Source organism: Bidens hawaiensis, unplaced genomic scaffold (assembly GCF_021521415.1).
Source record: "Bidens hawaiensis isolate Kalapana, Puna unplaced genomic scaffold, B.hawaiensis_p1.1 tig00032454_1, whole genome shotgun sequence".
In the NCBI taxonomy this organism is placed as follows: Eukaryota; Viridiplantae; Streptophyta; class Magnoliopsida; order Asterales; family Asteraceae; genus Bidens; species Bidens hawaiensis.
In genome coordinates this window covers 6391-78258 of record NW_027495533.1, presented here as the reverse complement: position 1 = coordinate 78258, position 71868 = coordinate 6391, and the positions used below count along the sequence as shown (strand labels likewise).

Genomic DNA, 71868 nt, shown 5'->3' with positions numbered 1-71868 from the left:
GTGAAGATGTGGTTCTAGGACCACCCCTTCTTTCCGATAGAACCGTGTTGTGTATTAGTGAATGCTACATGAAACAGACAAAAACCCATTATTATTTTAAAAAATATATTCACACCGACTTAGTTAACTTTTTTTTTCTTGGTTTATTGGATTTTAATAATCCCTATTCAGTGATATTGGTCGTTAATAATCCATATTCATTTTATTACCACTAGTGGTCTCAAATTCAAAAAAGTTGGCCCCCAGTGGCCCCGCCGTTAAAAAGGATTTAACGACGTTATTTTTTTTATCTGAATTTCAAACTAATGTTTTAGGGCTTTTGATCGGAAGGAGGATACAAATCGACTGATGTAAAACTTAGCTTGAAGCGGTGATCCAAACGTCTTGAATTTTGTTAATTGTAAGTTCGAACACTCGAATTGAAGCATCATTTTGTCGTTTTAGAGCAACGTTTCGAATTAAGTTTTACATCAATCGGCTCGTATTCTTCTTACGATCAAAAGCCCTATAACATTAGATTTAAATTAGGAAAAAAATATAGCGCCGTTAAGTCATTTTTAACGGGGAACCATTGGGGCCAACTTTATTAAATTTGGGACTGCCAGTGGCGATAAAATGAATATGGATTATTATCGGTCAATACTACTCAATAGAAAATATTAAAATCCAATAAACTTTTTTTCTTTATAAAGAAAAATTATAAACTACGCCATTTATGGGGTAATAGACTAATTGAGAAGCCCAATGTATGAATCCATGGGACAAGGTACAGAATCCCAAGTCTAATTCTTTCTATCCGAAAACCGAATTCATAATTCAGATCGGTCTCTTTGGTTATGTACATGAAGAAACACTAAGTGACCCCGGCAGATTACGGATAATCTTAGGGTTAAATAGATGTTTCCCACGAGGGTTAGGTCCGGCAAAGATGGTTATTCTTCTGATGACCTGCAAAACAGACACCGTGAGCTCGTCACTGAGAAGGGGGGGGGTACCTCCTTGTGACCACCCACCGGCGTGAGAATCAGACTAGATTGCTCTGAATATAAGTGTATGTTAAGAGAAATAGCTAGATAAGATAATATAAGATGATATGTGATGATATGAGATGATATGAGATGATAATACCGTTTCAAGGTGTTGGAGTATTTATAGCCGAAGGTAGGTTTCCAAGCAGGTACAGCCAGCTGTATAATATTCCTTTTCTACCAACTGTGGGCTACGCACGTGCCGTGCTGGTGGTTGGTGGGTAGGCAGCGGCTGATAGTGACATGGCCGGCTGTGTACTATTCCTTTTCCACCAACTGCAGGCTATGTACGTGCCACGATGAGGGTTGGTGAGTAGGCAGCGGCTGATAGTGACATTTTGTACTAGAGCGTGCTCCTCCTCGTACTGTTGTCAGTGAGCTGTCACCCTGTGATGGGCTGCTTTGGTCAGATCTTGTCTATTTTATCCATACCTTGGCAGGTATAGTACAAAAGATCCTCCAGAAGCGTACTGACTGGCTCATTTGGGCGGGAGTATTCCCGCCTTGCTCATTCCTTCTTCAGGTGACATTACTGAATTATTGAGAGTTAGTGCCTTGTGCGTGTAGCCTTACTATTAGTGCGGGTAGCCTTCCCTGATGGCTTGTATCCGCAGCTGCGGGAACAGGCGGGGTACTTCACCATTGGGAGGCTTTTCCTGCGAGAACAGCTGGCGTACTGCGCGTAAGGTCTTCATCTCTCTGAGCATGGTGGGTCCTGCGGAACCAGTTGGTCTTCGCGCAGACGTCCCTCTTCAAGGTGAGTCTTGCGGGTCCAACTGGGCTCTGCTGGGACCTACCTCTTCAAGTCCCCCCAGTCCATTGTTCTTCTCATGAATTGCTAATAAGTGAGGTGAACTTTTGGACTTAAGCAAGGGGTTTTGAAAAGGGTTTTTAGTTTTAAGGTTTTCCGTGGGGATTCTTCCCGCGGTTTTCCTAATGTCACGTGCAGAAATTCCCGACTTTTCTGCTTGATCTTTGGGTATGATCCGGGTAGGTGTGTAACCTCCTCGCAAGTCAGGAGCGTTGAGTTTCACTTGTGTAGATTCTCCACGAGGTTTTGGTAGTTTTCGACATAGTGATCAATTATGTTAAACAACCAATTCCATCTTGGAGCTTCAAACAATCTAGTTCTCAACGTTCCCGCTATGCGGGGATGTTATTTCCCTTTCCACGAGCATGGCCCAGAAGATCCTTCTTGGTTTCAATTCCCTGCAAGTGCTAAGTATGTGAAGGGTTTCGCCTTGACACTGTACCCGCCCGCACTCGTCTTATAGTTTCTTGATTTCCAAGGTATTCTTGGCTTCAATTCCCTGCAGGTGCTAAGTATGTGAAGGGTTTCGCCTTGACACTGTACCCGCACTTGTCTTACGGTTTCTTGGTTACCAAGGTATCTTGTTAGCTTCGATTCCCTGCAAGTGCTAAGTATGTGAAGGGTTTCGCTTTGACACTGTACCCGCACTAGTCTTATGGTTTCTCGCTTTCCAAGGTGAGGGGGTATATTCCCTCTTATTTTTGAATCTTTGAATCTTTTTGAATCTTTTTGACTTGCTTTATAAACGTTATATGACTTGCTCATGCATATTATAGTTTAATTTGGCACTTGTTTTGCCTTATAAACAATATATGATTTGCTCATGCATACTTTAGTTTAACTTAGCAATTTTCCAAGTGTTTTGAATAAGTTAACCTTTCGACGCGTAGTTGTCAATAGGTTAGTGTTCAGTTTCCTCTATCATGATTGTGCGGGTAGGACCGTCACTTTCATTTAGTGGGATGGCCAAACTTCACCTATAACTGACCTGCGTGAAGGTTTTCCTCATCTTTTTAGAAATTTTCTAAGTGTTTTGAATAAGTTAACCTTTCGAAGTGTGGTTGTCAATAGGTTAATGTTCAGTTTCCTCTATCATGATTGTGCGGGTAGGACCGTCACTTTCATTTAGTGGGATGACCAAACTTCACCTATAACTGACCTGCGTGAAGGTTTTCCTCATCTTTTCCTTAGAAATTTTTACCGTTTTTTGTGTTTATGCGGGTTTTGCCGCCTTCCACACGCAACGACTTACTTCTTTTCATATTTATGCGGTGAATACCGGCATATCAGTCTGGAAAGTTCATAAGTATAAATGTAAGACCATTAGCGTCAATGTGATTTGGAGAATCATTTCCATTAGAAGTGGCTCTAGGCCTTTTCTTTACAAGTTTGGAATTGATCTACATGCAGCCTGTGTAATTGAGCTCCCTTCCATGTTCTTGGGATGGGGGTGTCATCGAGCCTTTCGAGCCGATATGCACCTGGTTCGGAATCTGGTTGTTTACGCAGTATGTAGTCTCCAACATTGAAGCTGCAGTTTCATCCGTGTTTTCCCCAACTGGGGTTCTACACGCATTAGCCTGCTTAGCGTCCATTACGCCACGAGGTGAGTGAGTTTCCCATTTCTGACGAATGCTTCGACGACGTCCTTCAAGGCTACGCATTCCTCCGTGGTGTGGCCTTTTGTCCTGTGGAATTCACAGGATTTGCTTTGATCTGCGTTTGGACGCTGTCGGATTATTGGAGCCTCTGGCCATGGGAGCCACTCGGTGGCAAATATCTCGGTGACGCTTTTGGTGAGTGGCGTCCATCTGGAGTTCCGGTTCGACGACTGCATGTTATCATTTCCGCCTAACCGAGGGTGCGAGCCGGATGAGGTGCCAAAGTTTACCCTTGACTGCCAAATACCAAGCTTCCTCTTTTTGTTTTGTCGGGCGGTAAGGACGTTGTTTTCTCTTGTTTTTTGAGTGTAGAGGTTTGTACTCTGGGGAAGATCTCTACCCAGTTGCTTTTCCGTTTCCGCGAAGCGTTTAGCTGCTGTCATGATGGCATCCCACGCGGATGGAATGCCATCTTTACCCGTTAAGGTGCGGATGAGCTCTGGGTCTTCCGCGCCCTGGATGAAAGCAGCGCGGACAAGATCTTCGCTAATAGTGCCCAGACTTAGCTTCTTTGAATTGAAGCGCGTGATGAAGTCTAGTAAAGACTCATCTTCCTCTCGGATGCAGTTGAGGATCGTCCATTGCTCTTCGGTATACTTTTCCACCAACTACAGGCTATGTACGTGCCACGATGAGGGTTGGTGAGTAGGCAGCGGCTGATAGTGACATTTTGTACTAGAGCGTGCTCCTCCTCGTACTGTTGTCAGTGAGCTGTCACCCTGTGATGGGCTGCTTTGGTCAGATCTTGTCTATTTTGTCCATACCTTGGCAGGTATAGTACAAAAGATCCTCCAGAAGCGTACGGACTGGCTCATTTGGGCGGAAGTATTCCCGCCTTGCTCATTCCTTCTTCAGGTGACATTACTGAATTATTGAGAGTTAGTGCCTTGTGCGTGTAGCCTTACTATTAGTGCGGGTAGCCTTCCCTGATGGCTTGTATCCGCAGCTGCGGGAACAGGCGGGGTACTTCACCATTGGGAGGCTTTTCCTGCGGGAACAGCTGGCGTACTGCGCGTAAGGTCTTCATCTCTCTGAGCATGGTGGGTCCTGCGGAACCAGTTGGTCTTCGCGCAGACGTCCCTCTTCAAGGTGAGTCTTGCGGGTCCAACTGGGCTCTGCTGGGACCTACCTCTTCAGTACACAAATCGGATTGCTTGTCGGATTCTTTCTATTTTTTACTTTCGGTTTTTTGATTTTTTCACAACCTTGAGTTTTGTGTAGGAAAATGGTATATATATGAAAATTACCCCCAACATTTTAATTAACATATTATGCAACTAATTGACTTAGATTATGTGACATATTGCGTAGTAGTGACCTCTCTGGCTTTGCACTGTCATCATAAATCATAAATAATTAACAAATAATAAACAATAATAGTGTAAATTACTTTACGGCAGTGGACGGGTGCTTTTGTGGGACTATATTTTGACGTTTCCGTCCAACTATCTTGCATTGCAGCCGACTTCGTTATTTCTTCACTCCACTAACGGGCGTCAGTGTAGAAAGAATCCACACCATCCACTTTAATTCTTTTATTATCGTTAAATGAAGGATATTTTTTCTGTTTAAAAGGTTTGAGCTAAAAGAATACTTGTCATTTTGTGTTAGGTTGTTATTATAAGCCTATTATAATATATGTTTGTTTGTGTGGAATGAATATTAATATTTAATTATTTTATATTAGTAGTACTAGATTATTTTAAAAAGGTACTAACAAGAATATACAAGTAAGGATTATTTTGTAATATGATGACCATATAACCCACTTGTGATATATCCTAAATTTTACAACAATACAATCTAAAAACAATATTCTCGTATAATATATGAACATTCATCATATACTATAGTTTACCAACGACATAGAGAAAACAGCTGGAAACGGAGGCGTGTATAGTTTTTTTTGTCAATCTCATAACCATAACTGATATGTCGAATAATGGATAACCATAATTGATCTGTTATGACGGTTTCAGTTAATCAATTTTGAAAGTTATAGCGATTTGGTTATGGGTCGATTGACCGTAACCAAAACAATATAATTGGGCCTAAAAGTATTCTACCAAATATTAAAAAACACGGTATGACATAATCCAACAAAATATATATTCGATAGTATTAGTGCCAAATATTAAAAAAAACGACTTTATATAATCCAACAGTGGCATTCAAGTTAATTCGATTACAAATAGTGAGCTAAGAATAACAAAATGGTATAATCCAACAATATATTTGGTGAAAGTTAAGCCCAAACATATTGTTGGTTAAATAAATGGGTCGGTTCGGTTATGGCGGGTTTGAAAACCAAAACCGACCCCCATTTGACAGTTTTCAAAATTCAATTAACCGATCAAATGGTTAAGTCGGTTATCTGTTAAAATTGGTTCGGTTATGACGTTTAAGTTGTTCAGCCCTAGCCGGAACGATTGAAACGTAGCTTTATTGATCGGAAATCTTATCCTTAGAATTTGTTGGATTACCGAGGAGCAATTTTAAGTTTTTTTTTTCTTTTGACATTCTTAATGTATTCGTTGAAAATTTGTTGGTAATTACTAATGGATTAACGAAAACTATTAAAAACTAAATTTCTATTTTATTATTTTAATACATATGTTGGTGAATGGTTATCCTAAGTATTTCAGAAGGATAAGTATTATAAATACTCCTGAATATGATTTTTATGATTTGAAATTAATTCTTCTTAGTGGAATAAATGTTATCATGTAATGAATAACGTTGACAAAAATATAATCTAGTGGAAAACATGCACCATCGTATTCATCTAGAAAATTAAAACAAAGTTGGTTTCGATTTACAATATGCATGCATTCATACCTCTTTATTAATAAGTGGCAATAATATGATAAAAATTGATAATAGATTATAAAGTAAATTGTGATTTTCGTTTATGTGATTTGTCTAAATATGTGGTTTTAGTCAAATAGTTTTAAATTTGTGATTTTCATTCCTATGGTTTCATTTTGCATGCAATGAAATCCAACTCCACTACCATGTTAAGTCTTGTCGTTAAACCTATCAGCGTGCCTTCACGTGAGGGGCAATCTTGTCCTTTTTTGTTTCTCAAATATACACCCCAGCTCCTCACGTAAGGAGGCTTGCGAATTAGGGCTGGGGTTTATTTGAGAAAAAAAATGACAAAACTGTCCCTCACGTGAGGGGCACGCTGATGGGTTTAACGACCAAACTTAACGGGGTTAAAAGGGTCAGGTATAATTGCCTGTGAAAGGAAACCACATAGACGAAAATTGCAAATTTGAAATTATTAGACTAAAACTATAGATTTGTACAAACACAGGGACGTAAATCGAAGTTTACTCTAGATTATAATATCCATTGAACTTTTGGTTAAATGACATAGAGGTGATGGCTAAAAGTTAAAACTTGAAATCTCATTGTTTCACATTTAAAACCTGACAATCTGACATAATGGAGCTTTTCTACGATGGTGAGTTTCCTTTTTGATGGTGCGCTTGTGTAAGACAGATCTGAAACATCAAAATCATTATAAACGATTGATGCTCCGTCTCAGAAAGATTCCCTCGAATATACATATTTGAGGATAGTTTCAGACACTTTTAAAAAGAAAAGGATTACTGGAGCACAATACACGTAAGCAACGCCCAACTAGACAATTAGACATTCCAACATAACTTTTTGGGCATGAAATAATCGATTGTTCCCACTTTCTATATAGATTAAACTAAGACATTCTTTTTGTAAGCAAGCATGATCTTTTTTTTAATGGTTAGTTGAACAATTTAAAAAATAAACTGCCATAAAGATGGTAGAAGGTATAATTACATCTATAAATATTATAACTTTTAGACATCCAAAATTAAAATTACAATAATGATTCAATTTTAAAACTGTGATTTTAGCCCTATAAATAGAATGTTAGATATATGTCATGTTGCAAGTTCTCATCAGTCTAATTTCTAGTAAATACTTCAACGAAATTAAATTTCGAGCCACCTAAGTTACCTAACCTATTAAATCACTGTAAATATCTTTTTTACTAAAATTGTTTTAGATAAGAATGACAATTTATGGCAGCGAAAAGACTTATTTTTAATATTAAAAATATGTTTATGTTAGTTTTAAATGTTTTTATATTTTAATTTGTTGTCTGGTTTTATTCTTGGTTTTTTATTTGAATTTTCATATGTTTTTACGTGTCATCTAATTTCTTTAAAGTAACTTTTACAGTTTTATGATTCGTAAAGTGGTTTATCGAAGCGTTGCGAATTAAGCGCGGGTTATCACACGCTTGTTAAAATAATTAGTGGTCTTAATACAACCAAATTAGTCACAAACATAACCAAACAATGCTAGCTTAATCATTACCATCACTCGATTAGCTCGTATCTTGCTTCTCCATCTTTGTTGTATATTTGTGAAGTACAATTATGTTCTGATTAATTATTCATAAATTGTTATATATTTCACGTACTAATATTGCTGCCATAATATTCGTGTAAAACATTTATTTATTTTTCATTTTTATATTGGGGAAATCCCTATAATGTCATTTTGACCTTCGCATTTCAAAAATGTCCACAAAATTTAAAAATCATGATCAAATGCCCATTGGTAAATTAACGAGCGGTCCTCACAATCTTGAATAATAAACGATCAGTTCTTACCATCTTCAAAATATTGCGTCGTCCTCACCATCTTGAACAATAAATGGGCAGGCCTCAGTCACTATTTCTTTATCTTCTCCAAAAACTGTCCGGAAAGTGAGTTGTCTTACCAGAAAATGGTGTTTAGTTATATGAGGGGTCTCGGAATGTTTAAATTTGAGAATTTGTTTTTAAAGGGAGATGGGTAGTGGAATATAACTTGTTGGTGTTCTCGGTTCATTTAGGGCTCGTCGAAAATTGTTAGATTTCGCTGGAAATTCGTGAGGTGTAGGTTTGGGAGCTTAAAAGGGAAACAATATTTAAAAATGGTCGGATGGGTTTAAAAATAGTTGTGCCAAATGAATAGCTAACATGTGGCTTGATTTTAAGGGTTACAATTCAAGTGACTAGGATTTGCAAAAATGATGAAACGACGGTTTCATAGTGACATGTTGGCGATTTTTTATTTTCATCGACATTCTTTGAAATGCGATGATCAAAATGGACATTTTATGGTACCGTAAAAAATGCCGATCAAATTCTAGTTGCGTTTTCGCTTTAGCGTGTGGGTTGGTACCACTATTCACATTATTTTTATATTAAGCACGTTTAATATCAAGTTAAAGTTAATGAAGACATCATTACTTGATATAATATCAGGTTTTGTAGACCGAATTAGTGATACCTAATTATTGGTTTCTTGCACCATTAGAGATCTACAGCAACAGATAATCCTTTCTTTTGTTTCTTAATGTGAAAAGACCTTTGTTTTCTGAAGCGTGTGATAACGAATATGCCTTTTTCGGTATTATTAATCAACAAATCAAACATCTTAATGATTGTATATTTTTGAACGGCCAACAACATAAATTGTTTTAATACTACGTACGGGGTAGCCCAATGACTTAAAAACAAAAACGGTTATAAAACTAAAGTAAATAAAGTACTAACTAATCGCTATCATTTTGAGACAAATAAGACTTAATAATCTAAACTATGACCTAATGTTTACTAACAATTCATACTTATAATTAAATCAATAACACTCTTAAATTTCGTTTACGTTACAAAGGGTAGTCCCACACACATAGCCGTCACAAATTTACACTTGATTTTAACTCAATTTCACTCACGAAAATTGTACATTTTTTATTTCGATCATACGCATCTAAGTAGGTAAAACCGAGTGAAAAATAAATGTAAATTTATATCACTGTCAGTTATAAAGTTATCATCATATCATCCATTTAACATTTAAATAACGATCAACGACTTGGTTTCTTAAACACCGACTCGTAAACATGCCCCCAACGACCAACAATACTAAAAAAACATGATTAATCAAAAAACTATACTCATCACAAAATTGTCAAATCCAAATAGTTGACCGCAAAAGAAGTTACACATCCCACTAAAGGGCAAAACAGTAATTTCACACCAAAGACAAAGATCTACTTAAACCCTACATACAACATGTAAACAACATTGTTTAGAACAAGCAACCCAACAATAATATTATGGAACTACAACTATCCGCCATCCTCTTCTTCGTAACAATAATAATAATCTCCACCTCCGGCCACCCTTCTCCGCCCACACCGAACCAACCCGATTACATCCGAACAACTTGCATGGCGACTCGTTACCCCGAAACATGTTTAAACTCTCTTTCCAAATACTCAAAAACCATCAAACACGACCCTAGTCGCCTTGCCACCGTGGCAATCCACGTAGCTCTAATCAATGCCACCCGAATGTCAAGTTACGTGTCCAAGATTACCCGCCACATGGGTTCGGATAACACGACAGAATCGGGTGCAATAAGAGATTGTTTGTCCGTGTTTGGAGATGCTGTGGATGAGATTAGCAAGTCAAAGAATGAAATGAAGCGGTTGGGTTGGACCGGTGAGTCTATTAGGTTCCAGCTCAGCAACGTGCAGACGTGGATGAGTGCAGCTTTGACGAATGAGGACACGTGTATTGACGGGTTTGATGAGGTGGATGGGGATGTGAAGGCGGATGTTTGTGGTCGTGTGGCGGGGGTTAAGGAAGTGACGAGTAACGCGTTGGCGTTGGTTAATAGTTATGCGGATACTATACGGGCTTAGCATTTATTAGCTAGGGCCGTAGAAAAAATAGGCCCTTAAAATATAGTTTTTAAAAAGAGTTCATAAAATGATAAAAAATTTTGGAGCCCGGAAAAAGCGGGCCCTGGTATTAGTTCGAGTGAATATATTTGGGTGTCTAATATATATTTTGATGATAGTTTGACATTTTGTTATTTTGTATACTACAATACAGTATACATGATCAACATATCATCATACATATAAATCGTTTGTTAGTGTATTGTCAATTGTGTATGTAATATTTAATTAAGGGTGGAGTTATATGTACAAGCGAGCCAATGACACAAACTAATATATGGGATTTGTGAGATTATCACAATTAGTATTATTCAATAAATTACTTTTGTTTTTGATATTTATGATCTTTTTTGTTGGGATATTAGTGGTGGACCTAGTGGTTATGGTAGTGATCGATATCATGCTTAAATTCTTTGAAGTTAAACAAGTCGAGCTTAAAAATTATATATTAACATCATAAAATCGCACATACATGGATTTGGATACATAAACTCACAAACTTCGTAACTAAGTCATAACGAAACTAAGACTCACACATAGAAACAAAAATTATTTTAGATTTAGGGGGTGATTGGATTTGGGTATGATCGGATGTTGTACCCCAGCATATATTAATTCCCAGTTTTTAATATATATAAAAGTATATATATATATATATATATATATATATATATATATATATATATATATATATATATAAAATTTTTGTACTATACACATTTAAAATAAACTACATTGAAAAACTCAGCATCAATCACGCATACCGATAAATATTGAAAATTCTCGGACGCCATGTTGCCCAAGCACCGATTGTGAGCTTTCACCTTAGGCTAACCATTACTATACATATAGTTTTTCCCAAGAAACATAAAAATAAGTGTAAGGCAACCTTAAAGCCCTTAGCCCTTTCACTTCCGTTTGGCCACCATTGTAGCCCGATTATGACATGTGTCGTAAAAGGTTTTGCCAACTCACTTTTGTATGTTATTCAGTGTCAGCCTTGTGATATCTAATGGTGCTCAAGAGATTTAGTTATGTGTCAATATGTGACCGGTCATGTCTATTTTGATAAACAAAATTTTTCAAAGCCTATTTTGAAGAAAAATGTTGGCCAACATATGTATTTTGGTAATTATCCCTAGAACGATAGGGAAATAATGGTTCATTGCCTTTCTTTAAATATCCATATTTTATGATCGAAAGAAAGTTAGATGATTCAAGTTTTTTTTTTGTTTGGAACACAAAACTCACACATCTTAACCCGATATCCACCTACACGAAAATTCCTTATCGCCCCCGTAAACTTTTTTTAATACGACCCGACAAGAACCCATGCCGAAAAAATTTATTATATAGCGATAGCCCAAATCTAAAAAAATTTCTGCTTTCATGGAATTTTTTTTGGGTCTGCCACTATTCAATGGAGTGTAAAAACATGCAAGGAACTTCTGAATAAAAATTAGGGGTGAGTAATAACCGAATCGTTAACCGAAACCGAACCAAGACCTACGAAACTGAATCGAAAATCGAGTTAACTGAACCGCATCGAACTCTTCATTTTTTTTTCATATTTTCAAGCCTTTTTATCTCTATTTCATGTATTATATGTATTAGTAATTTAATACTATCATTTTCATGTATTTATATCTACATTTTATGTATGATATCTCAATTTCATATAGTTATACATTCATTTCATGTATTTAAGCATTAATTTCATGTATTTTTAAGCAAAATTTAGCCAAGTTTGATACTGGCTATTAACCGAAATTAGACTGAACCATACACACCCCTAATGAAAATGGTAAAAAGATGTAACTACAGTTCCTTCGGAAATGGTAAGATTTTTAGCACTGAAGAAACACGGATCCAATCCCCAAGTATGGGTCCTGGATCCAATGAATCAACAGAGTATTATGCGATAACTACCAACGCGATATGAGTACAACTTCCAAAGTCCAATGACCGGAACCTGCAAAACAAACACCGTGAGTCTCGTTACAGGAAGGACAATAGGGGGGGTCTTCCTGTAACCACCCTCCAGCGTGAGAATCAGTAACGTTCGTAATGGAGAAAGTACCGAAGTAAAATAGACTAAGTGTAGTCAGAATGTAGGTGAGTGAATGAATACCTCATACCATTTGACAAGGTATTTGTAGCCGAATGATGTAGGAAGGTGATTGGGCCAGCTGTCCTCTTCTAGAAGATCTTTGGTAACTACTCGGACACATGTCTTCTCATGATAGGTTGAGCTATACGTCCCATGTGCCTGGGTATAACAACCTGGACACGTGTCGCCCAATGATAGGACGAATCGCACCCTGGCCATGTGCACGGTTATAACAACCTAGCCAGGTGTCCTTTGCTTATTGGCTGGTAGGTCACGTATTCCTCAAGTAACAATCGTGGATATTCTTCTAGATGGTAGCTTAATTGGTGACAGCTGTCCAGTTGGCATTGCCTTCCGGTCATTTTGGCGTACAAACGTCCCGCCCTGCGGACGACTTCTGAGGGTGCCAGGATGTTTCCGCGCGTGGTACGAGGACGTTCCTCCTCTACCGTGATATGTGAGTGATCCATATGTCCCACGGGTGGCCTATAATAGGTTCTTCTATGACCCGCGGGTGGTACTTAAGGGTATTTTGGTCTTTTTGATACCCTACCTCTATAAGCACAAGAAAGGGGTTGATCCGTATCATGTTGACTTGGTTATGCTAACTTTGTTATCCTAGTAATACCGGGCTCTCCTACCCGTATCGAATAGAATAGGCTAAGCAGAGCCAGAACTCATCAAATCGGGGTCCAATATAGGGTTATTGTCTTACGTCTACGCGTCTACGTCACATGTTTATGTCTAACATAACGTATGTGGTTTATATAGCCTTTCATAAAAGAAAACTATATAGTCGCATGTGGTTTATATAATTGATCAAAAATGAGAAAAATAACTATCAAACTAAATGGACCCAATATTGAATTTTCATCTCTGACCCAATGTGGTTTATACGTTGGGTTGAAATTTCCTAGCATATTGTTTGAAAGAAACCGGAAAAACCAATCCGAAAATGAAAAACCCAAAAAATTAAAACTGTAAAAACCGAACTTAAACAAAAATCGATGGTTGTTTTATGTTTTTGTAAAAACCGAACTAACGGTTTGGTTTTGGTTTTGCATGTAATAAAAACCGAAATAAACCGAATTTCTATATTTATTTTTCTATTTTTTATTTTAAGTAATTTATAAGAATTTAATAAATATGTAACGCAAATACTTTTTTTTTCTTTTTTTTGTGTAATAAATAAAGTTTTTAAACAAATACTTTTGACCAAATAATCTACTAGTTAACAATTAACAAAATTATTTACACATAAATTCATTATTTTTCGGCCAGCTTTCTTTTCGCCCTAAATATTTCAAGCTCAAATGGCCAAAACTGAACCGAAACTAAAACGAAAATCGAAAATCCATAACCAAATAAACCAAAAACGAAAGGTTTAGATATCCAAAAACCGAAGTTTTGGGTTTCGGTTAGGACGAAATTTCCTAGAACATTCACAGAAGTCCCATATGTTTATAATTTGAACTTTACACATACAATTCATTTTGGAATCAAATATCTCATCTTTGAAAGTTAGCCACCACCAAAAAACCACAGCTTATTATTCTTTATCATGTATCCGCCAAACCCACCGCCATCGGCCCCTCCACAAGCATACGACCAACCACCACTGCAGCCTCAGTATGTCGCGGGTTTCCCAGCTCCGGGTGCGGCTCCTCCTTTAGCCAAAGCAAGATGGTCCAGCAGTCTTTGCTCATGCTGCTCTGATGTTTCAAACTGTAAGTCTCACTCTATCGGCCTTGTGGTACGACTAATATGTACAAGCATGTTGTTTACGATATATATTGTGTTTTGAACCATAGGTTGCGTAACATGTTGGTGTCCATGTATAACTTTCGGACAAATAGCTGAAATTGTGGACAAAGGAAATACTTGTAAGTTGATTATATGTCATGCTTCAAATCTTCAATTTCACTTACTCATGGTATTAGATATATATATGTGTGTGTAAGTGTATTTAGAAAAATAAATGTTTAAAGTACAAAGGGTTACTAACATGCAAAGGTATAAAGGATTAAATCTAAGTTGCATAATCATTAACATATGTTGCGTAATCATTTTTATAGTTATATAGGTTCGTGTGATTATATATGTAACTAGTTATATATGTTTCTTTAACCTTATACGTAATTTGTTATATGTGTGTAATTAATTAACTTCGTGCATAATTATTGCCCGAAAGATCTAGGTGTGCGACTGTGCGTTAGACGATAATCCCCCTTTGCATGTTGACTCACCGTAAATGTGTGTGTGATTTTTATTATTATAAAGAGATATATGATATTTAGAACTTATTTTGAATAGTACATAAGTCGAACTCAAACTTGTAAAGATAGTCACAAGTCAAATTCAAGTTTTAAAAATAGAACTTACTGCGTCAAATTCAAGCTCTTTTGAATTAGACGAATTAGACTCCAACTATTGAAGTCATTTACATATTTAAACATTAAGGCTTGACTAAGTAAAATAAACAACATATCTTTAGTGTTTTTTTTTGGAACACAAAACTCACACATCTTTTCATCGAACTACTTTTAAATTTACACCTTTCGTTCACCATAGAAGTTAAACCCTCGCCAATAAGAAGACACATTTCTCCAACACCTTGTTACCACCATGGCCCTTTGATGAAAAATTTTTAGAAATGGGAAAAATGAAAGGGATGAAATAATTTATAGGAGAGAGTTTTTTTTTTTGTGTGTTTTTAGGTGCTCCGCCATTTGAAATGACGGAACCCACACTGGTTGCAGAGCGTGTCAGGATTTGTCTGGTGAGCTGGAAGTTTTTCTGGTGTTCCGCCATTTCAAATGGCGGAAGTCACTTATTTTCCACGTGTTCCGCCATTTGAAATGGCGGAACACCAATTTTACCCCTTTATGCACTTCCGCCCGCCATTTGAAATGGCGGAACACCAATTTTACCCCTTTATGCACTTCCGCCATATCAAATGGCGGAAGTGAATAGTAATATTCTGACACGTGTCTGACGAGGCGTTTGACCACACTATTCACTTATGCCATTTCAAATGGCGGAAGTGAATAGTACTGACAATTATGTCAATTGACAATACTTTCTCTCATTTTTGACCATTATTATTCACTCATGCCATTTCAAATGGCGGAAGTAAACATTACTTTATATTATTATTTTCTTTTACAATATTTTTTTTTCTTAAATTTTTTATTTGAAAAATATATTTATAAATTTTAATACTAATTTAAAATATATTAAAGTTTAAAAATATATTTTTCAAATCATTTTTTTAAATAATTATAAAAGAAAATAATAATATATATTAAAATTTTAAAATATATTTTCAAACTAAAATTTTCAAGAAAAGTAATGTTGTATTAGAAAATAATAACATAAAGTACTATTCACTTACGCCATTTGAAATGGCATAAGTGAACAGTGTGGTCAAACGCCTTGTCAGACACGTGTCAGAATATTACTATTCACTTCCGCCATTTGAAATGGCGGAAGTGCAATAAATGTATGAAGGGGTAAAAGTGGTGTTCCGCCATTTCAAATGGCGGAACATGTGGAAAATAAGTGACTTCCGCGCATTTGAAATGGCGGAACACCAGAAAAACCTCCATGTCACCAGACAATTTCTGACACGCTCTACAACCAGTGTGGGTTCCGCCATTTCAAATGGCGGAACACCTAGAAACACAAAAAAAAATTCTCTCTCCTATAAACCATTTTTTCCCTTTCATTTTTCCTATTTTAAAAAAATTTTCCCCTTTGATGCAACTGATTTGAATAGTTTCATAATAAAACATATTGGGATGGTCCTATTTTATGGTTCGAGTTTTTGTATTTTAGAACTTTTCGTGGGTGACAATTGATACGACATAAATACGAAAAGCATTTGTGAAATGTTAGATATTTTAAAATTTTAGTGTAACTGGAAAAACACTTGTTTGAGTTTATTATGATATTCGGTATTAGAACCTCATTAGTTCTTAGGACGAAGCGCTTAAGCAATGATCTTCGGTATTAGAACCTCATTATTGAAGGTAGTTTATGCTCTAACCCTGCATTGCATATACAGATGCTAAAGGTAGATCTGAAAATGTCTTTAACGACTCTTAGATCATCCAAGCGTTAGGAAGTACGAATCTCTTAAAGCATTTACATTAGAACCTATATATTAATACTCTCAATTACAGAGGAAAAAAAGAGGAAACGACTAATAAACACTACATTATATTCTCTATGATAAAGGAAAAAAATTATAAAAAAACTAACACTCACCTTTATATTCAGAGGCTCATATTCAACCTTTTATATTTTGTTGTGAGTGTATGAAAAGTTTATGAGTAAAATAGTTATAGTGATGGAGAGTTGGATGTGAAAAGTTTTTAAAAAATAAGCAAACTTGAAAGAAAAATGAGTTTTTTTTGCAGTTTTGAATAGCAATCAAATGACTTAAGAACACAGTGATTTCACTCAAATGGTTTGAACCAAATGATTCGGTTGACGAGCTTAAAGCTTACAAAACTTTATATTAAAACATAATCAACTGAGTAAACAAAATACCTAACAACCTTATTTATAAATAAAAAATGAGTATTTGGGCTAGGCCGACTTAATGGACCGGGTGCTGTAGCATCATTTTTGTTAAATTGTAGAGATGGAGACACAGACTTCAATGAGAATGCTTTTACATGAACACAATATGAAAAATCATCTTCTTGCCCATGGACTTGATTGAGGTCGATTGAAATACACAACTTTTGTGTGTTCATGCTTGTTTAATTGTTTACTTTCTGATGCAGGAGATCCGGCCCATTAAGTTGGCCCGACCCAAATGTTATGTTTATTGTTATTTATAAATATGGTTGCTAGGTCTCTTCTCTAATTAGTTTTTGATATTAAGAATATTGTAAAGAACGTTTGTTCTTGAACCTTTTGGTTCGTCCCTAACCATTCGGTTAGATGAAGTCTATGAATAAACTATGAGTTTCTTGAACCTTTTGGTTCATCCCTAACCATTCGGTTTGTTCTTGAACCTTTTGGTTAGTCCCTAACCATTCGTCTCGACTTAAGAGACGCATCCGTGTCTTTTCCTGATCTTTTTTTTAATGCCGTATTCTTCAATCTGCCAAGAACCCTAACCGAACCACCACATATCATCTCTCTTTTAAAAAAAACAAAAAATAAATGGATAGATCGCATCCATTGAAGGATACTCCTCCCCGCGGCTTCAGTCCCGGACTTAAAACCTGGTTCAGTTTCCTTCAACGTTTGCATCCCTTAAGTCGAGACGAATTCCGTTGTCTTCACCATACACTCATAATGAGCCACCCGTCTCCCGTTGTTGTCTAAGAAGAAGTCTCGATCAACACCGGCAGGCGATTCCATACCCCATGGCATCTCTTGATCTCTGGACTCTACTTCTTGACTCAAGGTTCCTTGTGATGAATCATACCCGGATTCTGGTGAATCTACAAACAGGAAATCTGTCTCTTCCTCGGGCATGTGAATACCAACGTTTCTACCGTTGCCTCTTCCAGCGAATCTACGAACAAGAAAGTGTTAATCCCCACGCAGAGCCATTTGAACAACCAAAGCTCTGATGCCGATTCCACGGCTTTACTCAAATGGCTCAAGAAACTCATAGTTTATTCATAGACTTCATCTAACCGAATGGTTAGGGACGAACCAAAAGGTTCAAGAACAAATGTTCTTTACAATATTCTTAATATCAAAAACTAATTAGAGAAGAGACCTAGCAACCATATTTATAAATAACAATAAACATAACATTTGGGTCGGACCAACTTAATGGGCCGGATCTCCTGCATCATACTCCCACTCTTGAAAAAGACTCGACCTCGAGTCTTATAAAAATCATCTCGAGACACAAACCTCGCAACCTTTCGATCTTGATTCGTCTATTTAAGATGTTCAAGCAAGGCCCCAAATAAGAACCAACCCAAAAGAAACTTCATGCAGGGATATGACCCCATGCAAAAATGAAGATCTAATTGGCAAAAGTTTTGGTAAGATTATCAGTAAGTTTAGTAACCCCAATATATATGTTATTTCATTTTGAATTTTGAAATGCATAGGAGATTCCATATTTGAGAGTCAACATGCAAGCCCCCACAATTGTCGGCTCAATTAATGGAACTTCCATGATTAGCAAATCATCTCCAACTAACTCGTCACCACCACCGGATTTGCTACCCCATCACCACTAGCGGCCACTATAGCCACCATAGAACCCCCTCGCTAACCGCATCCGTGCCTTCTCCTGGTCTTTTTTTTTTTTTTTTTTTGATGCTGTGTTCTTCAATCGGCCAAGAACCCTAATCAAACCACCACATATCATCTATTTTTTTAAACAAAAAATAAATGGATAGATCGCATCCATTGAAGGATACTCCTCCTCACCGAGGCTTCAGTCCCGGACTTAAAACTTGGTTCAGTTTCCTTCAATGTTTGCATCCCTTAAGTCGGGACAAATTCCGTTGTCTTCACCATACACTCATAATGAGCCACCCGTCTCCCGTTGTTGTCTAAGAAGAAGTCTCGATCATCACCGACAGGCGATTCCAAGCCCCATGGCATCTCTTGATCTCTGGACTCTACTTCTTGACTCAAGGTTCCTTGTGATGAATCATACCCGGATTCTGGTGAATCTACAAACAGGAAATCTGTCTCTTCCTCGGGCATGTGAATACCAACGTTTCTACCGTTGCCTCTTCCGGCGAATCTACGGACAAGAAAGCGTTAATCCCCACGCAGAGCCATTTGAACAACCAAAGCTCTGATACCAAATGATGCTGATTCCACGGATTTACTCAAATGGCTCAAGAAACTCATAGTTTATTCATAGACTTCATCTAACCGAATGGTTAGGGACGAACCAAAAGGTTCAAGAACAAACGTTCTTTACAATATTCTTAATATCAAAAACTAATTAGAGAAGAGACCTAGCAACCATATTTATAAATAACAATAAACATAACATTTGGGTCGGGCCAACTTAATGGGCCGGATCTCCTGCATCACTTTCACACAAATATTACACCAGCTATCGATAAACCATAAACCAATAATTACGTTTATTAGTAAAATTTCCTGTTAGATATTCAGATAATCATATGCACAGTAAAAATTTCCTGTTAGATGTTCAGATTATCATACGCATAGTAACTTATATGCACATTTTGTTGGATGTTCAGATAATCTTATGCATAGTAACTTATATGAACATTTTGTTAGATGTTCAGATAATCATATGCATAGTAACTTAAATGCACTAATGATCAATACATGCAGCTTGTGGAGTACATGGGGTAGTCTATGCATTAATAGAAGCTTTAACATGTTGCGGATGCATGTATTCTTGTGTATACCGAACTAAAATGAGGAGTCAATACAGATTGCAAGATTCACCTTGTAACGATTGCCTTCTTCATCTTTTCTGTGAACCATGTGCATTGTGTCAAGAGTATCGTGAGCTCAAGCATCAGGGGTTTGACGTATCAATGGGTAAAGACACTTGCTCGCTCGCACCCTTCTAAATGTTTGTATTTTTTGGCAACATATATGATTTTAACATTTACAAATAATTACAGGGTGGCAAGGTAACATAGATAGGCAAAGTTATGGAGTGCAAATGCCGCCAATGGCCCCAGTGGGAATGTACCGTTAAGTATGTATTAAGAGTAATTAAATTTTATCATAAGTTTGTTATACAAGCCTTAAAAAATAAGGCTCACTTCTTTACCGGTTTTATATTGTTTTTTTTCTACAACGGTCTCATATTTTATATATTAAAATTCAACAAATTCCCTGTTTTGGACAAAAATAACTCAAGGATAATGTATCCAAATCTGTTATGTGAGGATTAGTGCTATGATGATAATATTGAATGTGTAATCGAAATCTTGGTGAACACAATGATTTGATCACGAGGGAAAAAGCCCTTAACCAAAATAGTCTTACTTCGGTCAAAACTTATCAAGGTAATCTTTGGTAAAATAACTTCGGTCAAGGATTAATAAGATAATCTTTGGTCGAATTACTTTAGTCAATGATCAACAAGGTAACCTTTGGTCGATAAGTATATGATTATCGTGGTCTCCGGCACAAAAAACCCCCCGGACGGTGAAAACTATCACCGTCGATTATATTGATAATAAAAGGTGGTTACAAGTGTTATGGATTATATGATCGAGATTACAAAGTAGGCTAAAGTGTAGAGAGAATATTTGCTTCTGCTCTAGTGTGTGTGTATACAATGTGTCCTCCTAATCGATCATATCTCAATTATATATAGACAATATAACAAATATCCCTATTTTAAGTCACCAATCAAGCCATTCCTTCCTTGTAAGTGCTTCCTTAATTATCCACGCGGTTTGTTGACTTGATTGCGAAATTATAGGTTAGACTTGGTAACTAGCCGTTATACATGCCCAAATTATCAAGATAACAAACGAAAATCGTTAATAAATAATAAGTACTGAGGATCATTGATCCTGACAGGGTCTGCAACATATTCTAAGGATAATTGATCCAGATTATATGTCAGGATAACATATCCACAGTGTCAAATTTCCGTGCACTAACAATTGCCCCCAAAATGGAGGTTGTGATAAGATCACAGCTGTCATTTTGCCTTCGAAATCAAACTTCCCGCAAAACAGATGAGATTTGACAAGCTGGATATAATTGTCATCATGGAGTTTCCTTGGGAACTTCCCTTCCGGCTGTATATCATATTACCATAAGTATTGATCCTTTTGTGATCCTTGTAATTGGACTTAGGATACCTGATGCAAATAAGTTATGATATTAACTGGGATTAAACCCAACAAACTGGGGACAAGCCCAAATAAACTGGGGACAAGCCCGTGCAACTGGGGACAAGCCCGTTTAACTGGGGACAAGCCCGAAATACTGGGGACAAGCCCAAACCGGGGACAAGCCCAAAATACTGGGGACAAGCCCAAACTGGGGACTGGCCCAAAGATAGGTATGTTAACTGAGGACTCGCCCAAACCGGGATTTAGCCCAAACGTGAGATAACGTTATAAACAGGTGGTATGGTACGTCTACCATAAATCGTAGGATCCTCCATATAGCCGAAGACAACGAAATTGTCAGCCACTAAACGTGTACTGGTCCCGCTGCCCCGAACTATACGTTGGATAGCGTGCGCTCTAGGCGAGAGTGTAGAAACTCTAATTTATAAGAAAGGTGAAAACCTTTAAACCTTAGGGGATATGACCATCGGGGGTCATATCCAATCGTGGGCTAGGCCAAGGGAAATAGTAAAGTACCTTAAATGTAAAGGAGAGGTGGCCAACCTCTTAGACATTGAACTTCTTATTGAAATCTGCATTGTTATTTAAAACTTGGAAAAAGACAAACGTTAAAAATATATTATCCTTAAATTAATAAGAATCTGAAATGAATAAGTGATCGGATAGATATTACCAATTTCAGGATCCTTGATCCTTCTGATGATACTTGATCATGATTAGAAAAAGTATTTCTTGAGATGAATAGCATTACATGCTCTAGGTAACATGTTGCCTTCCATAGTCAGTAGGTGATATGCCCCCCTTTCCGGCTTCTGACTCGATCAAGTAGGGGCCTTCCCACTTAGTTGCTAGCTTTCCATCCGCTGGATTGGTTGTATTTTGGAAGGCTTTCCTCAAAACTAGATCTCCTTCTTGAAATCTTCGAATCCTGATATTCTTGTTGTATGCCCCAGCTACCCTTTGTTGATATGCTGCCATTCTGATCTTAGCTAGGTCTCTGAGCTCATTAACAGTATCTAAATCTTGGAGAAGGATTTCGTTGTTGGCTTAAGGATCACGGATGCTTGTTCTGGCAGTAGGAACCACCATCTCCGTAGGGATTACAGCTTCTGAGCCAAACACCAATGAGAAGGGTGTTTGACCTATTGCATTCTTTGGTGTTGTTCTATCAGCCCAAAGAACATATGGTAGCTCTTCGGCCCACTTGCCTTTTTTGGATCCTAGTTTATTCTTCAAGTTGTTGATAATAATCTTGTTACTTGATTCATCTTGACCATTAGCTTGAGGATGAACTGGTGTAGAAGTGATCATCTTGATGCCCCAACTGTCACAAAAGTTAGTGGTTCTTTTCCCGATAAACTGGGAACCATTGTCACAAACAATTTCAAAAGGGATACCAAATCTAGTTATAATATTTCTTTTAATAAAGGATATAACTTCCCTTTCTCGGACTTGTACTAATGCTTCTGCTTCAATCCATTTAGAGAAGTAGTCTGTCATAGTAAGCATAAAGACCTTTCCGCCTGGTGCCTTTGGTAGCTTGCCTACAATATCCATTCCCCATTTCATGAAAGGCTACGAAGAGGATCTAGGATACATAGGTTCTGCTGGCTGGTGAAGAATGTTTCCATGCCTTTGGCAAGCATCACACTTCTTTGAGTATTCCGTAGCATCCTTCTTCATTGTTGGCCAGAAGTATCCAGTCCTAAGTATCCTGGAAAATAATGCTCTTCCCCCTGTGTGGTTTCCGCAATCGCCTTCGTGGAAGTCTTGAAGTACCTCTTGTATTTCAGGATCCTCGATGCACCTCAAGTATGGACCTGCAAGAGATTTCCTATATAGCACATCATGTAATAAAATGTATTGTGATACCTTGAGTTTGAAAGACTTTGGATTCTCCGTGACTGGAATTTCTCCATCTTGAATGTATTTTTTGATTGGGAGGATCCAAGATCCTTGGTTGTTTGAGGATGATGGATCCCAAAGTATGATTTTTTTGTCAGTTGTTATCTCTCCAACTTCTTGTTCTCCTATTGCTGGCGAGAGTATATGAATGATTGGGATCTTCGTGTCTTCTGGAATCTTCAAAGATGAGGCTAAATTTGCCAAGGCATCTGCCCCAGTATTCTCTTCCCTTGGTACCTGTACAATGCTAAACAATTCGAAGGATTTTGCTAATTCCTTCACAACATCTAGATATTTGATTAGTTTTTCTCCTTTAACAGCATATGAGCCATTAAAGTGGTTAGCAATCAATAATGAATCTATATATACTTGAAGATACCTGATCCTCATGCACTTAGCTAATTGCAAACCTGCGATCAGAGCTTCATACTCTGCCTCATTATTCGTTGCTTGGAACTCACAGGCTATAGACTAGGGTAATATGTCCCCCTGTGGCGATTTTAGTAGTATGCCAAAACCTGTTCCTCTTACATTGGATGCTCCATCTATGAAGAGGATCCAAGGATCCTTGGTTTCTTCAAGTTGTTGGACCTCTAGATCAGCTTCATTTTGCATGTCACTACTGAAATCAGCCACAAAGTCTACAAGCGCTTGTGATTTAATGGCTGTTCTAGGCTCATACTGAATATCATGTGCACTCAGCTTCACAGCCCACTTGTCCATTCTACCTGATAATTCTGGCTTTCTAAGAACATTCTTAACAGGATAGTTAGTTCTCAAAATAATAGTATGTGTTTCAAAGTAATGTCTCAATTTAGTAGAATCCATAATAAGTGCAAGAATTAAATTTTCTAAATGAGAATACCTGGCTTCTGCATCTAAAAGACTTTTACTTACATAATAAACGGGATGTTGTTCACCTTCATGATCCTTCACAAGAACATCACTTACAGCGTTTCCTGAGACAGCTAGGTACAGGTATAAGGATTCTCCATCCACAGGCTTTATCAGAGTTGGAGCTGAGGATAAGTAATCCTTCAAGGTTTTGAGTGCAGCCTCATGCTTTTCTGTCCACTCGAACTTCTTATTCTTCCTAAGGATGTCATAGAAGTCTTTGCACTTCTCGGAGGATCTTGAGATGAACCTATTGAGAGCGGCTATCCTTCCGGTGAGCCTTTGTACATCCTTGGCGTTTGCACGAGACTTCAATTTAAGAATGGCTTCGATTTGCTCGAGGCTTGCTTCAATTCCTCTTTTAGTCACCATATATCCCAGAAATTTTCCAGCCTTAACACCAAATTGGCATTTTGACGGATTCAATTTCATGTTATATTGGTCAAGGATATTGAATGGTTCCTCGAGGTCTCTAAAATGATCCTCAGCTTTCTTCGATTTCACCACCATGTCATCTATGTATACTTCCATGGTTTTGCCTAACTGATCCTTGAACATCATATTCACCAGTCTTTGATATGTTGCCCCTGCATTTCTTAGTCCGAACGGCATAGCAGTATAAAAATATATGCCGGTAGGAGTCATGAATGTTGTATCCTCTTGATCAGATGGTTCCATCTGAATTTGTTGAAATCCAGAGGATGCATCCATAAAGGTAAGCATTTCATGTCCTTCCGTTGCATCCACCATGGAATCTATATGTGGTAATGGGAAAGGATCCTTGGGGCATGCCTTGTTTAAATCAGTAAAATCGACACACACCCTCCACTTTCCATTCTTTTTAGAAACAACAACCACATTAGCTAACCATCGAGGATACTTAACCTCTCTGATCATACCGGCCTTAAGAAGTTTTTCAACTTCCTCTTGTATGATCGCGTTCCTCTCAGGAGCGAATTTCCTTCGCTTCTGATGGACGGGTTTAATAGATAAATCAAGGCCTAATTTATGAGTAATTACCTCCTTTGAAATACCTGTCATGTCTGAATGTTTGAAGGCAAATGTAGATTTTCGTCGCTTTAGGAAGGATACTATATCCTCCTCGATCTCATTTGGGATACTGGATCCTAGGAAAACTTTCACATCTGGATCCTCCGGATCTAAGGATACTTCTTTTAGGTCCTGCTCTCGAGCTTCTAGTAAATTCCTAGGATTTCGCTGTAATTGCTATGCTATCGTCTGTTTAGTTGTTGGCTTCATGGATAAAGAATAATAATTCTTGGCCTCCACTTGGTCACCATCTATCCTTACTACTCCCCAAGGAGTTGGTAGTTTGATGCACTGATGGTAAGTAGAGGCTACAGCCTTCATTCCATGTATCCAAGGCCTGCCTAAAATAACATTGCAACAAGAAAGGTTATCTATAACACAAAATTTTTGATAAGAATTTACACCTTCAATGTAAATTGGGAGGTTGATGTCCCCCAATGTCTTCTTGGTTTCTCCACTGAAACCGACTAGCACTAATGTTCTAGGGATGATCTCCGAATCTGGTATGTTCATCTTCTTAAGGACCTCATGCTGGATGATGTTGACCGAACTCCCACCATCTACTAGGATCCTGCGTACATAATGGTTAGCAATAAACAAAGTAACAATCAAACCGTCATGGTGAGGATCCTGGATGCTGGTTTTATCTTCTTCATCAAAGAAGATTCTTTTATCAGTTGTTAAAGTAGTGGAAATGACTGGTCGTTCCCCGTTCTCCATCTTGGTTTCTTTGGCCAGTTTCTTAGCTGCTGAGAAGGAAGTACCACATATATCCGAGCCACCGGAGATGAAGTTGATTACTTGAGCATCTGGTGGGGGTGGAGTAGCTTTTTGAGGAACCTCTTCAGGATCCTGGATCCTGGACTTTTTTATTCCCAACAGTTCCTTAAAATGGCCCTTACTCAGGAGGTATCCAATTTCCCTCCTTAAACCGATGCAATCGTCCGTCATGTGGCCAAAATCCTCATGGAATGCACACCACTTGGACTTGTCTTTGAAGGATGTTGTTTTCTCAATTTTCCAAGGCCACCTTGCTTTCTCTCCAAGATCCTTCATGTCACAAATCAAACCATGAGTATCAACAGAGAAGCAATATTCAGAAATACTTGGGTAGTCCTCATCATCATCTCCTTCTTCAACTGCCCGGATGTTTTGGTTGTTGAACTTGGATTAAGGCTTCGGGTTATTGTTCCTGAATGAGGATCCTTGTTTCTGGTTAGGTGACTCTTGTTTTGTAGGAATCCCTAACCGTTCTTGGATCTTCTTGTCATCCTCTAGCCTTATAAATCTGAGTGCCATGTTTCTGACGTCATCTAAATTCCTGCATGGAGTCATCACAATATCCATAAAATTGGGAGCCCCTTTGAATTCCCATCTTGAACGCTTCAACAGCTGTAGCCATGTCAAGATTAGGGATCTCTAGGGCCTCCCGGCCAAAACTTGTAACAAAATCCCTTAGGGATTCATCATAAGGTTAGACAACTCTATATAAATCACTAATTAACTTCTCAAATTTCCTACTACAAGAAAACTGGCTGTTGAACAAGTTAACTAAATGTGAAAAAAAAAAGTAACAGAAAAGGGAGGAAGACGTAGCAGCCATTTTAAAGCAGATCCTGATAGTGTTGCTCTAAAGCCTTTGCATAGACAAGCTTCCTTGAGCCTCTCAGGAATCGAGTTAATTTCCATCCTTTCTCTGTATTGCGCTACATGCTCTTCAGGATCAGTGGTCCCGTCATATACTTTCATGTTGGGGGTTTGAAAGCGTTTCGGGATTTCCGCTTCACAGATTGGTGGAGCAAATTTGGATAATTTGTGGCTTCCCTCCGGTATCTCGGGGATTGGACGTATCACCCCGGGTACGCTAGATATCATATCCTTAAGTTTCTGCAGTTCCTTAGCCATGGCTAGGTTGATACCTGCATCCTGCATGGAACCACGATTAGCATTTAAGGATATAGGATCATGCGTGTTACCTCCTTGTTGTGCAAAGGTCGGCATTCCAGAAGAATGACTGAGATAAGAAGCGTCTGCTATAGGAGTTGGTCCACCGGAAGCTATGTTCTGCATGGGGATTATATCTCCTTCATGGACCTCAGAGGATCGCTGATGTTGAATTTCTGAGGATCCTTGATTCTGCCAGAAGGATCCTTGAGGTTGAGGGTTATAGGATCCTGGTTGAAGGATGGATGATCCTTGCTGAAACAAAGAGAATCCTTGAGCCTGTGGACCCATGGATCCCTGTAGAAGGATAGATGACCCTGGCTGAAACAGTGAGAATCCTTGAGCCTGTTGACCCATGGACCCTTGTTGAAGGATAGATGATCCTGGCTGAAAGAACGAGGATCCTTGAGTTTGTTGACCCACGGACCCTGGTTGAAGGATGGATGATCCTTGCTGAAGGATCGAGGATCCTTGAGTATGTTGAGCCACGGATCCTGGAGTAGTGAAATCCAGCACCCTAGGCGTCAAGGGAGTCTGATCCTCTGTTGGCCTCTTTCTTTTCTTGAGATCTTCAATTTCACGTATGATCCTCTGGTTGGTTTTGTTCTGCTGCTCCATGTATGCCATAACCTGTGAAAACATAGCAGAAACATCATTGTTAGATTTGACCACCGAAGTGGCAGAAGTGGTTTTTAAGCTCTGGAAGACTGGAATTTGTGTCTTGTTTCCAGCCGCGGTGATCCTTGGTGCTCCCGTAATTGGAGGAGGTATCAGCGGCAAAGTTCTTGATGAGAGAGAAACCGAGGATGGCATGGTTGATGAAGCAGAGGTTGATTGAGAGGCCATTAATGGTGATATGGGTATGAAAGCTTGAATATTGATATGGTATTTTCTGGATTATAGCACCAATTTCCCCACGGTGGGCGCCAAATTGTTTTGGACAAAAATCACTCAAGGATAATGTATCCAAATCGGTTATGTGAGGATTAGTGCTATGATGATAATATTGAATGTGTAATCTAAATCTTGATGAACACAATGATTTGATCACGAGGGAAAAAGCCCTTAACCAAAATAGTCTTACTTCGGTCAAAACTTATCAAGGTAATCTTTGGTAAAATAACTTCGGTCAAGGATTAATAAGATAATCTTTGGTCGAATTACTTTAGTCAATGATCAACAAGGTAACCTTTGGTCGATAAGTATATGATTATCGTGGTCTCCGGCACAAAAAACCCCGGACGGTGAAAACTATCACCGTCGATTATATTGATAATAAAAGGTGGTTACAAGTGTTGTGGAGTATATGATCGAGATTACAAAGTAGGCTAAAGTGTAGAGAGAATATTTGCTTCTGCTCTAGTGTGTGTGTATACAATGTGTCCTCTTAATCGATCATATCTCAATTATATATAGACAATATAACAAATATCCCTATTTTAAGCCACCAATCAAGTCATTCCTTCCTTGTAAGTGTTTCCTTAATTATCCACGCGGTTTGTTGACTTGATTGCGAAATTATAGGTTAGACTTGGTAACTAGCCGTTATACCTGCCCAAATTATCAAGATAACAAACGAAAATCGTTAATAAATAATAAGTACTGAGGATCATTGATCCTGACAGGGTCTGCAACATATTCTAAGGATAATTGATCCAGATTATATGTCAGGATAACATATCCACAGTGTCAAATTTCCGTGCACTAACATTCCCGTGACCCGAGGATTAGTGGACATCTCGACCCCCTCTAATTTTGCCGATATATACAAGTAGTACTATTATTAAATATTTTAACTTTGTGCTTGAATTTGATTTGGATTTTTCATATGACTCATACATTATATAATATATTGTTCCCCCTAATTGTAACTGACTTTTTAGAAGATCATGGCCGTTTAAACTATTCAACTTTTATTCTCAGCCCTTTAAACTATCAAAAATCCTTCTAGAAACAGCAGTTAATGGAGGTTTTACTCTCTCTTTCATACGCTCCGACGGTTTTTCATTCCTCCCCACGTTCATGGTAGGTTTCCCTTATTATCCCTATGTCGTTGGTTTCTTATATGCATCTGATAATCAACTGCAATCTCAAACCTACATTCAAGCGTTCTTCAGTCGTGATTTGGTAAGCATCCAGATTTAAATTAGGTCTCTTATAATTATAACTTTTATGTTTGAGATTTGTCGATGATGACAACCGTTACAAGTTAAGTGTTCCAATTCGCATTGATTTTGGCTTCCAATCCGCAAATCGCAATTAGGGTTCTGTTTGGTTAGTAACACATGTCCAAATAATTTCTTCAATTTTGCAGATATTGTGGTGAGTCCGCCATCTATGTTCACCCCTTGTGTTAAGTGTGAACTAAAATCCCAGTTTCAAGTTGCAGCAAAAATTGTTGGGTTAAGAAAGAAGGTGCTATCCACCGGTGAAATTAGGTATAAAGGAATCTTTATTCATTTTAAAAATTGTTTAATAATTCTGTAATTGATATTCTTTTGTAATTGCAGAGCGGAAATGTTTGTCAGTTTCGATGTCCCATGGGTCATCATTGGTCATTTTACGAGAGCTTTATTAAATGAAACCAATGTAATACTTTGTTTGATATATGAATGCTTCATTTGGTAATTCTTTTTTCATTAATTTGGTATTTAATATAATTTTCAGTTTGTAGGAGACAAAGTTGAAGTCGCACTTTCTCAATGATTGAAGGTGATTGCTTGTGTCATGGAGACTATGATATGCACACCTCTAATTTTGAGTATTCAAATTTCTTTCACCCAAATCAACCCATTCTTTAAAATATGGTTAATAATTGTCACCCTTAATAATATACCATATTCAGATTTTGACTTGTAAATTTATTATTGCAGACAAGATCTCAAAATGGAATAATGTAGTCCTTGCGTATGAGCCCGTTTGGGTTATTGGGACAGGGAAAGTAATAACTCCATCTCCGGCACTAGAAGTAAGCTGAATATTAGTTTCTACTTCTAACTATGATATCATGTGTAAACATAAGTTTAAGAAAAATAAATTTTTATTAAGTTTTTATAAAGAAAAATAGTTTCTACTTCTAACTATGATATCATGTTTATTAAGTTTTTATTTTCGAATTTTAAAATTAAAATATAATGTTTATGTTTATAGAATATATGAATGGTTCAAACTCAAGGAACCAGGAGGTTAACAAGATGTTGATGGTTTCTATGTTAGGTTGAAATATTAAACTGATAACTGCTATAGTGCTACCTTAACAAAAGATAACAGATCAAGAATCTACTTGTGCGAAGCTGAACGAGTCCGAGTTCTAGCAACACAAACACACATTTTGTTAGTCGAGTACAAGTTCATTGGCCTTTTGAATATTGCAGTCTATTGTCAAACAGTCCTTTTATATATAGTGATTTTATGCGATTTGTTTGTTTGGTTGATAATTTGCAGAATCCAATGGGAGTGGACAGACAACCCCTTATTAATGCCAAGACTAGAAAGACACAAGTCCGGTGGTGTTTGTATTCCATGTTGTAAATCCTAGCTTCACTGTTAAATCTGTTGCCTTTAACATTGGACAACGTTTCAGATTCAGCAGCCGTGACTTTTGCTAATTCCATTATCCACTCTTTTTATTTCATGAGCCTTTTCTTTTTATTATTGATTTTACTTTTTTCACATGTTAATTTCTTTATATTGTTATTTTTAAGTTCCTAATATACCTTAGCTTCCTTTTGGTGCCTTTACTTGGGCAAGCATACATGGAAGTTGGTTGTATTGAATTGAGACAAAATTATGTTGAATCCGTTTTCAGTTATGTTTAGTGTCTAAAGGCTAGATCTTGCTTTTATGTTTGTTGCTGGACATGCTTTTATGTTTGTTGCTGGACATGGCTATATGTTTCATTATATATTATGTTAGGTTAAAACGGGGGAATATATTATGTTAAAAAGTGTTATTATTGTTACGTATACGTTGGACAAAAAAATTTTCAAAGATTTAAAAATAAACAATACAGTTGTTAATATAACATTAAACACACGGGTCGGGTGTAAACCTTGAACAAAAGATTTTCAAAATATTAAGAATAAACAAGACTAATGTTAATATAACATTAAACACCCATCCACCGGACGGGTATAAAACTAGTTATATATGGGGTTATCACTTTTCACTAATCAAGCCTTGAAGCTTTATTTAGAGTGTTGGTTGGCTTCGAGCAATTTGTTGAATCATACACTACTCGGATAACTGGCAGAATTAAGACATATTAAGCTAAAGATATTACGCAAAACATACGTTTTTTTCCCTAGATAAATGCATTTTGATTGATCAATACTTGGAAGCTTTATTTATGTCATTTTTTTTTTACTTTCAACTACAATATATAGAAACATAGATATTACATCAAAATAGCAGGTAGGCGGGCAACAAGTTGTGCCGCCATCCCTTTCTGAATTGCAAACCCTAACCTGCTAAAGACATACCCCTGCCCCTTTGGAGTCGACACATTGCTATGCACAACCTGTTGGACCCTGGTTAGGAAACGGATAGCTTCAGGTGCCAAGGAGCCAAATGTATCAAAAGCCAGAGGGACAAAAACATGTTGGTTCTCTTCGCAGGCTTTAGCATGTTTCTCCACATTCTTCGTTTCAGCCCTTTTCATTGCTTGCCCAGCTACAAACCCATTATCCCTCAAACCAGCTAAGGGAGATACCCCTGTGAGGTCAACACAAGCGTGTTTTCCCCCGGCCCAACCAAAGACGAGCAAATCTGCCGGTCGTAGAGTGGATCTCCCTTCCGTGGGGTCTGTAAGGAAGTTTACGGGGGCTTCCTTTTTAGCTGATATCCCAGCTCGCCTTAAGATGTCCCAAAGAACGTCCCGCACCCAATCATGTCGGTATTTGAACCCAGGCATCTCCTTGCAATGAACCGCATGCTCTCCGAATTTATCCAGGCAAGCCTTACGGCAGATCGGACATGTTTCGTCTTCTGGGTACATTGGGACCATCAAACGGTACTTAAGAATGGCCCTATACTCGACCGCAGACATGCTTTGGCCCAAGCCATCAATCGGGATAACGGTCAGAAAATCTTGGGCATGAGGACCTTGTAAGCATTCAATAACCGCCTTCTGTCGGGGGGACAATCCAAAAACTTCTCCTAGGCTCTGAGCGATTTTGCCAAAAAGGGCATTCGCCAAAGTTTTTGAGGCTTTGGTGGGGCGGTGTCCATATTAGAGAAACCGCCAATGTCAAAGTCTGGGAGAGCGCCATTTAGGCGTTCCAGGGCCTGCACGTAGTCTGAGTCCAGGTCGACAACTCCGCTATTCCTTAAGATGTGATTCTGTAGCTTCCAAGACTGAGCCCTCGACGCTACAAAAGCGTAAACCCCAACATCATGAGCCGAAAGAAGGCCTAAACCCCCTAAGCGCATCGGTAAAGATGCAAGTCGCCACTGAAGATCACCAAAGAACGGGCCTCCACGTACAACTATGTCTTCGATGGCTTCTCGTAGCCCCTTATCAAAACAGGATACCGTATCATCAATCATATGGGGGTGGCATGTTCGTAACCCAAAAAGCAACTTAGCAACCCCCATGCAAGACCTAAGCAGGAGGAGTTCGCTCTGGGGATCCCTAAGGCAAGGTAAGAGTTTCATATGATCAACCGCACGAGATGCTCTCCGCCTCGCCAACTCCTTAATAAAGTAGGGATCTCGACTAACAGCCCCTCCAAGGAGCTTTACCCCTCTCTCTGGTCTACCAATCCCACTAGGGAAGAGCCCATCTTTGACTTTCACCCCATTACACGCTGGCCAAAAAACCTCGGTTTTCTTAATATTAAGTTGCAGCCCCAATGATGGCCCTTCCGAGTTGATAATGTCTAGGGCTTTAGCGACTTCGTTGGCACCACCAATAATAGTCCCATCATCCAAGTACCAAGCATGAAATGGGAGGTTACAGTCATTTTGTACCCGGAGAACAAGAGGGTGTAATGCTAAGGCAAAGAGGAGGGGCCCAAGGGGGTCTCCCTGCTGAACCCCAGTAGTAGCCCCTATACAGTCATCACCAACGTACAACCTAGCCGGCTGGGCATAAAGGAACTGGACCCATAGATAGATAGACGGGCAATGATGATGAACCTCCTGGAGAAGGGCTGTGCGGTCGACCATATTGAAGGTGTTGGAGAAGTCCACGGTAAGCATAGCAAAAGAGCCGTCCGCGTGAAAGGAGTTAAGAAACCGGTTCGCGCTGTGAAGCACCGCCTCTGCCCCATTAGGGGTCCCCACCCCAAACTGAAAGTTCCCTAAATACTGAGTCATTTCCTTCCCAACCATCTTCATAGCCACTTTAGAAACCAACCTACGCCAAATAGCCCCCACAGCAATGGGCCGAATTCCATTATCCGGCTTTAATAAATGGGTAAGGGGGGCCGAAGCAATAAACTCAGCGAGCACCTTGGGGCACAGACCCCCTAGCCATAAGTTGACGACTTCAGTGATGGCTGAGAGCGGACCCATGGAAGTCACTGATCCCTCACCACTAAGAGCGTCCAACAAGTGTTGCGCCCGCATCCCGTCTCTCCCGCATGAGGTCCCTTTAGGAAATGATCGGATACATCTAAGCACACAGTCCCCATCCACAGAGAGAGTAGGCAGGGCGACAGAGTTAGAAGGCAAGGACGGAGGCGGCACCACTGGGTGTTTATCAATGAGGGCTTTCATGGTTGAATCTCCGAGAGGGGCAACCCCACTTGAGCATAATACCTTGACTGCAGTTGTGAAATGACCATCCCTGACTTTCCTGAGACATTGTTTAATATTGAGGCTGTTTTCAGAACCCTCCTCCCCTCCCACCTCTCTTTTAGAAAAAGTGCTCCCCCCCACGTTATCAAAGAGAGAAAGAACCAAGTCAGCAAAACCAAATCCATCTTTCCACACCGCAAGTGCTTTCTGAATGCTACTACATTGCAAAGGCTTTCGATTCCCTGACCTGCGTTCCTGCCTAGTGGAAGGTTTCACCACCCTTAAAGTACAACGCGGCAACAATAGTAATTTGACCCAATTCTCAATCGAGCCTGGTGAATCCACTACCTTGTGTAAAGCGCATGCCAAAGTCTGAGCAAACGCCAAACGACAACTTGGGGGGATGCTCTTAACCGTTTGAATGGGAAGGGAGAAAACCCATTCCAAAAGGGATACATCCTCAACCACTCCCACAGATGGACCTGGGTCCCTATCCACAGACACACGATTTGGTTTCTGGATCCCAACGATGAATTCTCCAGCATCTCCAGAATCCACAGAAAAAGAATAGACACCATCAGCATGCTTGCACCCCCTGCTAAGGGCATGCAACGTCATGCACCTCCCACATAACCATTTATCCCCCGCCCGAAGGGCTTCCCCAACATCTATAAAAAGGTCCAAATCCTTAGAGATAGCGTCTTTTAAAAGGTTCTTTCGAGTATCCGTTTTGAAATGGGTACTTTGCATGTGCTCAAGTAGGCGGAAAAACCCCGAGGACCCAGGTCTACCATCCTTACACTCGTGGAAATGCTTAAAGGGGCATGGCCTTAAACCGTAAGTGGAGCTAGGACCAAGCCCTCCTGTATTTACATTTCGAATTCTTTTTATGGTAGCTATGCACACACGAGAACAGAAAACAAACAAATCACAAAAGACACCGGACCCCTAAAGACCCCGACTCGAGATGAGTTAGAGCAAGAATCAAAGACCAAACCCCTCACACTCGAAGGAGGGGAGCAACTACGGGTTGCTCACCCCCCATCTAGTACCCCACAACAACCGCTAAGGCATAAGATGAGAAAGTTATAACTCCAAAACAAAGCAAAATTGGTAGAAATCCAACTCAAAATACCCCCTTAAGCACCCAAAAGGAAAATAGAAAGAACAAGAGTGAAAAATCAAGAAGTTTGGTTGAGGCAAAAGGTCGAACAGTTGGTGTGCATGACAGAAAAAAGGTAATTTAAGTTAGATTTTGGGGATTTCAGTGAGATCCAGTGTCTACTCTTTATCAGTGAGATCCAATGTCTACTCAATTTTGAATGCCTAAAAAAACTATAGTTGCATGTGGTTTATATTAAACAAACAATTAATTTATATCAACCCAATTTTTAATTAATTTTCTTCTGACTATGACCTTTCCTTAATATATACGTTGGGTTGAAACTTCCAAGTAGATGCACAGAAACTTCAGTTGTTTATTAATTTGTTCATTAAATATCGTTTAACTTGTTTTGGAGTCACATATATCATTTTTTAAGGTTAGCAAACCACTAAACAACTATAGCTGATTCTTTATCATGTATCCCCAAAAACAACCACCATCGGCTCCTCCACATTCATACGACCAACCACCACCACCGCAGCCTCAGTATGCTAGCGGTATCCCAGCTCAATATGTTCCTCCTCCTGCCTGCACCGCCAACTGGTCCAGCAGCCTTTGTGCGTGCTGCTCGGACGTCCCGAACTGTAAGTCTCAACTTTCGTAGCATAACACCATAAGTAAAAAGCTTAATCACTCGAATTTTCTGTTGGAATTGTGTGAATTTGCGCCTTTTAGGAATCGTATTAAAAAAAATGTGTGTTATCATTAGTAGCGGATCCAGAAATTTTTGCTGGTTAGAATTGATCGGGGCAAATAATTAAAGATATATGACCTTTTAAATTGCTTTATTAATAACACAATTGCTTTAAAACTTAGGTGGACCAACAATGCTTATGATTTTGTATGTTTAATGCAAATAAACCTATAGTATTGTTATATTATGTCAAAACACTAATAGTACTAACAAATGTTAAAGTTCATTCTCTTTCATATTTAAATAAGAAGCAACCTAAACAAACAAGCTATTTAAATTTTAATAGTTTTAATAATTATGTTAAGAGGTTAGCAAAAGAGTATATTTTCATGACTAAAGAACTTGGCAACTTGTTCGATTCTGATTTATGCTCTTAAAAAGTTAAGCCGGCCCTAAAAGATACAAGCATGTTGATTGCAATTTGTTTGTGAACCGCAGGTTTGCTTAACATGTTGGTGTCCATGCATCACTTTTGGACAAATAGCCGAGATTATCGACAAAGGAAACACTTGTAAGTGCATTCTCCATGCTCTTTAACATGTTCTTGTTCGTTTAGTTCTTTACAAATGTTTGTATCTCATTTCAAATTTCCGAAAAACACATTTGGTTTGTAATTTTTTATGGCATCAAGACAAACATGCTAGCTAATGATATGCACTAATGTTTAATACAGCTTGTGGAGTGCATGGGGTACTCTATGGATTAATAGAAGCTCTCACATGTTGTGGATGCGTATATTCTTGCACGTATCGGACTAAAATGAGGAGTCAGTTCGGATTGCGTGAAAGTCCTTGTAACGATTGCCTTGTTCATTTTTTCTGTGAACGATGTGCCTTGTGCCAAGAATATCGAGAGCTCAAGCGTCACGGGTTTGACATATCAATTGGTAAAAACACTTGCCTACGTACATAATAATATGTTTTCTACTTATATAATCATCATATATATATTTTTTTCACAATTTGAATATGATTTTAATGTTTACAAAAAAATATAGGGTGGCAAGGTAATATAGAGAGGCAAAATTACGGTGTACAAATGCCGCCAATGCTCCAGGGGGAATGTACCGTTAAGTAACGATACATTTTTTTGAACGGTGACGTATTCAGGCTCATTGACATGTCTCATCAGATCCCAAGTAATGACACATCTTGTATTAATGTATTGAGAGTGATGATGTATTATTTGAAATTTGTTTGTATTAACGGTCGTAATTAAAAATTGTATCTGATATTGTCTTTTGGAGTGTGAAGTCTTATCAAATATTAATCTATTTATATTTTGTTGTATTCGTGAGGGTTAAGTTGACTTTGGACTGTAGTAACAAAACTGGACCCGGTGGCCATGTGTTGACAGGAGACATTCAAGTATTATTCAACGATATGATCCATCAAATACAATTTATTATTGTTTGAAAAACATAATTAAGCATGTGATAGGCAGATAGCAACTGGAGATGCCATATAATTTACTGTGTATCATACTTAACCAGAGCATTAATCTAATGTCACGTTTTTCACGAAAATGTGACTATGCTAAGACTGTGTAGTGGAGGGGTTATAAATAGAATGATTTGTTCCATGTAACGTCTAAACTGTAAATGAGGATTTTTTATTTTAAGGGTGTAGTGGTGTTATAACCCAATATATATACAAAAAAAATTTTAATGAAAATATATAATAATATTATATTTATCACACACACACATAATAATATTATTTCCAAACAAACAAACCGGCGACAAAAACTAATCGCCCAACCCTTTGTCGACTCCGTGGACGTTTTTCTCGCCCCTATTTGCCCCTTGTTGCCCAAATTTGTAGATCAATACACATAGCCTAATAGAGGAGCACTACCGTGGAGATCAATTAACCAATATGTTAGGATATCTTAGTGAAGCCGCCCGTGCCCAAGACCAAGCACAACCGTGCTAGTTAGAGATCTGAGTGAAGCCGAGGATGACGTGTAGCTGAGAAAATTCGATTCATCATGACCAAGCACGACCATACTTTCATGCCTGGAAAATTTTGGACGACAACTTTAGCCAAATTCCAACAAAATTTAGATGTAGCAAATCACAATGAGCATCAAATAAATTCTTTGGGATAGGATTTAAAACTCAAGGTAACCATATTAAACAAACTCTACAACCTCGCACTTGACGGACACACGAAGCTTGAAACAGTTGCCGAGGCCTTCGTGAGTACATAAGGTACCACCATAGATCAAAATTGACTTAATCACTTGGCAGCGTGAGACGTTCTAAAGACAATTCCGACATTGTCTCTCCCGGCATTGCGGATTAGTTATTTTTAAAAGGTAGTTATATTATTTTATGTTTAAATGAATTTAATTTTTACTTTATCTTTATATTAATTTTTTTACAAATTTGCAATTTATGATTCTAATAAAAGTGTATTAAAGAAAAAAAAATTGTTTAGGGTATTTGAAATGAGTTAGAGCATCAATTAGGATACTTCATACTACGAGAAATCCGCTATTTCGCGGTGACACTGGGCAATAGCAGCGACAACCAACATTGTCGCTGCTATTGTCCGACGTCGTCGTTGATAAAAAGATGATCTAACGGTTGCAATCTCCTTCTCATCTTATGCTTCTCAAACAAACACACAACCATCAAACTTCAACAAACATCATATCATCACCTCCACCGTCCGCCAAACTTCATATAATCACTTCAGCCGGTGACCAACGCCGCACCGCTATCAATCACGTCCAGCTGCCTTCATCCACCATTGTAAAGATCATCAACCACCACCGTCATCGAAGAACCTCATGATTCAAGCTCTGACCACCTTCAGTTCACTGGTTTCAAGCTTCGGCCACCTGCAACTTCAACTAGCACTCACAACCTCTTGTAAGTTTATGTAAAAATTAAGTAGAAATAATGTAACATAACTGATTTTAATGAAAAGTTACATGTATTTTGTTCCATTGTTCGAGTTAAATTTGATTAATAAGCGTGTTTGGTGCATTGAAAATGTTGGAAGTCCTTCTACTAGCAAAGTCTCGACGCATACACATCAGCAGGGAAGCTTTGGTCTTTAATGAAGCGATAGCTCAATAGCGGCAACCCGTCGCCACTAATAGTGCTAGTGGTGACCACTCACCCCTAAACAAGTGGCGATATTTATACTCTTTAGCGGAAATAACTACACCCAATAAATCTTACAGATAACAAACTCTATTAGCAGGATCTACGGATAGGAGGATATAGACAAACCTTACTTCTATATGTAATAATAGAGAGAATGCTTTTAACAAGAACCCAACTTCAAAACAAACATAATAGAAAATAATATATTTGAATAGTCCAGGATAGTTTAAAATGCAACCCTACCTTCCAAATGTTGTGATCATTTTGTGGGTCGGATACTCGGATTCACACACTAAATAAAAGTCTAAAACCAACGAAAAATGAAGTTAATAGATAAAGAGATAATTATAGAATAAGTTTGATTGTTATCTTGTATATTGTTAGTTTGATTCTATCCCGAAATAAAGGGATTTGATTGTCTATATATTGTAAACAAATTATTGAATGAATCAACAGAGAGTTTACATCTTTCATGGTATCAAGCCATCCCTCATCCCACCCAAAACCCTAGCCGATCTTCGGCCTGTCTGCTCCCTCTCCTTCGATCACCTACAAACTCCCCCTATCTACCATCAATCGTTATCATGGACAAGATCCATCCAGCCATAACCGTGACCAACATCAAAAACTTCGTCCCCATTATCCTCAACAACGAAGATTCCCAATACAACACCTGGTCCGAACTCTTTCGGATCCATTGTACGGCCTATCTGGTCGAGGACCACCTAGCCCCACGTTTAACCGCTGCGTCCTCAACCTCTTCGGATAAGGACAAACAGAAGGAGGCCGCGGAAAAACCGACGGAACCGGATCAATGGAGAAGAATTGATGCCATTGTTTTTACAATGGATTTACGGGACGATCTCTCCCGACCTCACCCAAACCATCATGAAAAAGAACTCAACAGCCCATGACGCATGGGTTTCCCTTGAGAACCTTTTTCAAGACAACAAAAGCTCTCGGGCTCTCCATTTCCAATCCAAACTTACCAACACACGTTTGGAATCTTTCAAAGATATGGCCTCTTATTGCCAGGAGGTTAAGGTACTCGCCGACCGCCTAGCCAATGTCGACGTCCCTCTCTCTCATACTCAGTTGGTGTTAAAACTTCTTGGGGGGTTTAACAGAACAATACCAAACCATAGCAGCCATCATCCGGAACACGGAGCCGCTCCCGGATTTCAACACGGTTCGCTCGAAACTTTGTCAAGAGGAGACGGAACGGGAAGCCATTGCTCTTCAGTCCGCAAACCAATCTGGCCAAGCCCTTGCGGCATCTTCCAAAACGGACCCCCTTCCTACTGATTCATCATCTACTAGCAGTACAAATTACAACACCGAACGTGGACGGGGCCGAGCTCATGGACGAGGTCGCGGCCGCAGTTACTTTGGTAGAGGTCGTGGACAACAGGGTCTGCCACAACCTGGTTCCTTTACTCCTTGGGCCCCGTTTCTGGGTTATTGGCCCAATGCCACTCAAGCCCAAACAAATTGGCAGAATTGGGCTACCAACCCCCCTGCCCTTACCCAACCTCATCTAAGCAAGCTTCGCCAAACGCGGGACAGGGGATTCTCGGTCCGAGGCCGGCTCAAGCGTACCCAATGGGTTACACACCTACAGACATTGACCAGGCTCTTTACACAATGTCACTCCACCCTCCAGAACAACCTTGGTTTATGGACACCGGCGCTTCAAATCATATGACAAACAACCCAGGTAACTTCTCGACTTTTTCTAATACGGGTATCTTACGAAACATAATTGTAGGTGACGGTAATACTATTCCGGTAACTGGACATGGCAACCAAACCCTACCACCACCCTATCCGCCACTAAAACTAAATAACGTTTTGCTCGCCCCCACATAATTAAAAACTTATTGTTCGTTCGTCGCCTTACAACCGACAACCAAATTTCAATTAAATTTGACCCTTATGGTTTTCTTGTGAAGGATCTCAAGACCAAGGCGCGTATCCTCCACAGCAATAGCACTGGGGACCTCTATCCTCTCACGCCGGAGATCCTATCCAAGATTCGCTCACCATCTTCGTTTGCTGCAATATCACAACACGTGTGGCATCAACGATTGGGTCATCCGGGTCCTGAGTCATTAAAGTCACTTAGAAATTCTAATTTTTTTTCATGTCATAAATCAAACGTTAAACTTTGTCAATCGTGTGTTTTTGGTAAAAGTGTTAGACTTCCCTTTGCTAATTCTAGTGCTTCTACTTATATGCCTTTTGATTTATTGCATAGTGACTTGTGGACATCCCCAATTATCAGTACAGATGGTCATAGATATTATATCTTATTTCTTGATGATTTCACCAACTTCTTATGGACCTTCCCAATTTCTCATAAATCTCAAGTTCTTGGTATTTTTAAACAACTTTATCAGTTAATTCACACCCAATTTGAGCGGACAATAAAACAGATACAATGCGATAACGGAAATGAATACTCTAATAATTCCTTTCAAGCATTTTGCCAACAACACGAAATGCTCTTTCGTTTTTCATGTCCCTACACCTCCTCACAAAATGGGAAAGCCGAACGAAAAATTCGCTCCATTAACAACATAATCCGTGTCATTCTCGCTCAGGCTAACCTACCCAACAACCTTTGGCATCACGCGCTAGAGGTTGCCACATACTTACTTAATATCCTTCCCTCAAAAACAATCCAACGCAAAACCCCCACTCAACTTCTATATAATCGAACCCCGGCATATGAGCATCTCAGAGTGTTCGGATGTTTGTGTTACCCATTACTTCTCCATACTACCATTCATAAACTACAACACCGATCCAAACCGTGTGTTTTTCTCGGGTACCCTACTCAACATCGTGGGTACAAGTGCCTCGATCTCTCTACTGGTACAATAATCCTTAGCCGACATGTCATATTTGACGAATCCATTTTTCTCTTCCGCACTATCAATGAACCTAAACTTCAAACCTACACATTCCTTACCGACCCCATTCACCCCTCACATTGGTCTCACGTAGACCATCAACCCCATTCCCTACCCACGACCAACCCAACCCCAGCCCCTTCACATACTGTAACCCCTTCACTGGCTACTTCAGGTCATCAACCCACTTCTTCTCAACCCCCCTCGGCTCCTTCTCAACCCCCAACACAGCCCCCTCCCACTTCCCAAACACAAAACATACCGCCCCCACCCCCTCCTCAGCCCAGACCACCTCTATCCGCACCATCAGAACCCGCTCGATGGACGGCATAACCAAACTGAGGCAGCCTTTCAACCTCAACACTACCTCCTTTGTCCCCATTCCCCGCAACCCTACACTTGTCTTGTCCATACCGGAATGGCGCCATGCAATGACTGTTGAATTTGATGCACTTATTAAGAACCAGACGTGGGAATTGGTTCCGCGTAGACCGGATATGAACATAATCCGGAGCATGTGGCTATTCCGTCATAAGTTCAAATCGGACGGATCACTTGAACGGTACAAAGCTAGACTAGTTTGTGACGGTAGAAACCAGCAAATTGGAGTCGACTGTGGTGAAACTTTCAGTCCGGTGGTAAAACCAGCAACTACACGCACAGTCTTGTCATTGCCATTAACTCATTTGTGGTCTATACATCAACTTGATGTCACGAATGCATTTTTACATGGACACTTGAATGAAACGGTTTATGTGCATCAGCCGATGGGGTTCCGACACCGCGAGTACCCGGATCACGTTTGTCGACTAAAGAAATCACTATACGGTTTGAAACAGGCACCACGGGCGTGGTACCAAAGGTTTACGGATTTCGTCACAACTATGGGTTTTGTTCAAAGTAAGTGTGATAACTCATTGTTTGTATTTCACAGGGGCGGTGACACGGCATATCTTTGTTTTGGATAAAAATTTGTTCAGGATCAAGTATCCAAATTCGTAATTGTGAGGTAAGGTGCTAGCTCGATAATGACAAGTGTATAAGCGTAATATTGGTGAACACAAAGATGTGATTACGAGGGAAAAAGCCCTTAACCAAGATAGTCTTACTTCGGTCAAAACTTATCGAGGTAATCTCTTGGTCGAATTTCCTCAATCAAGGATTAACTAAATAATCGATGGTTGAATCTTTTCGGTCAAGGATCAACAAGGTAACCTTTGGTCGATGAGTATATGGTTATCTTGGTCTCCGGCACAAAAAACCCTCGGACGGTGAAAACTATCACCGTCGATTATATTGATAATAAAAGGTGGTTACAAGGATTGTGGGGTTGATGATCAACAAATACTATGTGTGTGAGTACAAGATATCTTAGCAGCTAAAATACGTGTGAATGTGTGTGTTCTAATGTTGATCACAGCCCCTATTTATACAAAAACATAATAACTCAATGGAGTTATTAATATTAAAGACTTTTAACTAATAATCCCTAAAAATCCGTCATTGCCTTCAATAGAATCGTAACTGCCACTTTGACCACGTGCTCCATCACTCAGGCTGCGAAAAAGAGGGTAGACCAGGTCTTCTAGCCGTTAATGTTGATAAATATCAACATTCATATGAGAAACAACCGTTATCAGCATCAAATACCGAGGATCCAGGATCCTGACATAGCTCTAGAACTCTTCAGAAGGATAATTGATTCAAACACGTCAATATCTCCTTGACTGCAAGTTAGTACATAGACTGAGTCTTCTAATCGTTACACCTTCTAAATATAAGACTACACATGAGAACAACCGTTAATAAATAATAAGTACTGTGGATACAGGATCCTGACAGGATCTGGAACACACGCTATAACTGATCCAAAACATATGCCAGGATAACATATCCACAGTGTCAAATTCTGTGCACTAACAATCTTCTTATATATGTCGATGATATTATCCTCACCACATCCTCGGACACTCTCCGACTCAACCTTATGTCTACATTAGCAGCTGAGTTTTCAATGAAAGACCTTGGTCCTCTTAGCTTCTTCTTGGGCATTTCAGTAAAACGAACCGGAAATCACTTATTCTTGTCTCAACAAAATTATGTGGGTGACATACTGGAACGCGCGGGCATGAGCACATGCAAATCAGTTCCAACTCCGGTCGACACAAAACCCAAACTCAGCAACAATGACGATGATGATTTTCATGACTCCACTCTTTACCGCAGCTTGGCAGGTGCTCTTCAGTATCTCACGTTTACCCGGCCGGATATTTCGTACGCGGTTCAGCAATTATGCATACACATGCATGCTCCAAAACTTTCTCATTGGAATGCCCTACTTCGGGTTTTACGGTATCTTCGAGGTACCGGATCCTACGGTCTCACTCTCGAACCATCTCAGGAAACGACATTGAGGGCTTACACCGATGCTGACTGGGCAGGTTGCCCAGACACTCGTCGATCGACATCCGGTTATTGTGTTTATTTTGGGGAAAACTTGCTATCATGGTCTTCCAAAAGACAGTCAACGGTCTCGCGCTCTAGTGCAGAAGCGGAATACAGAGGGGTTGCTAATGTTGTAGCAGAAATTTGCTGGCTACGTAACTTATTGCTCGAACTACACAGACCGCTTTCGATGGCTACACTGGTTTATTGCGACAACATTAGCGCTATATATTTGTCAGGTAATCCAGTTCAACACCAACGAACCAAGCACATTGAACTTGATATACATTTTGTCCGCGAGCAAGTCCGCAAGGGTAACATCCGAATAGTTCACGTTCCCACTCGATTCCAGATAGCAGACATCTTCACAAAAGGTCTCCCAAAAGTATTGTTCGATGATTTCAGGTCCAGTCTAAGCATTCGGCCTCCTCCAGCTTCGACTGCGGGGTGTAATAGATAAAGAGATAATTATAGAATAAGTTTGATTGTTATCTTGTATATTGTTAGTTTGATTCTATTCCAAAATAGAGAGATTTGATTGTCTATATATTGAATGAATCCACGAAGAGTTTACATCTTTCAGAAGTCTTCCAAAAGTCTTCTGTCTTCCATCCAATCAGAATTAAGTCATTAACTCCCTTTAACTTTCTGGAAACAAATCCCACCAAAGGGATTTTTTTTCATTTTTTTTTCTTTTGGAGTTATTAACACGCTAAGACCAATTAAGGTGTCGGGTTCCAAACAATAAACTGTGGGGCCATTGTTTTAATATCTTCTTCTTTTGTTTTAAATTACTAACATATATATATTTAATAATTTATAATAATTTAAACTACTAATGTCATAATTTGGCCATGTTGGAACATGCATTCAATAAACTATTGGTACGGCTATGCATTCCACGATTGATCCTTCTATGAATGAATTATGATCCATCAGTTGTGTACTAATTAAATGTGTTTAAGCCATATGCATCCTTTTATATTTAAGCTCTCATTAACAAACTTACTGGTCACATTCCTTCAACTAATCTTCTTTGAATATTATTCCAAGCTTCCTTTCAATATAATTTCAAAGCAATTTGTCATTAATTTATGTCCATTGATGATGTCTCCCCAACCTTCATAAAATTTACATTAATTTAGACATATATGGATGTCTTTAATTGGACCCTCGAAAATGATGGCTCAGTTATTGACAATCCTAAAATTCAACTTTACCTTTGGCACACATTTAATGATTTGAAATCATTATCTTTGTGTTAAATGTTAATTACCCTCATATGCAAGTTACTTGAGCAAAACAAAGCTAGAAACCAACGGATGACCACTCCAACAAACAAATGTATTTTTACGTAAGAAATTATGTAAGACAGGGTCAAAACCATACGAAGTACCTACGCATTTATGTTTGTTGGCCGTTCAAAAATAAAAATATACGAAGTACGTATCAGTAGTGCCATATTGTAACCGAATCTTAATTAAAAGAAGTATTATTTTGTTTACACACGCTTATCCACTTATTTATCAACTTCGTCTGAATCTCGAAACTATTGTCTAAGATACCAAAATGAGACACAAAGAGAAGCAAAATGAGAGTAAGAGTGGATCGTGTGTTGTGTTTTCAATGTTGTTAGTTTTTTCTATTTAAGTATTTTAACCCCCCCCCCCTCTCTCTCTCTCTCTCTCCTACGCACACATATATATGTATAAGTTATGCTAAAAAACTGGTGTATCTAAAAAAGTGTAAGAAGTAATAAGAATGCGTCACGTGTCGAAAGAGACGGAGCAAAGCGTTCGAAAATATACCAAGCTAGGGCGTGAAAATATATAATTCTGACTCATCTTTACTAACGTGAATCTGACAGATTAAAACAAATGAGATACTAAAAGATTAACGTGCCCTTTCTGAATTTTTGACGCACACTTGTCGTAGTATTGATGCATTAATGTTAAACATATCTACTTATACTATCTCAACAAAACATCAATGCACTAGGTAACAAGTGATATATGCGGTTATAACTTGTAAGGGTTCTCAATATACAAACATGCATCATTTTCTATTCTAATATACTTGAGAACAGTTATGAATTACCTAAACCAACCGTTTTAAAATTAGATAATGAGACAAATTTAACAAGGTGGTAATCTCAAAACTTAAAATATATATTTTTCCCTGTAGTTTCGGGTGTTCACATGTAGCAATCGAGTTGTTGATATATATGTCATTATGAAGCACTCTTAGAAGCCTATGTCCAACTAAACATTTCTATTGATCATACTAGCTACTTGTTTCAATAATCATGTATCCTCAAAAGTCACCACCACCACCAGGATACGGGCAAGCGCCACTGCCGCCATATGCCACCGATGTTCCTTCCCCGAGGGTACCTCAGACCTCTTGGTCCAGTGGACTATGTGACTGTTGCCTTGATATCCCCAATTGTAAGTCATTCAAACTCTATAATCTTCTTGTAAGACTATGTGTAGTTGAGGGGCTACAAAATGGGGCGACTTGCGCCATGTAGAGTCGAGTCAGCAAATGGTGAGTTTTTGTTTTAGGGGTGTAATTATGTTGTAGCCCCATATATCTCACCGGAAGCAGGCTCTCTATAACTATAAGGTAGAGGTAAGACTGTCTACATCGTACCCTCCTCAGACCCTACCATAGCTTTTATATTGGTGGGATATACTGAGTACGATGATGATGATATATGTATGTATCACACATACATAAGATTAAAATAATATTAAAAGAAAAAAACAAAGAGGGAGAACGGGCGACGAGAATTCATCCCCCCCGGTACCCTATTGCCCAGTTTGTCGCCTGGGTGCGGTGTGCCAAGTGAATATCGCCGCATTCCGTCGCCCACTATACTCGGCCTAATATTGTTAACTTCTTTTCATGTTGAACATATATATAGTAGGAACATGTATTTATCATATAGTATTTCATTTAACTTTTTTAAACACAGGCTGCTTAACACTCTGGTGCCCTTGCATAACTTTCGGACAAATTGCCGAGATAGTAGACAAAAGGAAATAGTTGTAAGTAGCATGATTAATATGTTGGAATATTTAGGATATATAATTTGAGATGCAGATTAATTAATATTTTGATTTGTGTATAACACAGCTTGTGGTGTACATGGAGCTATATATACAATCAGTTGTTGCCTTTCTTCTTGTTCTAATCGGACCAAAATGAGGCGTCAATACAGATTGCCCGAAGAGCCTACCAATGATTGTTGCGTTCATTTCTGCTGCGAGCCATGCGCCTTGTGTCAAGAGTATCGAGAGCTCCAACAACGCGGATTCGACATGTCAATTGGTAATGATCATGAAGAATTTGCAAATTTTGATAATCTGATTATGTCAAAAGTTTTTATTATTATTATTATTATTATTATTATTATTATTATTATTATTATTATTATTATTATTATTATTATTATTATTATTTTGTTTTCTAGGATGGCAAGGAAATATGGATAGGATGGTGCCTAACAATGGAGTCCAAATTCCACCCATGGCTCATGGAGGAATGAGTCGTTAGTTATAAGTAATATTGTTTTAGGGTTAATACATAAGAAAACTAAACATATGCTTTTATCTTTTACGAAAAAATCTTTTAACAACTTTAAAATCTTTTTAACATTGTAAAATTAAACGAAAATTTACTAAACTAATTTTGTATATTAATATCCTAAATTTGTCTCAATATGCACACACTTATAATTTTTTTTAATAAGAAATTAATAACTTGTTAACTTTTGAATTAGTTAACAGTTATTGGTTTTAAAAATAATATAATTTCCGTGCATTTTAGACATGTTTATAGACTTCAATATACAAAAATTAATTTCGTAACTTTTTTGTTGGTTTTATAAATTAAGGGAATTAATTACAACAAAATTAAATTGTGGGTCTTTTCAGTAAAAGATAGAGTTGTATATTAGTTTTTTTATTGTTAACCCATTTTACTTTTCACCATGAATGTAAATCTCAATATGATCATTGAATATTGCTTGGTATTTGCTTAGTATTTTCCATGATTGCATGTGTGTACAAAGTTGTTTGTTTGTTAATCTGAAACAAGGGCGCTTTCTCACATTCGTGGACTTCCTTCTTGATGTGTTCTTGTGTGAGTCAAATCTGTAACGTTTAAATCAGTATAAACAATTGACATCTCATATCATCTGAATATTGGGGGCGTCTTCAAACGTTGTTAGAGACTATGTAATTTTGTGGGGCTTCGTTGGGGGCCAACGGGACTTCATCCCACTCGTGGCCGCACAGGCAGTGGCGAAGGTTAGTTAGCCACCCCCGCTCCCTATCTTTTTGCGTGGTAGTGTGAATTTACCTGTTTTCGTTCGAAATTTTTTATACGTATGTAAATTTAGCCTTTTTCAGTCGAAATTCAAGCCCAGCCCTCCTCGTTTGTGAAATTTTGTATACATTTTGAGTTCCCCGGTGTCTTAATCCAAGCTTCACCACTGTGCAAAGGGAGGTTGAAAGGGAATGTCCGGTTATTTATGGCTCTCAAGCATGGTCTTTATCCACAACATGGTCAAGTGAACGAGCTGGGGCTTTATCCCCAGCTTATTCAGCATCCAGCCGACATGATGTGACGTATAGGATGAATCTGGGGCTAACGAAGCCCCCCAACACGTAGTCTTAGTCTGAAATAAAAAATATAAAAGAAAATAGGACATTGACCCCTCGACGACTTCCGTGAGTTGACTTTTTGAAAATAACCACTTATTGTTCTGCATGCAAACTTAAAAATAAATAAAAAAATAACGAACTTATCGATGGAGAGATTAATTTAATGCTATTTGATCACTGTCACCAAAGTTGAATCACATTTCAAAGTATCAATATTAAATTTAAGAAATCGGGCGTTTAAAACTAAAATATTTCTACAAAATCTTTCCCACGATTTCCCTGATTCGATGGTGTAGCCATTTGCCCATTATTTATATTTATTTTATCTCTATGTTGCTTAAAGTTTTTGGTTTGCTTGTTATTTTTAGACTTTTAGTTATAAACTTGAATTGTGTTATGATATAACTCGTTTTCCTTATTAAATAAATAAGGGCTAATATACGGTTAGTGGACTTGTTAGAGGCACATGCCGGGAGATCCTGGGTTCAAACCTGAGAATGACAGGATGAGCAATTTAGATATATTAATGTAAATTAGAGTATAAATAATATTTATCGTTAGAAATAGAAATAATATATTTACCGTTTGGTTAGTAGATCCCAAATCTGAGAGAAACTTTATTATATGATACAAGTAGACTTTTAAGCTAGCTAATGAAATCGTCATATGTATTATTATTTATTAATTGTTGATACATATACACAAGTTTAAAATGAAATCATAAGCACAAACAAAGAGTAGAATAGGGGAAAAAAAACATTGTCAAAACTTTAAATTCTAAACTAAAAGTTAATTAATAATATTATGTAAATAAACAAGCAAATTAATCCCGTCAGTTATTTATAGTAGAACTTCTATATTTTAATACTCGATAAATTAAAAACCTCGATATAATTAATAATTTGTTTGGTCCCATCGTGAGACCAACACAAAATTAGATCCCAATCAATAAATCATAAAAAAAATACTTTTTTGAAAATATATTGGTTCTAGTGAAACTATAAGTTAATAATTACTAAAATATTCCAAATTCTTTGATTGTCTAGTAAAAAATGAATTAGTCACTTTTTTTTGTGAATCCTTGTGATATCACTTTATACTCGCATAATAGTTTTCGTTCTTGATTGGTTATCGTTGATTTTTTAACACCTTTTAGTTTAGAAGCCATAGTTGATGTGATTTTAAAATTTATCATTAGACATTTTATAATGATTAATTTACATCTATGTACATTGAACTTAACAATTTCATTAACGTGTGAATGTACATGAGAATTTTGAAGGTCTTTGTTTGTGTTTTATTCAAATAGGTAAGTGAACAGATATGGAAATTTTGAAGGTCGAAACATTAATTTTAGAGTTGCTCACGTATATAAGCCAACTCTTTAAATTAATAAATTATTAATGTATCGATATAATAATATCTCGCTAAATTAATTAAATATTTTGGTCTCAACATTATTAATTTATAAAGGTTTTACTATATATATGGTATTATAGAATAAGTTCTAATGATATTTTATCCTCAAAAAAATATTCAGATCAAATTCTATTTGTAGCAAAATTGACAATGTGAAGAAATTTTGTCCATCAAATTCTTTTATTCCATGTACAATGATCAACCCTATTAACATGCAACAATTATCGCATCTATGCAAGTCCTATGAAAAACACCGCGAAAAAATCATTGGATAAAATCATTGCCGAAGAATAGTTTCTATTGTATAAATAGGACACTTATTATCAAATTAACTCACAGGATAATTAAACTCGATTATCCAATAGTATCATTCTATCGGATAATTGAGTTTAAAAATGAATTCCTCATCCCCAAATGACAACAAGGACAAAGCTCCTCAACCTACAAATGATGCCCAACCGTCGACTGCCGCGCCATCTTAAACTCTTCGTCAACATCTGAACAAGACTCCACCAAAGGTGCAGCTGGTCCACAGAGCCAGACGGTGGTTGGGGCTCCACCACAACAAGACGCGTTTCCTATTTGGTCTACAGGTCTTTTTGAATGTTTTGATGATATCCCAACCCGTAAGTACAATTATATAATATTCTTTTACTTTGATTATATCAAAACAATAAGTATTCATTTTACTAACTATATATATGGTTTCAACAGTTCTTATAACCTTCTTTGCGCCTTGTGTCACTTTTGGGCAAATAGCAGAAATGGTGGATAGGGGACAAATAGTGAGTGTTCATTGATCAATAAATATTTAGTAGTTATATAAGGTACAAGTTAACTAATTTTCTAAAACCCCGATGTGTGAAAACAGGTTGCGGTTTATATGCTATGCTTCATGCCGGTATACTCTACTTCACGGGTTGCGGGTGTCTATTATCAGCATACTATAGGATCAAAATGAGCCAAATATATAAGTTGCCTAACGACCCTGTTTTTAATATACTAGTACATTTAATATGTGAACCATGTGCCTTGTGTCAAGAGTATCGTGAGCTTCAGGCTCGCGGATTCAACATGCAACTTGGTAACTATTTTATTTATACCCATCTTTATCACTTTTCAAATTTTAAAGTTTATAATCATGGGTATTAACTTGCACAATGTGTTTAATTATTTTTTTAGGGGTTGGATGGCGCAATCAAACACCGGAGATTCAACAAACGAGTGGACTCATGGTGGCACCAAAGGTTCCTGGAGGAATGACTCGTTGAAACAAAGATACATAATCAAGTTTGGGAGTTGAGGAATTAATCATGCTTGTTTTTTGAACATAATCAATAGCTATATCGTAATCATTATGTGATTATGCTACAATGATTATTATTTACTATGTTGCCCTTAAGTTTTTTCTAAGTCATAGAATCTAGAGGGCTGTTATGTTCTGTCAAGTCTTTGGTTGTTAAAGCTTGTAACACATTATCTAGTTTGATATTAATGTAAAACATACAATGCTTAACATGATTATTCCGTTCATAAATATTGTTCTTTCATTATTTATTTTACAGTTTTACTAGTACCATGTTATATCCAAAACCGTTTATAAAATGTTTATCGTGATATATACACCTAAATGCAACATCAATCGATTATACATAGTTACATACCTTCTTTACTTTCGATGTATCTTGAAGTGGAACCAGGGGTGGCTTTGCTTACCCTCCGTTTAGAGGGATGTGCCGGATTTTTTATAAACCCCAAGTTTTTTTTATCTCGAATTTTGTTCACATTTAACTCACATTGTTTCGTCCAAAACTACAAACGTAAATGTTTGTTGGTTTGCTATATATTGTTCGTCCAACTACACTCGTAAATGTTTGTTGGTTTGCTATATATTGTTCATCCAACTACAAGCGTAAATGTTCGTTGGTTTGCTATATATTGTTTATATATATACGAATAATATTTATACGATATATGAATCCCCATTATTTATACGATGTGATGGTTTAATCCTCAAATACCTATACACCTTGAGAAGAAATTTTGATGTGTGAATCTCAAAAATGAGTTTTGTGAAAGAGGCAATCCATTTCCTTAATCAAATAGAAGGAAAAAATGTGAAGAATATGAAGATGAATGAATATTAATAATGCTATGAATGTTCATGTCATAATGAACACATTATGATGATCTCATCACATGTGACATTTAGAGAGAGAAATTTAATATTATATGAAAGACAATTGAAGAACAACTCTTTGACCTATGAGAAGAAAATAACTTTGTAAAAAAATTGACAATATGAAGAATTTCTAACCATCAAATTCATTTATTTCATTTGATCACCCCTATTAACATGCAACAATTATTGCATTTATGCAAGTCCTTCCAAAAATACCGCAAAAAATCATTGGATAAAATCATTGCATGAGAATAATTTCAAGTGTATAAATAGGAAACTTGTTGCATTAACATCAAATCAATTGACATAATAATTAAACTCGATTATCCAATAGTACCATTCTATCAGATAATTGAGTTTAAAAATGAGTTCCTCAACCCCAAGTGACAACAAGGACAAAACTCCTCAACCTATAAATGATGCCCAACCGGCGACTGTTGTGCCATCTTCAAACCCTTCGGCTACATCTGAACCAAACTCCACCAAAGGTACGGCTGGTCCAACGAGCCAAGCTGTGGTTGGGGTTCCACCACAACAAGACCCGTTTCCTACTTGGTCCACAGGCCTTTTTGAATGTTTTGATGATATCCCAACCCGTAAGCACAATCATATTATATTCTTTACTCTATTTATTTATATCAAAACAATAAGCATTCATTATACTTATACTTGTTATATATCTTTGGTTTTAACAGTTGTTATAACCTTCTTTGCGCCTTGTGTCACATACGGGCAAATTGCAGAAATGATAGATAGGGGACAAAATAGTAAGTATTCATTGATCAATCGACAGTTAAATAAATTACAAGTTAACTAATTTTCAAAAATCGCAATGTGTGACAATAGGTTGCGGTTTATATGCTGCGGTTTACACTGGAATAATGTACCTCACGGGTTGCGGGTGTTTGTTGTCAGCATACTATAGGATTAAAATGAGCCAAATATATAAGTTGCCTAATGACCCTCTCATTAACATACTTGTACATTTAATATGTGAACCATGCGCCTTGTGTCAAGAGTATCGCGAGCTTCAAGCTCGTGGGTTCAACATGCAACTTGGTAATAATATTATTCATACCCATCTCATTCACTTTTCGAAATTTATGTTCATAATCATGTGGAATATAATATGTACAATGATTTCATATACTCGTTTAGGGGTTGGGTGGCGCAATCAAACGCCGGAGATTCAACAAACTGGTGGACTCATGGTGGCACCAAAGGTTCCTGGAGGAATGACTCGTTGAAATGAAGAGAAATAATCAACTTGGGGTGTTGAGGAATTAATTAATCATGCTTGTTTTCTTGAACATAATCAATTATCTACAATGATTATTATTTACTATATTGCCCTTAAGGTTTTTCTAAGCCACAGAATCTAAATCTAGAGGGTTGTAATTATGTTCTGTCAAGTCTTTGGTTGTTGAAACTTGTATGTAATACATTATCTAGTTTGATGTTAATACACAACAAACAATACTTAACATGATTATTTTCATAAATATTGTTTTTCCATTTTTCATTTTATGGTTTTAGTGATACCATGTTATGTGCATAATTGCTTATAAAATGTTTATCATGATACATAGATACACTTAAACGCAACATCAATCGATTATACCTTCACTCTCCGGTTTGCATAATTCATCAAATTTTTATATAAAACCCAAGTTTTATTTTCTCAATTCCTCCATATTAATGTAAAGGTTTGTTGGTTTGTTATATTTGCTAGTATCTATATATACAAACAATATTCATAGATTAATCCACAAATGCATAGACCTTGAAAAGAAATTTTGGTACATGAATCCCCAAGAATGAGTTTTGTAAATTTAGAGAAAAGGTGATGAATAAGAAGATGAATGAATATTAATGATGCTAAGACTGAGGGGCGTGGGGGCTTCAAAGGGGGCGCTAGAGCCCCTCCGTTCGCGCCCCTAGGCGCTAACACCACACCACCAGGGGCGCTAGCGGGGCGCTAGAGGGAGGATAGATGCAGGCGTGAGCTTGGTAACGGGAGAAGAGAGAGAGGAGGGCACCTTGTTTTTAGCAAAAAGAGCCGTTGGCTCTATATTATATTAAAAAAAAATTCTTTATAAAATATACTCTATTTCACCCATTTTTATACCAAAACTTCAAACACTCACCCAAAATCAATTCATCTTCTCAACTTTTTAAAAAAAATGGCTGGAAATTGGTTCCCAAACCTTGATTCAGATTATCTTGACGATGATTCATTGAACACGTTTATGGTTTTCTCACCGCACCAACCGATTCATTGTGTGTTTTTTTAATATTTTATGTGTTTTTTTTTAATAATATGTTATTTGAATATATTTATAAAAAAAAAAATTTCGCTAGAGCCCTGCTGGAGCCCCTCCACACCAGGGGCCAGGGGCTCCACCAGGGGCTCCAACACCCCCCTTATCCAGTTTCTCTCTCTGCCACACGTCATAATATTATTGGTTCTTGGCTCTGCTGGAGCCCCCACTAAAGCCCCCACACCCCTTAGTCTAAGATTAATATTCAAGCCATAATGAACACACTAAGATGATGATCATATCACACGAGACATTTGAGAGATACAATGATAACATCATATATATATATATGACCGGAAACTAATGGAGAAAAACTCCTCAACCCATGAGAAGAAAACAACTTTGTTGAAAACATGGAATCATGTCTTAAACCAGCATATAAAAGTCTAGTTTACGAGCAAATGTAAATATTAATATAAACTATTTATTATATTTATTATGTAATTATTATTATATATAATAATTAAGAACTTTGGTGCCACCAGCCTTGATTGGGCTACTTGGCGACACCTTTTTGGTCCTGACATTTTGTTTGTTTTTTTAAGTTTCGGTACCGTATAGAAGCCGAACGAGCGTCAATTTTGTGTTTTTTTTTTGTTTTAATTTTAGTACGGTAACGAACGTGACGTAAACCAACCAAATTTGTGTAGATTCACATCCTCAACGTCCGAGACCAACAGCCCTCTGGTTTTACCAACCGACGCCACATCATTGGTCCACCTCAAGTTTTAATTTTTATTTGTATCTGATCCAAACTCGGGTTCTATATATATGCCATCTGTTTATGATTTTCCATATTTTATTTTTCACGATTATCATGTGTATATGTTATAATTGGTTCTTGATTACCATCACCAGAGAAGATATTTTAGATATGATTGTATTACAAAATTTATATATTCCGGTTGTAATCTGTTTATATAGAGATTCTTCAGTATATAGAATCATTCACCAACATGTTTTTATATAACAACATAATCAACAAAGTTTATTCTTGGCACACTATACTTAGAAGCACATGGACTCACATGAGTCCATAACCAACCTTCAGACATAAAAATACAACACAATTATAAGTACTAGCAAACCATTTTTTATGGTACGTGAACATTATTGGGGCTGAGGAATCTTTATACCAACAAGTGAATCTGGGTTCAACCGCGTCTCGACAAATTTGGTAATATTTTGAACAGCCTCAACAAGTGAATCTGGGTCAGGGATATCTTCGTTCATCTTCTCATACTCTAAGGTCCATGTCACCGTGCTGTTGTCGCCGGTTCCATTGACTTGCACGCTTGCCTTGAAGGTCTTGTAAATCTTCAACAAATCTCCATCAAACAACTTATAGGTGATCAAACCCTATAAACGAACCGAACTGAACTGAACAAGTCCTTGTTAATCGTTCATTAGCTTTTATCGGAAAATCAAACGGTTCGTGAACTACTAAACGAACGGCATTTCCTATCAGTATTCATTCGTTAAGAAATGAACACAAAATGAACATAAACAAACTTTTATTTGACATGACTAACCGAGAATGGTTAGTGTCAACGATTCGGTCCAGCTACCAAGTTTTGTCCTTTTTTTTACAATCAAATTCATATGTTAATTTTGTATTAACTATCACATTATAACCATATATATATATATGTTTTATACATAATAAATTTGCTTAAATCTTTAAGATAATATTTGAAAATTCATTAATAACTATTAAAAATCTTAAAGAACAAACTTAAACAAACAAAAATTAGCTAACACAAATGAATGTAAATGAGCGCGATAACCTACACAATTAACCGAGCACGGCATCTGTCCATGTTCGTTCATTTAGTTAATCGAACGAAATTTCTTGTTCATGTTCACTAATTTTTTAACGAAAAGCATAAACGAACTTTCTGCCAAACAGTTCATCAACCGTTCGGTTTGTTTACAGCCCTAGCTAACAGTTTGCCAAACGTTCGGTTCGTTTTAAATTTTGTAAACGAACGTTATACAAATCATATATACCACTAATAATTACAAAATGTAAAATTTGTATGAAAATATTATTGAGCCTAGCTTACCGAGTACATAGTTCCAGTTGATGATGGATCCCACTGAACCCCATTCACCTTGTTGTAACTCACAACTCTTAAGTACTCAGGGGCTAAGATCAAAAGGTCAGATAGCCTGTACCTGAAGAGTCCATGAAGAACATCTCCATTGCATTTGATATCAACTGGGATAACCTTCTTCCCACTTAAACCCATTCTTCTCACACTTATATTATTAACTGGGAATTAAGCTTTGTGATGAATAACTCTAGTATCCCTTTGCTCTTTATATAGAGCTAGCTAGTAGTTGCTTTAGAAATGGATAAAAAGCCTAAAGATTGGGAATGTACAAATACTAAAGCCAATATTCATGATACAACCAACGTACATTTATGCTACTCATTGACTGGTGGTGCGTTAAAGATCGAATCAAGCCCATGGGTTGCTTGGTGGTCCGCTTGTGTTTCGGAAAGTTAGATGCTCCAACTTGTATCATAAAATATATTCCACAGAAATAGACATGGGAATATGTCGAAATCAGTCATGTTGTTCTTGGTTCAAAGTGTGTATTAACTAGATTCTTGAACAAATCACTTCTAGCTATTGGCATAAAAAGTTAAAAACAGTTATGATCCCACCAAAATCTAATCTAAATGTGGATTAATTCATCACTACTAGAAAAGTGAGCATTATCAAAGACCTATCAACTACGAATGCCGTCGATATTACCGTGTTGTGGTTCCAACGGGTTAATCATTGGCCAAAAGAAATTAGGAGGAATTCAGAAGAAATCAAAGAGATAACCAGAATTTCAATTCATATTTTTCATTCATGCTTTCTTGACACACTAGACCCTATGCTTTTCATGTACAATAGTTAACAAGTGAACTTTGTTTTTACCCCTATACTTGGACTTAAATGGATTGATCAAATTTGAGTTTCAATAACTCAAAGATTGAAAGCTATGATATATATTATAAACATATATCACCAATATGTAGCCTTTACGAAATCTCAAAAGCCGATTAATTAATTTGATTCGGTTTCCATTTACAAATTAACCTATGGATATTCATATGCCAATTGTTGTGTAACATATATGGGCAAACAAGTTGCAAAAACACCCATCAACCACACAATAATTGATGGGATCTATGCTGTGGTGCCGGATAGTGAAACCGAATATATAATATACGAAGGTCCAGTGGCCTGTTATATATAAAGATGGTGGATTTTGCTTTCATATGCTTTTCGATTAATATTCTCTTTTATTTTTATTCTTTAAAGCTCTATATAGAGACCAAATTAGTGACTTCTAGTCATCAAAAATTTTAACCATATTACTAGAAGAATGGCTTCTGTGCAAATAGGAAAGAGGGTTGCCCAAGTAGATATCAAATGCAATGCAGATGTATTCCTTGACCTCTTCAGGTACAAGCCAAAGAACTTGTCAAACATATCCCCTAATCATGTTAAGAGTTGCGAGTTGATTAATGGTGAATGGGGTGTCGTTGGATCCACCGTGGCTTGGAACTATCTCATTGGTAATAAATTCTAACTTTCGTACTAGTGTCAAGTGATTTCGCACCTTTTTATACGTGTTAATTACCTATATATATTATGGTAAACATTGACCTCCTACGTTATTCGGACAATAAACCTAGCTAAGGTAATTTTATGTGTTGAAAAAAACAAATAATGTCATTTGGTTGGACTTGTTTGAATCGTGGAATAGAGGAGTGTGGTACAAATGACTGGGCTATAGATAACAAGTTAAAAAGTGTATAGGCAGTAGTTACTTTCTTAACAAAGGTTTAGATTCGCAGAGAGCAACTAAAAAAACTCGACTTGAAAATGAAATCGCCTTCAAAGGTCATCCGAACCAAACCAAATAGAAGATCATATACATTCAAAAACCTAGAATATTCTTGTCACCCAACATAAATAAGCTAGGGCTCTAGGCCCAATTTTTAAAAAATACTCACTCCGTCTCATTAAAAGTGTTCACATTTTTTTTTATTTGTCTCATTACAAATTTTCAATTTCAAAATTTATTAGCCAATTTTCAAGTTTACCCTTAAACACACACAAATAAATTAATAAACAATATTTATGGACCAAATTTCAAATGACATTATTGTCATTTGGTAAGTAAAGAAACAATAATTTAATTTACCTTAAACTTTATGTTTTTCAAACTAAGACACTATGACCGGGACGGAAGGAGTATAAAAATACGTATTTAATGTATATTAGGTTCATTTTGACAGTTTTAAACCAAAACACATCGCAAGTATAGACATAGGAAGACCGAAAATTCTTAAATATATGAAATTAGTATGGATTATCCGTGGCTTTGCATTTACTATTTTTAGGGTTTCTTGAATACTTGTAGATGGAAAGCCACAAGCTTCCAACCACTTCTCGAAGCGGTAGATGAGAAAAACAAATCCATCACCTACACCGCGTTTGGAGGAGATCTAATGCAAGCTTTCAAGAGCATAAAAACAATCATTCGTGTTGAGCCGAAAGATCATCAAAACAGCTTGGTGACATGGACCGTTGAGTATGAGAATGTTAGCGAAGATATTCCTGATCCGGACTCACTTCTTGATCTTGCTTATAAGATTAGCAAAGATGTTGAGGCTCGCCAGTTCTAATAATCTTGATCCGGATGAATTGAAGTGATGGTGAAATACTGAAATCCATCTACAAGAAGTATAAATAATTAAAGGTTATGATAATGGTTTGTAAAATATGTATTGTGGTTTCGTTTTTATGTTGTTTGAAGATGATGCTTGATTGCTTGCATGTGAATGCATGGGCTTCAACCTTTTAAGTATGTGTGACACGAATAAACTTGGTATAAGTTTTTATAATACTAGCTTGTTAAATGAATTTGTAAAAGAATATACATAAATGTAATCTTATGGCCAACTTCTTTACTAGTTAAACTGTTAAGTAATTAGCGAATCGTATGTTAGAACAAAAATCGTCGAAAATGAATTTGATCGACTTCTGCAAAAGGTTTGAAAGACGAAAACTGAATTAGGGTGAGCGAATTAGATAGAATTTGCTAACCTTACATCTTTGGATGGCATAGTTGAAGATATAAAGGACTTTGTGGATGTCTTAACGTTGTAATAGAGCCTTACACTTACACTTCCCCATAATTCTGTTGGCTTCAAATCAGAACCGTTTTTGAGAATCGTAAAAAAATTTCAGGTTAAAGGCGAAAAAAAACTCTGTGCCTTAAGTAAAAGGGTTAATTTTGTTGGGCTTAACAACTAAATTTTTAAATGTGTATACTTGGTTAAAATTTAAGTTGCGAAAAAAGAGAGTTTATTTATAAAAGTATACTTACATGAGCTGAATAATTGGATTTAAACATTGAAATCTCTTTTTCATAAAAATATATAAAAATAATTGGGCTTAGCGGTGTGATCGAGCCGAGGGTCGTCGACCACATTGCCCTCCTATCAAAGCTAGTCATATTCAGAAGATGAGTCGGTCATTCTAGTCGTCTTTTCTCATTGTTGTTTCCATGTGTTTGTTTGCGCTTTCATTTGTTCGTTTGAAAAGTGTCGCTTTTGTTTTCATTAACTGGGCTAACAACGACTAGTGGGCTTTTGTTTTCAATGAATAGGTCTTTTAGGAACTCGTGGGATGACTAAGGAGGCAGGTCCCTCAGTTTAATCTTGTTTTACTCGTTATGGTTTCCATTTATCCGTTTGTGCTTCCATTTGTTTGTTTGAAAAGTGTCGCTTTTGTTTTACTGAACGAGGCTAGCAGCGACTGGTCGGTCTTTGTTTTCACTAAATAGGGCTATCTGAGACTCATGGGACTATTAAAGAGGTGTTTCTCTCATTCAAGCATTTCATTGAACGAGCCTATCAGGGACTCATGGGGTGATTAATGAGGTGACTCATGCATTCTAGCATTTTTTTTACTCGACGTGGTTTCCATTAGTTCGTTTAGGCTTTCATTTGTTCATTTGAAATTATAGCTTTATTTTTTCACTGAACGAGGCATAGCGGCGCCTGGTGGACTTTTGTTTTCATTAAACAGGGCTATCAGGGAGTCATGGGATGATAAAGGAGTGGAGTCTCTCATTCTAGTTTTCTTTAGCTCATTGTGGTTTCCATTTATTCATTTGGGCTTTCATGTGTTTGTTTGAAAAGTACCGCTTCTAATTTCACTGAATTGGGCAAGCAACGACTGTGTGACTTTTGTTTTCACCAAAACGGGACTATCAGGGACTCGTTGTATGATCAAGTAGGTGAGTCTTTCATTCTAGTCTTCTTTTATTCATTGTGGTTCCATTTTTTCATTTGAGTTTCCATTTTTTCCTTTGAAAAATGTCACTTCTGTTTTCATTTAACTGAGTTAGCAGCAAATCATGAGCCTTTATTTTCACTTAATGGGGCTATGAGAGACTCATGGGATGATTAAGGATGTAATCCCCCCCCCCCCCCCGATGAACTTTTGTTTTCACTGAACGGGGCTATCTCGGACTCGCGTGATGTTTAAGGAGCTGAGTCTCTCATTCTAGTCTTCTTTTACTCATCATGGTTTCCATTTGTTCGTTGGCGCTTCCATTTATTCGTTCAAAAATTGTCACTTTTGTTTTCACTAAACAGTTATAGCATTGACTGGTGAGTTTTTGTTTTCACTAAATGAGGCTATCTAGAACTCGTGGGATGATTAAGGAGGTGAGTCACTCATTCCGGTCTTCCTTTACTCGCTGTGGTTTCTATTTGTTCGTTTGAAAACTGTCGCTTGCGTTCTCACCGAACGGGGATAGCAGCGACTAGTGAACTTTGAATTGGTTTTCAAGAAAAACAAACCAGTGTACTTGTCGGTTCGTTCTTCAATTGGGTTGTCCGATCTAGTCCGGTTTTATTAACGTTAATATTTATACTCGTACCAAAGAGAAAATAAATAACCTCGAGATCGATCGACTGTTAAAGCTTGGATTTTGTATAACTTGTATAATGATCTTTAATTTCTATTAATAATTTCATATTTTTATATTTTTGGACGTCTAGTTCACGTTTGCACCCAACTTTCAATATGTAGATTATTGCTAAAAATACCAACTAGTTGGATTACTATAAACGTAAATTCTTTTAAATATTTCACGATGTATATTATTCTAAAAGTTTTGGGACCATTTCTATAATATTCATAAACTAACCAGATATAATAATTAGTTAATTACTTAAAAGGTAATACCAATTACCAAATACATGTGTTACAATCAAAGACCACTTAAATGAACATCGTGTGTAGCTCTTGTCCTAGTATGAACTAAGAAACAGTAGTAAGTCTCGCGTATGATCGAGGTTAAGCGAGGTGAGTGGTCCAACTCCCGGTCAATGAGATGCCAAGATGTGTATACTCATAACATATACTAGTATACGACACCTTAGACAGTAAGGCACTTTAAAAGATAAGCAAGAGGGGGCGAATTTTACGTGTTTGACACCTTGTTTAAGTAGACTCGTACCTTAAACCTTCTCCCACCATTATTTCAAACATACCCTCGAATGAAGTGGTGTTACGTTGATTTCATGTTTAAAGGAACGCTTGACATATATACATCAAGTAGCAACATAATTCCTACGGATTTGGTCCATCACTCTCTATCTTGTAGCTCAAGCGGAGCAGGTTTCGCATCATTTCACCATAATTAGACGCTACAACGACATAACAATCCCATCCATCAACATATGCCGCCATCTTGGGCCTCTGCCCCGTATATATGCTCCAACCGCCATGCACGCATTGGGAGAATGACATGAGCACACAATATTATTTGAAGGGTCAACATGTTCATCACATGTCACTTGGTACTCCAACTAAAGAGAAAGAAAGTCATAATAATTGAATATCTTATATCATTTAAGAGAAGACTCGTTATTCTATAGCGTTATATATAGTATTTTCGCAACCACTTTGTTACTTTTGTTTATTAAAGGGTTCGTAGCCTAACGATAACAAGGTCATTGAAGGTGCTTAATCATTCATCTATAGAAAACATTTTCCTATTTTTCTATTAGAGAAATCTGCATTTTGTCTCCCTGGTTTATATCGTCGCGAGATGGGTTAACCCCTGAAAAAGATTTTGCGAACTTTGTGCCCCTATGTTTCTCCAGCGGGTTTTTTTTTACTCCTACCGTCAGTTGACTTACCGTTGACTGACGGATGCGAAGGGCATTTTGGTAATCATCTCGTAGTAATAATAATAATAATAATAATAATAATAATAATAATAATAATAATAATCATAATCTTATCATCATCATCATCCTCATCTTAATCATACCAACAACAACATAAACTCCATATCCATCCATAACAAATGAAACTTTCAACATAAACCACTTTGAAACTAATCAAACTTTCAACCTTTTCCAACTAGTGAGTTTAGGGTTTAGGGTTTCAAGATTCTGTATTCAAGATTGTAAATTGAAGAAATTAGGAAGACGGTGGTGGTGGTGGCAGCTAGAGAGAGAAAGAGAGATGTGTAGAAGACCGGTTCGTTTTTCCGGCAACAGGATGGCGGCGATGGTGGCGCCGGCTAGGGTTTCCGGGTCACCTCCGTCCAGATTCAAACCGGATGAAGATGGTGGTGGTGGCAGCGGCTAGGGTTCCGCAACAGGAAGACAGTGGTGGTGGCGGCGACGGCTAGGGTTTCCGGGTCACCTCCGTCCAGATTCAAACCCAGTTAGATTTTCACGCGGTCACCTCCGTCAGAATTATGTTTTAGGGTTTGGGGTTTATGGGTTTAGGGTTTCCGGGTTTGGTGAAGGGGATACGTTGGTCGTGGTGTGGGTATAATGATGAAGATCTAGTTTTGGTGTTGTATGATGATGATGATGATGATGATCTAGGTTTGGTGTTGTATGATGATGATGATGAAGATTTGGGTTTGAGTGAGTATGATGATGGTGAAAATCTGGTAACTTTGAAGATCTGGGTTTGGTGTTGTTACTTTGAAGATCTGGATGATGAAGATGTGTTGTTTTTATTATAAAAGGGCATAATGGTAACTTCACTAAGTTAACGTTAAGTCAACTGACGGTAGGAGTCAAAAAAACCCGCCGGAGAAACATAGGTGCACAAAGTTCGCAAAATCTTTTTCAGGGGTTAACCCATCTCACGACGATATAAACCAGGGAGACAAAATGCAGATTTCTCTTTCTATTTTGTGGTGTTTTTTTTTTTTTGTTGTCACTTGTCGATCATCTTTTAATAAGTTATATGTGTTATTTAATTAATGACAATGGATCTTCTATATGTAGTTCAATAATGAGACAACAAAGGTAATTTAATAATAAGAATCTTTCATAATTCAAACACTTGTATTATTATCTATTTTTATTAGGTTACTTGCATAATTAACTAATGATTTAGAATCTTGATTGTTAGCTTTCCCTAGACAAGTTCATACATACCAACTACACAAGGTTGACTTTGCATACTTGCATACTTGCATCACCAATATTTTTAATACACACTTCGGTTCACATGTCGCAATTTAAGTATAGATGACACGTTGATTACACAAAACAAGCATAACGAAAATAAAACATTCAACACTTCAAAATATTCATATCTCCGTCTTATCGTTTAACCATTAACAAACGAACTGAACCACTATGTATACACCAATGTGGTTTAAAACTTAAAAAGAACAGCCCAGTTGACTGACTATTGATGGAATTGGAAACCTAGTAACTTACAAAGCTTATAACAAACTTACGTGGATTTCACTAATTCACGCCTGCTGCTACAGCACTCATGCTGCTCGATCCACCATTCATGATCGAGTCCTTGCTCACATTGTAAGGAGCCGAAGCCATCACTCTACATTATCAAACATTAATAAGTAATCACATTTTCCGTCCTTTAGATTTATACAAAACTTGCAGCTTGTGTTCTTAAACTAACAAAATGTGTAATTATCGTATTTCTTTACTTTTCTATCTTTTACTTTTATCCTTTTTACGTTTTTATTCAACTCGCTTCACTAAACCGAATGACCCGATTAAAAGAACAAGTAAAAGAATAAAATTTGACAGTTGAAGAGTGTGAAAGGACTAAAATACCCTTGATGAACCATACCTTTCCTTGCGTTTCTCAAGAAACCGAGCCAAAGATGCTTTACGCGCTTGAGGAACAGCTGCATACGACAAATTAACTGTCAAATGTCAACTTCCATTTAAAAAACAAAATCCTATAAATACCACACAAAAAAATGTTACCAGATTGCATGACTTGTTCAAGTGAATTGATAACTCGTGGAGTGTCCACTTTGCAAGCAGGACCCACCGAGCCTTTAACCGTTTTAACACCTTCATCTTTGTTAGTGGGTCCCACAGGGTTGGACGACACAGACATTGGGCTCGAGATGGCCGAGCAGGGTTGTGCATTAATGTGTTGTGCCATGTAAACCACATCTCCAAAGGGTGGTCTTGAAATGGGGATCGCGGTTTGAACCCTCGGCTGAGGCGTGCTTGCAGATGCACCGTTTCCTGCCAAGAACATTATAGCTTGAGCCTGTATAAATAATAATATAGTCAAGACGATAACCAAGATTCGAGATTTGGCAGGTCAAACGAGAAAGAATTTGTACCTTCTCGGGGGAGATGTCGTCATACACGTTCACCATTCCACCGTAAAAGATGGTTAGGTGAGTAGGAGCACAAGAAGGCTTGGAATTATACCTACAATTGAAAAATAAAAAAGATTTACAAAATAATCAGAATCTTTTAAACATGTTCAAAATTTAAGTAGTATGATAATTGAATGTCAGGAATTATGCAAATTCTCGTATTTAAACGCTTAATCATATAATGACCAAATTCTCATATTTAAACGCTTAATCATATAATGACCAAATTCTCGTATATTTAGACACATAAACAAGCCGGCTCAAGCTTCTGACTTGATAAGCTCGAGCTCGACATTCAGCTTGTAAAAATAAACTAACCGAGCCTGAACCCACCCTAGTTCGGCTCGGCTAGGCTCGTTTACGACTTATAATGACCTAAAAAAACATTTTTCTAAAAATTTTAACCGCGAAAGTGAAAATAAAAATATGGAATAAAACAACACAAAATTCATACCATGGCTCGGTGGTTCCAGCAAGAAATGACCCGATAGGTGCAACTGAAACACCGTGTTGCTTAATGGGTGCACCACCAAACTGAGGCCTGTAATAAGGATGGCTCACGGATATGGGAATCGCTTGCTTAGCATCGTTGATAACTTGCATAGAAAATGGACTCTGTTGCATGGGATTATAAGTAGCCATTGAAAAATGAGTTCCACCTTGTCTACTAATCTATATAGTGAAATAAATAGTAACACAATTAATATTCCGATTCTAAGATACAGACTTCGATTTACTTGTTAATTGTTATTTTTCCATTTTTAGTCAAAATTAACAATAAACTTGGTTATTATTTAGTGAATTCTACTTCAATTTAATTGAAACAAATCATCACTCATTAGTAACCAAGATTCATGTATTGCCTCACTTAACTCTAAAAAATTTTAAACATTTATATTTATAAATAAGTTTACATATATTATATTTAACCCTAATTGAAGAAAACTATGCATAAATTACAAAATCAGATAATTATAATAATAATAATAATAATAATAAACACACCTGAACTTCACCGGCTTGACGATCTGCGCCTGATATTTAACAAATCGACACAATTAGTTCCGATTCCGATTAGTTACAAATTTGATCAAAAACCTTAAAAAAACAAAACAAAATTTTATACCTGAAAGTGGCCAGTTGACCGCAGAACTCTTCGAAAACACTACATATAATCAAAATCCCCAAATTAGATCCTAATTACTAAACTTAAAACAGATTATTACATAAAGATATTTAATCAGTAAAAAAATAGAGATTAAACAGCTACACAAATGAGCCAAAAGAAAACAGATTATTAAAAAAAGTCAATTGATATTTAGCCCCTAATTACCAAAACAAAACAGACTATTAAAGAAAGATAACTAATTTTGTACAAAAAAATGAACCCTAAATCCCTAATTACTAAAACTAAACAGATTATTAAAGAAAAATAATTAATTTTACAAAAAAATGAACCCTAATTACTAAAACTAAACAGATTATTATAGAAAGATAATTAATTTAACAAAAAAATGAACCCTAGTTACTAAAACTAAACATATTATTAGAGAAAAATAATTAATTTAAAACTAAACAGATTATTAAAAAAAATATTTAATTTTACAAAAAAATGAACCCTAATAACTAAAACTAAACAGATTATTAAAGAAAAATAATTAATTTTACTAAAAATGAACCTCAATTACTAAAACTAAACAGATTATTAAAGATAAATAATTAATTTACAAAAAATTGAACCCTAATTACTAAAACAAAACAGATTATTAAAGAAAAAAAATTAATTTAACAAAAAACTGAACCCTTTTAGTTTTTATTAAAATTTAAAACTAAAAAGATTACCAAAAGAAGAAAACTAATCTATAACCAAACCAGTTCATATTAGGTAAAAATCAAAGCTTTAATCCAAAGCAACTTCAACACAACACATGCAATTAAACCCTAATTCCCAAAATTGACAAAATTAACCTGATTCCTTTGACCCATCAACTGCTTCTTCCTTCACCACCACCACCGAATCCTTCGATCTCAAACCCATGAAATCTCGTTCCATCTTTCAATTCCAATTCACCCAGTTTCAATTCCACAAAAACCCCCAAATTTTATAACCAATTCAAACCCTAATTGATTGAAATCAGTTGTATATAGAGAGAGAGAATATAATTAGATATGAAACAGAGTATGTGATTTATATAATTTATATTATTTGTGAACCGGTAAAGTGACAGGTTGAGCCGGTGACAAGCACGTGCAGACGTAGCTGTCTACAATAGCGGGAAACTCGTGATGTGAGCGAATGAGAAGATGACACGTGGAAGTAAATTTACTCGTGGCCTAAATGTGATGTGTGTGGTCACGTGGGGTGATTAATCGTCGGATATTTATGGAACTACTCGCCTTTGTTTTTAACACGAGGGTTGTGAGGCGGTGGGGTGTTATTATTTTTTTATTATTTAATATTATATGATGTTGTTTGACGAAAATGCCCTTGGGTTGTGAGTAAACTACTAGACTGGCCTTTTGAATATTTTTAATTAGGTAAATGGAAAATTTGAGTTTTGTTTAAAACCTATTTGGTGTGATCATAAACCAGACAATGATATAAAAGTAGGTTTATAAGGTCAAGTATTCGCTAAAAGGTATGATATCGAGGTGAGTTTCATTAACTCCGTCTATATACTAAAAAGTCGATCAAAAGTGGTTAACCGAGTTAAAATCACATCTAGTCAATCAATTTCTGTCGATATTTGATTTAAGAAAATAGAACATAATTCATATTTCAATAATACTAAAGAACGAATGTTATTTTTTTTATTAATGATTAGCAATTTTTAGAATAATTTAGTATTTAAAAATGTATATATCGTATTTATATTGATAGTTGCCTATTTTGTTATAAATATTACTGTAGTAAACTTTTTTAAAAAAAAAACTTGAATATAATACTTTTATTGAATTATAGAAATATCCAAACGATTTACAATGAAGTGGCAGGTAAACGGGCAACAAGTTGCGCCACAACCCCCTTTTGGATAGCAAACTCAATCCTACTAAAAACAAAGTTTCGATTCTTATGGGCCGATATGTTACTATTCACAACTTTCTGAACCCTATTCAAAAGGTCCAAAAGTGTCAAAGACAATGGGGATAAACACGTGTTGATTCTCCAAACAAGCTCTCTCGTGTTTCGCAACCTTGCCCGATGTCGCCTTCAATGCTGCCTGGCCTGCTACAAACCCATTGTACCTAATCCCAACAAGAGGGGAGACTCCTGTGAGGTCGACACAAGCGTGTTTTCCCCCTACCCACCCAAAAACAATAATATCGGCCGGTCGTAATGTAGATCTTCCTTCTTGAGGATCCGTGAGAAAGTTTACAGGGGCTTCCTTTTTAGCCGAAATTCCAGCTCGTTTAAGAACATCGCATAGAACATCCCTAACCAAATCTTGCCTGTACTTAAACCCAGGCAACTCTTTGCAGTGAATCGCATGCTCACCAAAAGAATCCAAACAAACCTTATGGCAAACCGGGCACGACTCATCTACCGGAAACAAAGGGATCATTAACCGATGCTTCAGGATGACCCAGTACTCCAAAGCCAACATATGTTGGCCCAATCCTTCAATAGGGAGGACACTTAAGAAATCTTGAGCCCGAGGAGCCCGAAGATACTCAAACACCGCTTTCTGACGAGAGGATAAATCAAACTTCATTTCCAAACTCTTGATGATTCCACTATAAAGGGCACTCGCCAAAGCATGTTGGGCTTTAGGGGGGGCGGTGTCTTTATTAGAGAAACCGCTAATATCAAAATCGGGAAGTGAAATGTGCAACCGATCTATCGCACTCCCATAATCGGAGTCAAACCCATCAATACCACAACCTCGAAGAATGTGGTCTTGCAATTCCCAAGATTGCGCCCTCGAGGCCACAAATGCATAAGTAGAAACGTCTGAAACTGAACATAAACCCAAACCTCCAAAACGAGTCGGAAGCGATGCCAACCTCCAAAGAAGGCACCACCACAAACCACGATGTCCTCAATCGCCCCCTGAAGGCCATTGTCAAACACAGAAACTGCTTCCCCTACATACACAGGTTGGCATCTTAGAGACCGAACAACAACTTTCCAACTCCCATACATGATCAGAGCAAAAGGAGCTCACATTGAGGGTCCCGCAATTGCGGGAGATAGCTCATCAACTCCATAGCTCGCGAAGCCTTTTTCATAGCCAGTTCACTGATGAACCCGGCATCCCGGCTAACGGCTCCCACGAGGAGTTTCACACCTAGCACCGGTCTTCCAATCTCACAAGGAAACACCCCCTCTTGCACCTTAACGCTATTGCACGACGGCCAAAATACTTTGGTTTTCTTAATATTAAGTTCAAGGCCCATGCGGGGACCCTCCGACCTGATAATATCTAAAGCTTTAGCAACCTCTTTAGAGTCCCCAATAATTGTACCATCATCTAGGTACCAAGCATGAAAGAGAAGCTTACAGGAACTCTGGACTAGATGAATAAGTGGGTGCCGAACTAAGGCGAAAAGAAGAGGTCCCAAAGGGTCCCCCTGCTGAACCCCAGTGGTGGACCAAATGTGGCCATCCCCCACATATAGCCTAGCTGGTTGTCCATATAAAAAGTTCACCCATAAGTAAATAGATGGGCATCGGACCCGAACCTCATTAAGAAGGGCAATCCTATCCACCAAGTTGAAGGCATTACAAAAATCAATAGTAAGCATAGACAATGACCCATCAGAATGGAACTTACTTAAAAACATGTTCGCACTATGAAGAACGACCTCTACATCACTAGGGACTCCCACCTCAAACTGAAAGTCGCACAGGTATTTAGTAATGTCTTTCCCAACACCCCTCATAGCCACCTTAGAGATCAATTTTCTCCAAATGGCGCCTACAGCAATGGGTCTAATCCCATTGTCCGGTTTGAACAACGGTGTGAGAGGAGCCGACGCAATGAACTCTGCCAAAACCCTTGGGCATCTCCCCCCCAAACATAAATTAACCATCGCAGTAGTAGCCTTTAGTAACCCAACAGCGATCGGCGACCCCTCTCCACAAAATGCATCCAAAATATGTTGTGCCCTCAATCCATCTCGTCCACATGACATCCCTTTAGGGAAGGATTTAATGCATCCAAGCACGCAATCCTCATCAACAACAAGAGGAGGCTCATAAAGCAGTGAAGCAGGCATAACCGGTGGGGGCAAATTGGGATGCTTCACCACTAACGCTTTCAACGTGTCATTGCCGAGAGGTGCAACCCCTGAAGAGCATAATACTTTAATGGCGGCAGTGAAATGCCCGTCCGCCACTTTCCGTAAACATTGTTTCACATTGGCACATACCGTAACATCATCGTGCTTAGCGAGAGGCTCCTCATGACTCGAGTTCACCCCTATAGGTGTGGCAAAAGGGATAAAATAAGCGCATCAAAACCATCATTAGCACCCCAAGTTGTTAGTGCTTGTTGAATACTATGACATTGCAAAGACTTTCTACTACCGGACCTGCGCTCCTGACGTTTAGAAGGTCTGAAAACACGCAACGCACACCGCAGTAATAACTTATGATATTTGACATACACACAGTCACTCAGTCGCCTAACGACTTTTGCAACATTAAAACCAAATAAGACTCGTGAGACTTGAACTGATCATACATGGGTATATTACAATAGAGTGGGATCTAGGATTCTGAGAATACCATTAATCGAGTCCATATCAGTATGACGGGTAAGATATATTTGCTTCTTTAGAGGTGAACAAAAATCAGATAAAACCCTCAAGATCAACTAAATAATGTTTCCAAAATGTTGTATAAAAATGAAACAAAGTAAGTGTAAGAATCCACTAAATAATGTTGCCGAATAAATAAAAAATATATATTATTCTACCTTGTTATTAAATTTAAAATGATCTAAAGTTTTTAATAAATATGTATCCAAATCATTTAAGCACATGGTAAAAAGTAAACGTATTAATGCATTCCAAATTTAACTACAAAACAAACAATAATAATGAATGCACTTGGGTCCAACAAACACCAATTGATAGTACCTTTGTCTTTAGGCATTCTCCTAAAGGGCACTGCCCTTTCACAAACATGACACCAATGGATCCTTAAGGGCCGTGGATGCGGATAGTTAAATTTTTTGTGACCAATAATGTAATTTCAATTTATGACATTGTGTACATGACGGGCCTCTTGTTACTCACTAGAGGTCGTTTTCTTGATTTTTATCATATTTGGCCTTTCAAAAAGATATATGCTAATATATTATCAAAGATTTAAACCGGGAATTGTCTAAGTAACTCGTCCGGTTAAAGACTTATAAAGTGTTTTCGTTTGTCATTTGATTACTGGTTGTACAGACGAATTAGATCATGTCTAAATCAGATTTTTAAATTTTCTATATTCTTATTACATTGTGAACATCTTATATTCAGATCAAGATATAAAG

At 37.5% G+C, this 71868-nt stretch overlaps 5 protein-coding genes, 1 long non-coding RNA gene and 3 pseudogenes across 9 annotated transcripts; 7 read left to right on the top strand and 2 right to left on the bottom strand.

Moving 5' to 3' along the window:
* Positions 1 to 9589: 9589 nt before the first annotated feature.
* LOC143583554 (21 kDa protein pseudogene) lies at positions 9590 to 10313 on the top strand (annotated as a pseudogene).
* Positions 10314 to 13877: 3564 nt separating this feature from the next.
* Positions 13878 to 20124, top strand: LOC143583538 (protein PLANT CADMIUM RESISTANCE 2-like). Its single transcript, XM_077065821.1, has 4 exons — positions 13878 to 14130; positions 14215 to 14286; positions 19709 to 19921; positions 20008 to 20124. Exons 1-4 carry the CDS (start codon positions 13965 to 13967, stop codon positions 20082 to 20084), a joined length of 528 nt encoding a protein of 175 aa, XP_076921936.1. The 5' UTR covers positions 13878 to 13964; the 3' UTR covers positions 20085 to 20124.
* An 8749-nt stretch (positions 20125 to 28873) lies between these two features.
* On the top strand, positions 28874 to 30847 carry LOC143583541 (uncharacterized). The gene is made up of 4 exons (XR_013144189.1): positions 28874 to 29583; positions 29662 to 29755; positions 29868 to 30327; positions 30439 to 30847. It is a non-coding gene; the product is annotated as an uncharacterized LOC143583541 (long non-coding RNA).
* A 4282-nt stretch (positions 30848 to 35129) lies between these two features.
* LOC143583540 (protein PLANT CADMIUM RESISTANCE 7-like) lies at positions 35130 to 36842 on the top strand (annotated as a pseudogene). The gene is made up of 4 exons (XR_013144188.1): positions 35130 to 35485; positions 36035 to 36105; positions 36268 to 36480; positions 36592 to 36842. The product of XR_013144188.1 is annotated as a protein PLANT CADMIUM RESISTANCE 7-like (transcript).
* Positions 36843 to 45845: 9003 nt separating this feature from the next.
* Positions 45846 to 48269, top strand: LOC143583553 (protein PLANT CADMIUM RESISTANCE 2-like). The gene is made up of 4 exons (XM_077065833.1): positions 45846 to 46519; positions 47050 to 47112; positions 47202 to 47405; positions 47548 to 48269. The coding sequence occupies exons 1-4, from the start codon at positions 46378 to 46380 to the stop codon at positions 47628 to 47630; spliced, it is 492 nt and encodes a 163-aa protein (XP_076921948.1). The 5' UTR covers positions 45846 to 46377; the 3' UTR covers positions 47631 to 48269.
* A 2133-nt stretch (positions 48270 to 50402) lies between these two features.
* On the top strand, positions 50403 to 51620 carry LOC143583552 (protein PLANT CADMIUM RESISTANCE 2-like; annotated as a pseudogene). Its single transcript, XR_013144192.1, has 4 exons — positions 50403 to 50787; positions 50876 to 50950; positions 51033 to 51245; positions 51344 to 51620. The product of XR_013144192.1 is annotated as a protein PLANT CADMIUM RESISTANCE 2-like (transcript).
* A 1087-nt stretch (positions 51621 to 52707) lies between these two features.
* LOC143583551 (protein PLANT CADMIUM RESISTANCE 2-like) lies at positions 52708 to 53631 on the top strand. The gene is made up of 4 exons (XM_077065832.1): positions 52708 to 52939; positions 53039 to 53110; positions 53190 to 53402; positions 53502 to 53631. Exons 1-4 carry the CDS (start codon positions 52708 to 52710, stop codon positions 53588 to 53590), a joined length of 606 nt encoding a protein of 201 aa, XP_076921947.1. The 3' UTR covers positions 53591 to 53631.
* A 1995-nt stretch (positions 53632 to 55626) lies between these two features.
* Positions 55627 to 56916, bottom strand: LOC143583546 (kirola-like). Its single transcript, XM_077065828.1, has 3 exons — positions 56731 to 56916; positions 55801 to 55981; positions 55627 to 55709 (listed from the first exon to the last, which is right to left on the bottom strand). Exons 1-3 carry the CDS (start codon positions 56914 to 56916, stop codon positions 55627 to 55629), a joined length of 450 nt encoding a protein of 149 aa, XP_076921943.1.
* Positions 56917 to 64265: 7349 nt separating this feature from the next.
* On the bottom strand, positions 64266 to 67575 carry LOC143583537 (protein TIFY 6B-like). 2 transcript variants are annotated; one of them, XM_077065820.1, is made up of 8 exons: positions 67349 to 67575; positions 66507 to 66545; positions 66386 to 66414; positions 65835 to 65995; positions 65342 to 65432; positions 64971 to 65265; positions 64831 to 64888; positions 64266 to 64572 (listed from the first exon to the last, which is right to left on the bottom strand). In XM_077065820.1, the coding sequence occupies exons 1-8, from the start codon at positions 67431 to 67433 to the stop codon at positions 64479 to 64481; spliced, it is 852 nt and encodes a 283-aa protein (XP_076921935.1). In that variant the 5' UTR covers positions 67434 to 67575; the 3' UTR covers positions 64266 to 64478. The 2 variants fall into 2 exon arrangements, with proteins under 2 accessions (XP_076921935.1, XP_076921934.1); XM_077065819.1 differs by having other exon boundaries at positions 65835 to 66052; positions 67349 to 67574.
* Positions 67576 to 71868: the final 4293 nt, after the last annotated feature.

Coding starts and splice junctions, on each gene's coding strand:
- LOC143583538 (XM_077065821.1), top strand. CDS start 13,965: ATGTATCCGCCAAACCCACCGCCATCGGCCCCTCCACAAGCATACGAC. Junction 14,287..19,708: donor TGTGGACAAAGGAAATACTT/GTAAGTTGATTA, acceptor CAATACATGCAG/CTTGTGGAGTACATGGGGTA. Junction 19,922..20,007: donor GGGGTTTGACGTATCAATGG/GTAAAGACACTT, acceptor AAATAATTACAG/GGTGGCAAGGTAACATAGAT.
- LOC143583553 (XM_077065833.1), top strand. CDS start 46,378: ATGTATCCTCAAAAGTCACCACCACCACCAGGATACGGGCAAGCGCCA. Junction 47,113..47,201: donor TGCCGAGATAGTAGACAAAA/GGAAATAGTTGT, acceptor TTTGATTTGTGT/ATAACACAGCTTGTGGTGTA. Junction 47,406..47,547: donor CGGATTCGACATGTCAATTG/GTAATGATCATG, acceptor TTTGTTTTCTAG/GATGGCAAGGAAATATGGAT.
- LOC143583551 (XM_077065832.1), top strand. CDS start 52,708: ATGAGTTCCTCAACCCCAAGTGACAACAAGGACAAAACTCCTCAACCT. Junction 52,940..53,038: donor TTTTGATGATATCCCAACCC/GTAAGCACAATC, acceptor TGGTTTTAACAG/TTGTTATAACCTTCTTTGCG. Junction 53,111..53,189: donor GATAGATAGGGGACAAAATA/GTAAGTATTCAT, acceptor GTGTGACAATAG/GTTGCGGTTTATATGCTGCG.
- LOC143583546 (XM_077065828.1), bottom strand. CDS start 56,916: ATGGGTTTAAGTGGGAAGAAGGTTATCCCAGTTGATATCAAATGCAAT. Junction 55,982..56,730: donor CAACTGGAACTATGTACTCG/GTAAGCTAGGCT, acceptor GATTTGTTGAAG/ATTTACAAGACCTTCAAGGC. Junction 55,710..55,800: donor GAACCCAGATTCACTTGTTG/GTATAAAGATTC, acceptor TTATGTCTGAAG/GTTGGTTATGGACTCATGTG.
- LOC143583537 (XM_077065819.1), bottom strand. CDS start 67,433: ATGGAACGAGATTTCATGGGTTTGAGATCGAAGGATTCGGTGGTGGTG. Junction 66,415..66,506: donor GGTCAACTGGCCACTTTCAG/GTATAAAATTTT, acceptor GTTAAATATCAG/GCGCAGATCGTCAAGCCGGT. Junction 64,889..64,970: donor TGAACAAGTCATGCAATCTG/GTAACATTTTTT, acceptor TGTCGTATGCAG/CTGTTCCTCAAGCGCGTAAA.